Source organism: Saccostrea echinata, unplaced genomic scaffold, assembly GCF_033153115.1.
Source record: "Saccostrea echinata isolate AGI-Se365-2 ecotype Australia unplaced genomic scaffold, CSIRO_AGI_Sech_v1 ptg000056l, whole genome shotgun sequence".
Taxonomy (NCBI): domain Eukaryota; kingdom Metazoa; phylum Mollusca; class Bivalvia; order Ostreida; family Ostreidae; genus Saccostrea; species Saccostrea echinata.
Window position 1 is genome coordinate 6375258 of NW_026889805.1, and position 72089 is coordinate 6447346.

At 32.2% G+C, this 72089-nt stretch overlaps 1 protein-coding gene across 2 annotated transcripts; it reads right to left on the reverse strand.

The window, feature by feature from the left end:
* Positions 1-5784: 5784 nt before the first annotated feature.
* LOC133173145 (potassium voltage-gated channel subfamily H member 8-like) lies at positions 5785-53669 on the reverse strand. 2 transcript variants are annotated; one of them, XM_061308085.1, is made up of 16 exons: positions 53574-53669; positions 49697-50160; positions 28096-28326; positions 23135-23269; positions 21272-21352; positions 18380-18552; positions 15124-15361; positions 14777-14946; positions 13960-14167; positions 11405-11593; positions 11030-11229; positions 10431-10680; positions 10059-10276; positions 7385-7617; positions 6789-6886; positions 5785-6615 (listed from the first exon to the last, which is right to left on the reverse strand). In XM_061308085.1, exons 2-16 carry the CDS (start codon positions 49770-49772, stop codon positions 5924-5926), a joined length of 3192 nt encoding a protein of 1063 aa, XP_061164069.1. In that variant the 5' UTR covers positions 49773-50160; positions 53574-53669; the 3' UTR covers positions 5785-5923. The 2 variants fall into 2 exon arrangements, with proteins under 2 accessions (XP_061164069.1, XP_061164070.1); XM_061308086.1 differs by lacking the exon at positions 21272-21352.
* Between the last annotated feature and the right edge of the window lie 18420 nt (positions 53670-72089).

A 72089-nucleotide genomic window follows, 5' to 3' on the forward strand; every position in this document is an offset into this window, starting at 1 on the left:
TTGGAGAGTTGTACACATTTTTTATCATACAGTCATGGCAATGAGCACACAGCGGGTGTGACCGGTCGATAGGGGATGCTTACTCCTTCATGGCATTTGATCCCACATCTGATGTTTTTAGAGATGTATGCTCTGTTCCAGATTTACGTTGTTTCAATGGACTTTTGAGCTTGATTACTGTTCGTTATCTCCATATTTCACAGCTATATCCTTCTCCTTTTTATTACCCTATAACAGAACTTTGTAAAGCATGACAGCTTCCCTCCAAAAGATGCATTATTCTTCGGTGTTATTTTCCTTGTTTGATAGTTGTTTTGTGATATCTTAGAAAGATTTTCGCTTGCTGTGAAAGGTATACAAATTCTCATCAAACATAATGATTTTAATGCATGAATATACCTACAGAAGATGTGTAAAATCAGTACATGTTATTAATTCAAATTTGTGTGTTAATTTCTTAAAATACTTGCCAAATGCAAATACAGGATTTTTGAAATTTTTAAAACTATATTTGTATGCCCAAGATCACGTGACATCTTGCAATATTTGATAAAAAAGGTTAAATGATACAATACAAGAAAAAAAATATTTAAGAAAATGAAAGACTAGTAGTATTGAACTAAAAATAAATCTTCTTGTGTTTAGGCCAAGACATAAGATAAGAAGTAAAATGATCAGTATTTAACGATTGAAATGTCTTTTTAAAATCATTGTAGTATGAAATTCAATCAATGAATTCGTTTTCTGGTTAATATACCGTATAGTGGGAATTTTTAGCGGGGTGCCAACTTTGGCTTATTCTAGCGGTTTTGAAATACGCCGCTAAAATTTTAATCGCTAAATTTTCACCCTTGCGTATAAGTACTGAAGAGAAGAAAGATAACTTTGATCAGTCTGTTGTTAAACAATTTAACTTTTATCTGGTATTGGTTTTTTTACTGAAAGTTTTGCTTAAATCTGTATTCAAACGTTCGTGTTTATTAAACGTACTGAAAACTCATGTAGAAGACGAATTTCCTCTCTTTTTCAAAATCATGGTACTCCGTCTCCGCCAAAAAAGATCCGCAAAAATTATTGGCATGCCTTTGAGCAAGCAAAACGCCAAATTTTACATCCGCTAAAGAAACCCGCTAAAAGGTATTCCAAACTTCAAATATCCAAAATTCCATGAACTAATTTAAATATTGCTGTCTTTAATATAACGTAAAATAGTGAAGACTTTAAGTCTATTAATCCTTCAGTTTTCTTAATTTTCTAATTAATTTCAAAATTTATCAACCCTAAAAGAATGAATGTTAGATGTTCTTGACACTATATATTCAACAATCATCTTGCAAGAACTTCACTTCTAAAAAAGATGCCATACATCGAAATAGGAAGTTTCTTACCTGTAATTTTTTTTAAAAGTCAGTCAGGGTTCAATCACATATTACATCATTTGTGTAATTCGATGTTTGTTTCCGAAAGTCAAATCAAATTGTAGTGGACCTTGAGATAAATACCACAATAATAAAGTCTTTTCGGAGGGTAGACTCTGTTACTTGTAGATAGGTCCTGCGTCAATGTTTGGTTAAATGACATATAACTGTTAAGTTAAACATCAAGCACAGGCTGTATTACCCTCACCAGACAGGAATATCCTGTTCTCTGGTGGGTGACGAGGGAATCTGGCGGCCCTAGGCATCTCAGATGTATTGCACATACAGAGGGACATACCCTGTGTGCGATGGGGTCGTTAGGAAAGTGAATTTGCTGCTCTCTAAGCTCGGTGTTTTAGCTACATGCCAGTTGCTCCGATAATACATGGCCTCATCCACTGTGTTTTCTATACTGATAGCAAAGAATTGTAAATTGAAGCATTAACTTTTTAAGGAAACATAAACCCCATTTTAAGTCCTATTTACATGTTGTGAGGTGCCCGTTTTGTCTCTGATCATAGGGAGAAACTCCATATCAACGAAAAACAAAAGAAAAGAAAACGTTAACAAAAATTTGGATATAGAAACGGAAATATGTGTGTGCTTGCACTTCATTTACGTAATGTCTGCAACTTTACTTTCAGTAATATCTAATGGATAATGAATACGACTGCAAACATAAATTCTTATGCAACTAGAGCTCTGTAGTATCCGATAACCACTGGAAAGTTTTCACATGTAATTGGTAGCAAAGATATGCAGTACTAACTATTCCTATTCAGTTTGAATGCTCAGGTTATAGTATGAATTGATAAATCATTAAATACATGTAATAGATTAAACAATAGCTGTTAGAATAATTAAATACATGTAATAGATTAAACAATAGCTGTTAGAATAATTAAATACATGTAATAGATTAAACAATAGCTGTTAGAATAATTAAATACATGTAATAGATTAAACAATAGCTGTTAGATTCTCAGGGTCAAGAATCGCAAAGAAGAACATAATATGACATAGAATTTTTTTTAGCCATTTAATAATTGAGAGTATGAAGATTATCACGTAAAAATTCTATGAAAGTAGTAGATGTCAGTAGAATGAAAGGAAAGGGTTCCTATTTAATTCCCGTCAAAATATAAGAAAAAAAATGCCTTTGGTGTCTTAAAATGTTTGTTAATATCAAAATAATATTCACTTTCATAGGGAAGTCTAAAACTTATTTGTTTTGATCTTTGGAAATTGTCTGTTTTTATGAAAGATATTAGTATTGCAACAGTACAATATCATAATTCCGCTTGCAGTATACTAGTAAAATAGGACTCTCATTTTAACTGTAAGAACTATAAAGATTGTCAAGACTATTAATAAATCATTTAAGTGTTTTACTGTACTAGTATGTTACTTAAACAGCAATAAAAAAAGAAAGTAAAACAAATCATTCAAATATCGTCATATCTTTATGGTGATGACATAACAACAAATATCCAACATCATTTAATAACTAAATAATTACAAATGCTTAACAAATAAAGATAGATAATAAAAATGCGAAGAGTATTTGGAGGTCTGTACAAAGTTTATCTGAAATATTCATAAAATTCTATAAACAATCCACAAGAAATAAAAAAAATATTTAAAGATTGAATTCAAAAAATATTTTATATAAGTGTACGTAAGTGAAAAATTAATCCATGCAGCAAAAATACATTTTGAATCTTTTCTTTTGAATCTAGAACAAACTATGAAATTGTAGAAATCAGTGGTTAAATCTAGCAAAACGCTTTCTCTTGCTAATTGTATTCGGCGCGTCGGCGCGCAACAGATTTTGTTTATAAAATAAATTATCGCTTATACAATATTGTTAGCATCGGGCTCGATATAATAAATAATCAAAGTACTGAGAAGTACAGAGAGCCGGGCTCATTTACAGAGAAGTGAACAAGTCCGTTTTACATGAAACATACATTGTAATTACAGATGAATAACAACAAGACACTGGAAGAATATGTAACACAAAAATATATTTATGGCATATAGTATAAATAAAAAATGTTTAAAAGATAAAATAAAATAAAATGCAGTTTGAATTTACATTGATGCAGCAAGGTCAAACGTTTATACACAGACGGGTCCTCAGCGGGGAGTTTTGCATAAAGGTGTGCATCGGGTCACATGCTCCCCGCATTAGCCTGGTAACACAACCTTTATCTATAGAATGTGAAGCTGGCAGACTTGATGAAATTACCTATCGCATCTTTTAAACAAATAATCTATTGAAGAAAAGGGGAGAAAGTATATTATCAATTTTTTTTTTTTTTTTTTTTTTTTTTTTTTTTTTTTTTTTTTTAGAGAATTTCTTAGTTAAATTAAATTTGTTTAATTAAGTGTTTGTATTGCTTCAAAGGTGGTTGAGCATACGTACTTTATTCTTACTCATATTTAATTTGGCGGTGAGGAAGCAGTATTTCCGGTTGAACACCGTAACATAAACCGGCTATTGCTCTACGAGCAATGCGCTCGGCTAAAAAGAGAAAGTTTTATAGATGGAATTTTGTTTTTGAAGCTTCAACATCACTTGTTTGCACAGGGTCCGTTCGCCTTATTTATATTGCAGAAATTGGATAATTAACCAATGGATTTTTTAAATAAATTATATGTACATTGGTACATAAATTGCACACGGGAGACAACAGACGAATGCATGTGGTCACACTATACCGGTAATTTATACCTGTACTAATCAAAGACCCAGCAGACCAACAGAAATTAACATCTCAGTCCTTTAATTGAACATAACGCAGATTGTATGATCCCCTAAATTACAGTGACATTATTAAGTATAATTAAATCAATTAAGCATGTAAAGAGCATAAATATCAAATTTGAATTACTTCATTAAGATTACGGTTAATAAAAAAAAATACTGTAGCAACATTTGAAAAAAACACCAAGTAAAATATTTAATAAAATTAATAATAAATGTTGATATTTACTATATACTGTATATATAATAGGGCGAACGAGATATAGGGCGAACAAGAATAATGGCGAACGGACCCTGCGCGAACGGATTCATGCGAACAGCTAGATAGGGCGAACGAACCTGATACCATTATTTAACCGCCTGTTGTTTCTTTTATTCATATTCTTTTATCCACTAATTAATACACTAATTTTATCAATTTTCATTGGCATCAATTTTTGTGCAATCAGCGAATGATTCAGTATTTCGTAAACACAGGTCATCATAAACCTTTTTGATATGCTTCTTACTTTAATGATCATCAAATTCTATTTTAATTTTTCAATCTGCAAAACAAACAAACAAACAAAAAAAAAATTAATGTTTAAGGAATGTTGATGGAACCATTGTAGATGTATTTTATATGATTGGATTTGTAATGAGCTTAGTGGTTGAGAAGACTACAATATGGGGAGGCAGGACTTTATGTATCTGTAACTAAAGTTACTCCCCCTGCTCAAATAAAGAACAAGCTCATTTTTAGTAGTAGTAATATTTTAATACGTAACAAGGAATATTTGTCAAACACTGATACCAATGTTTTGCAGCTTATTGCCATGATAATCAAGTCTCTAAAAAGGGGGTTAAACTCTAGAGTCTAGGGTCATTACGTAATACAGGTAAATTTTTATTATACATAAAGAAAATTTATAAAAACCAAAGCACTAAATATTTTTAAATGCTATACATGTATATAGTTAATGTCTAGGGTCATTACGTAATACCGGTAAATTTTTGTTATACATAAAGAAAATTTATAAAAACCAAAGCACTAAATATTTTTATATGCTATACATGTATATAGTTAATGTCTAGGGTCATTACGTAATACCGGTAAATTTTTGTTATACATAAAGAAAATTTATAAAAACCAAAACACTAAATATTTTTAAATGCTATACATGTATATAGTTAATGTTTGGAGAGAGAGAGAGAGAGAGAGAAATCGAAAGTATAGGCCAACTCAAAAAATTGGGGTATATTTCGGATTACTCTAGCACAAATTGTGGTAAGGCATGCAAGGATCAAAGGGGATCCGGATCCCTGGAAAATTCAAATTTATTTGAACTGACATAGTAAAATTACTAAAGCTTTGCCTTGTACCTCTTCCCCTTGCGATTTGAGCCAACACCTCCTAGGGAAAAATTTCTGGATCCACCCAACAAAAAAATTCAATCGGGCTCGGGCTGTCGACTTGAATATAACCGATAATGCTTAAATTATAAAGAAAATCGATGTCATTTGAGTGTTTTAATGCAGGGAGAAAATACTTTTGTGATATCGGGTTGAGATGGACGCGCTGGCGCGCCGACGCGCCGAATACAATTAGCCCTTTCTCTTTAATTAATTATAATCTTGAAATTCAACATTAATAAAATGCAATAGCAAAAATGATAGGTACATGAATAACAATGAACAAATAACAGTAGTTAAGCCCTTCATAAAAGAGCCAACAGCAGTGACAACTCGGTGAAACTTAGAGATCATTAGTTTCCAATAAAAAAGTAGATCTAGGTCTTTGGTATTTATACGCATTATGGCGCCGTGACACGTCCTCTACAGAAGCGTCCTTGATCAGCATTTGTCGATGAGCGTCACTTAAATTATTAAAAGTTCTAGGTTCTGATGCTGCCCTTCGATACACCTTGGAACCTTTTCCTAGAATGTTTCGTTTGTTAGACGATTGAGAATTTCGTACATTTAAAACACTTTCACAAGAAAACTTGTCCCTGCTTTCCCCTTGTGGAACATCAAGCGATTCCATAGTGGGTTGACTACCGCCCAGATCATGCACAGGAACGTATCTACGGTTCCCTAACTTATTCTGTTTGTTGTGTAAGACATTCGGAACTTCCAGTTTTTTATGTCCCGTCACAGTGTCTATGTCTGAAGTGATTATATCGTCACTGTTATGAGAGCTCAGTGAGAAGTGTGGCCTATCCAACGGCGACATCGGGGTGTCGGGAAAATAGGATGATTCCGAGGTGCAACTTTGGGACAAGAGGCGGATCACAGTTTTTAGGCTGGTGTCGATGTGTGATACCTCGTGAGATATTCGATTCATATTCTGTTCAATATGACACATGTTTGTTTTCGTCCCTTCCATCTCATTATGAAGATTCCCTATAGAGTTTGATAAACTCTCCATTCCATGCAGGTGTTCAGTTGCTGCAATTAAACAATAAATATAATGAGAAAATAATTATCCCTGTCCTCTTTCTCTTCAATGAACAAGCGATAATTTTTTTTAAATGTCAACCATTGAAAGTCACATTGGAACAAATCTACTTAAAAAGAAAAAAAGAAATTAGGGACGACTAATGAGGTATATAAGACATTACAGTTTGTGTGTCGCTGACGTCTTCTTTGTGCCACCCTGTTGGTCAAAACACGACGGGAAGGTAAGATACTCCTCTTAGAAGGGGGGCTCTGGACCTCCCTATAAAATATTGTCCTAACATAGTATATAACTCGCTAATTTAAGCATATTTTAAAATATGATAAAATTTATTTACGTGTCCTTCTTGAAATATTAAAATGATTATTTCATTTAAGTTAAATTTTTGTCAAGACATGTATTTTGTGAAAGTAATCTATGTAAGCATAAAGTACTTTGTATTTGTCTTGACAATCTAATGAGAGGAACAAAAAGAAGTTTTTTAAAAAATATATTTTATGTTTTAAAACGAAGGGGAAAAAATCCGCATTTTCACTTTAAGTAAAGATGTCTAACACACATGTAATATATTTTATGTTATGGAAATCAATTTGGTCTCTCTCTCACACACTCCTTCTCTCTATAATTATAAATTAAAAAGGCTAGTTTGGGGTTACATACATATGTATGTATGTATAAATGAACGCTTACTTTCATTTAAATTTTGCAAAATAATTGAAACAGTCAAACTTTAAAACATATACTTTTTATGAGACCAACCTTGGATTGTGTACCTCTCCATTAGGTATTTTATTTACTTCCTGTTTTTCCGCCATTAATAACGGGGTAATTGATTCACTTTCACCACCACGTATTGGTTTAATGGCGCTGTATGTGTTGTTGTTTTTTGCGGTTTTGTTTGTAAACACTGTGTCACTGTCCGTTTCTTCTTCGTCCTCCGAAATTGATGGCAGTTTGGAATCTCTCCCTGCTCCTTTGCACTCAGAGTCACTCTACAGACATAGTTTAAAATAGTTAAAAATTTTACGCCTATTCTGTTGAATATGTCATGGATATTTTGATAATTTTATTCATCATGAAACAGAAAGAATTATTATATCACTTTAAATTTTTTTAAGATTATAATACAAAGTATTTAAATGTCACAATGAAAGTGGACTGCGTACAGCTCAAAAAACTTTTTAACTTAACATGTTTTTGTGTACCAATTAAATGTACACTTTGGAAGTAGATTTAATGCTACTAAACAAAGGTGCAAATTAAAGATGTGATTTTATTATAGTTTTAACATTTTGATTAATATTTTATTTCCTAGTTTCTGTTGCACTCCCTTTTGCACGAATGACAATCTTAATTTCAATAGGTTTGCTATAATTAAGGTTTACATAGAACGTTTTAGGATTTGACTACCATTAATATTTCCGTTGAAGTGTTTTCCATACGTATTTTCAGTCATTGGCATGTTAAAATCAAAATTTTCTTATTCCACCGTGAATTTCACCTTAATCATTTTAGACTGAGTTTCAGTCGAGGTTGTTTCCTCGCCGCGTTATAGTGTAGAATATGCATGGCGTTTGAGAAACTTAAATGTGCTCATCAGAAGATACTATAAGGTGTTCGAACTATGCGTGCTTATTAAGAATTTCCAAGAAAAAGACTTGTATATATTAATTTAAGCAACACGCCAGTGTTAAATGAACTCAAAAAGCACAAGAAAGTTTCTCAAATGAAATGCAGTTTCTACACTTCCGTTGCCATGGAACAGTCTCCATTCTAACCCAAATAAAAACACTGGGCGTCAAATATTGGATTTCAGATTGAAATCCTATATTTGAAAAAAAAAAAAAGAAAAAAAGGGAAAAAAAAAGTAGGATGAAAAACATGCCAACAACTTATAACTTAAAAAATAAGTGGAGGCACTCTTGCGAGAACAGTGTACAGTTCTTGAAAAAAGTTCTGTGAAAACGTAGATCATAACATGCTTATTTGCAGTAAAGTTTGTATGCGTGCAAAAAAGGGAGCAACTTAGTATGGCAAATTAAATTATCAATCATAAATATAAAAACTTGCAAAATCAAAATTTATTGCATCCTTTGTTTGCGCCATTGTTTAGTAGCAATATATCTATTTCCAAAATATGCATTTAATTAGTTCAAAAAGCATGTTAGATTTAAAAGATTTTTTTTGAGTGTATAAAATGTAAAAGATGAAGGTAACGAACAGTTATCAATCTTAAAAATTCAGAAAAGAATACAAATCGTCATCAGGGCAAAAACACAGACGCTGGAAACACCAGAGGTGGGATCAGGGGGCATAGGAGGAGTAAGCATCCCCCTGTCGACCGGTCACACCCGTTAAGAGTCTTCAGTATGGCTGTATTGATCAGGTAAAAACAATGGCCTAACAATTGGTGGAAAACGTGTCAGTCAAAATACAACCTAACGATAGATCTCATTTGCAAACAAGGTCACTATAACGACCATAGAATGTGACTTTAAACGAGTAAGTTGAAAATCCTGCAACATCAACTTATTAGTCGGTGACCTCTGTTTAAAAATTAGTCGACCTCTGTTTAAAAATTAGTCGTGCTCAGAACTTGCTCTTGAGTACATGTTTTGAATCAGTTGGAAGACAAAACACCATACACAGGGAATATTACTACATAAATAAAAAATTGACAATAGAAAAGCTGAAGTCATCCCATTTGTCATATAGTTTAGCTTTTAGATGGCCATTAACGTCTATAGGCAGTTAAATATCTAAGTATGATGCAGATGTGGCAGACTATGTGGTGTCCTTTATTTCTAGTTCACTTGGATTATGAATAAAATAACTATACAACTATTGTTAATTGATAAAACGTCATCAATGTATCGAAACATCGAATTGAAATTTACATTAAGAATTTTCTACCTCTCCTTGTTGAAGTTTCTTTTATTACATTCTTCTTCATATGAATATAAAAACAGGTCGGCCATTAGAAGAGCACAATTACTGCCCATCATAATTGCAAGAAATTGTTGGAAGACCTTGTTTCCAAAGTCAACTTACAAAAAAAAAAAAAAAATCTGAGGAATATAAATGGTTTCATAATTTTGGCATTTTTTTGAAAAATAGAAATATCAAATTAAATGTACAATATTTGAAGGCTTTTCATTTTGATTTAATCTTGTGATATTTTAATTATACAGTTGCTCGAAAGCCCTTACCATTGTAACATTTACTTACATTGTATTTTGTTCATATCAATATCATACAGTTCACAGGTAATATTGGAGTATCACTGGCAAATATTAAGGACAGCAAACAAGAAAGAAAAATATAAAATAAACCAAAAACCAAAACCAAAAAGCAAACTAAACAATTTTTTTTATAAATGCAATGTATAGTTTGATGATTAAGAAATATACATCTACATTACTATTGCATGTACCTCACTTTCGTCAAAGCCCTCTTTTAGGTTATACGTCAGATCATGACGTATATCATTTTGGAATTTCTCAGCAAAGTCTGGATAGAGAGCCAAGACATCTGTAAGGCCCTTCATATTAATGCACTGAAGGTCACAATACGTTAGCGACCTTACGTCACAACTGGATATTCCAACAGGATCGTCAAAATTTATATCTGTTCCGAAGAGATCTCCTTTGCCTGAAATATAAGATAAGCATGCTTTGAATGCATTTGAGTGATTGTCTGATATCCCAAGCGAAAAAAAAATAATGTACAGTGGGTAAATATGCAAATATTAAGTTTATCTACGAAAATAAATATCTAATACATCTATTTGGTTTTTGGGACGGACCTAAAATGGCAACGACCATGTCTTGCTTGAGGACTTCCATAGATCCAGCGCATAGCAGATACACGTAATTAATGGCGTCGCCTTTGTGTGCTAGGAATTCCCCTGGTGCTGAGAAAGCTCGTTTGGTGTGAAGAGAAATAGATTTGAGACATCCCTGTGTTGCATTCTCAAATATCGGTAAAGTAAGAATGTCTTTATGCAAATGAAGGGCGATTTCTCCTCGCATTTCCTCAGGGAAATCTTTTAAAATCTAGAAAGGAATGATTTTAAGTGTATTTGATTTCTCTATTAAAATGAATCGAGACAAAGAACCTATAAAAGTAACTCGCCTCTAAGTTCTTCTATATCTTTTCTAAAAAAATCTTGAAACTTGCATGGCTTTTCTGTACATTAGATGATATGTTCACAATAAGAGTCTTCATCAAAATATGAAATCTAAGATATAAATGGTTGATATAGTACCATTAAACTAGTCTAATGAACATAAACATATCAAAATAAAAGGGAAGTCAGTTTTTTTTTAAAATCTGTAGTATACTGAACTACACAGATATGACTTAATAAGATTTAAAAAAGAGATGCACTTTTTGTCATCATACTTCCATCGTGTCGATGCCATTGTTCATGGACCACATAGTTTGATGGTACTCCTGCATCTTCTGTTTTAGAGGCTTGGGAATATGATGGGTTCTGAAGAAATCCTTCAAGTCTTTGGTTTTGGAGTGATAATTAGCACGTCTGGCGTACATTCGCTGAATAATGGCGGTAACATTTCCAAAAACAACAGCATGCATCATAGCTGAAAAAACGAAAAACGTATACATGTATTCCTATTATAAAAGAAATCTGTATCTTAGTTTACGTCTCTCCATCATTTTCATTAAAATCAAATTTCATCAAAAACATCAAAAATCGATTTAAAAAACTATCTTTATTAAAAAAAAAGTTTAAATACATTTTAACTTTAACCTTACCACCAATAAGCATTGCACACACGGAGAAAATTTTCTCTGGATTTGTATTGGCTGAGACATTTCCAAAACCTACACTTGTCAAGCTGCTACAGGTAAAATACAATGCCGTGACGTAAGCAGTGAATGTATCAGGAGGATTCGACTTAGTGACTGGTTGTTCTATTCTTTCACCCAGTTCATACAACCAACCTGTGTAGTTAAACGCAAGATATTGAAATATATTCAAATGCATAGAACAAATTTTACTTTCCAAATTTAAAATCGTAAAAATTTTTTAAGTAGGCAATGGATGAAAAAATTAGAAAATAATATGAAAAATTGAAAAAAAAAAATTAATAAAACTGAGGTAAAAAGGTGCACACAATGTAAAATAAAGGGTGCACGTGGTAATTGCCACTGCACATTATGTGAGCCAGTTGTAGAAAATAATAATAATACACATGTACGTCAAAAGTTGTACATTGTACAAGCTGTAACTAGTTTCCAGTAAGTACTCTCCAAATTCATGCATACTATTTTTTTTGTAAGAACTTAATTCAGATTCCTTATGCTTGTTACAGCATTATATGTAAGATAGGCTGTATATAAGGTCCACTTTCCTAGTTACAGAACATAAACCATCTTTATTTTGTGTTTTTGTTTTTTGATAAAGCAGCTTTTTCATGCATATCATAAAAGTAGTATAAATCTAATGAAAATTTTAGTTTCCGAAATCAAAACTGTGTTGATTACAGAAAGGAAAATAATGTTTTATTCAAGAGCAAAAAATAACTTCATTAACTTCTGAAATAAATTCAAATGCATCAGACACAAAAGAAGAAGAAGAAGAAGAAAATTTGTAATATTAATTGCAGTTTGTTTAAATTTTTATACATTAATTATTTAAATATTCACATTTAAATTTAGAACAATCGAAAAAGACTTTAGAATGTATACATGTAAAATTTGCTGTCTATAAACCATTGTTTCGGTTTTTTTTCTTTCCTTTTTTTTGTTTTTTGGACAATCAAGGTATTGCCACCTCGAAATTAAGAAAAAAAAAGACGAAAAGAAAGAAGAAAAAGGCAACAGGGGTATGTATACAATGCAACTACATAATTGTCGTGATAATTGTATGAAAGAAGTGTGGGCAAATGATCATATTTTAACAAGGGTCCCACACAGCGGAGCATCCCCTCACAAAAGAACACAAAGGCGACAAAATGCCAATAAACCCGATGTAATACACCACTTCCTTTAGGCACGCACTCACTCACCCACCAACCCATACACACGCGCGTTACTATATCACCTATAACTTCGTTCCGAGGGATAATCAACCATTTTACGTATTTAATACGTATAAATGTACGAAACATTTTACAGTATGACACCTGAATCAACGTATACTTTAGGTTTAGTTAGTTTCTTTCTTCTGATGTTGATCAGTTGTGTTCTGATATCAACTATGACCACCAATACCATGTATCGCAAAAAGTATACGATAATTCTTTTCAATATTCCGCTGCTAATTTATGGAACAAATAACCTTTATATGTAATATTATATAATTCTGGGCTTTTTAGGTGGTTAATATAGTTTGATATTCACCAGAAAAATATCTATACTGACCGAGGCAAATAAAATACGAAACATTGATTTATATCTATGTATTTATTTTTGTAAACTGCTGTTTAAATGGGCCAGGATAAGGCCATTTCAATAATCAGGTAACTTTCTTTAGATAAATCATCAACATTTTTATTATTGTTATGACCTTATCTAAAGGATAAAATGACATTGATTCATATAAATTCAAAGACTATATAGTTCCTTTCTTCTTGTTTTTGTGCTCAAAATTTTTTCATAAATCTGTCTCCCACTCACAACTTTCTGAAGGAGAAGAGCTTTTGCTGATTTGTGTGGACACATTTTTAATTAAAATTATTAGCTGATCTCGGGTCTCATGTAAAACCTAGCAATATGAGTTTAAATAATCACATGCCAACCCTGCAGTAATAGCACCAAAAAGTAAACATATATGGAAATGAATTCGAAGAACTTCTTTCATCTTACTTTTGATCAAGATTTTTGTCATAGAAATTAGACATTCCTGTCCTTTTGCAGCTGTGATTAACCAGACAGTGTCTGGCTTTAAGATATATTAACGGTTATTAATCTGCTCCGCAATATCACTGAAAAAAGTCTACTTATGGTAGGAAAATCCTTTCATACAAAGATTAATCCTTTATAATTACTTCAAATGTTGTAATAAAAATTCGTTTTGTACAAAGTTAAAGCTAAAAGAAGAAATTCAAATCTAAATACTGAAATAGAATTGACATTGAAATCTCATCAGATTGAATTTTATTTAGATATTCAGAATGTTGTAAAACTTTGCTGTTCAAAGGAAACATGACTTTTCTTAAATGTGGATATTATGGTAATTAATACATGGACAATGAGTTACTAGTATAGTGGTGTGAAAACTTGAATTCTTCGATAAACTGTATGTAAAGCGCATACTTCATTGACACATTCTTTGTATTAATTTTTTCAGATAAAAATGATATTACCGACAGTCCAGTTGGCATTATTCTGCAGCTCCGTGTCTCCAATGAAATACCAAGCACAGGCCAACCAGTGAGCTAGTAGAGCAAACATAGACATGAACAGAGCCAAAACCATACCACTGTACTGAGAGTACCTGTCAATCTTCTGAAGAAGGCGTGCCAACCGGAGCAAGCGCGTTAATTTCAATGTTAGCAAATGTCGTAAGACCTCCTGAGAAAAAAATTTAGAATAACATTTTCTGTAATTCATTTCAATTTACTTAAAGCGTATAAAATTTTCATACAGGTACATAAGAAATATATCCTTTAAATTCAAAATTCGTGGCTTATCAGTCCCCTACCAGTGAAACCGGAGGGGACTATAGGTTTCCTCTGAGTCTGTCCGTCCGTCTGTCTGTCTGTCCCTCTGTCTGTCAGTCTGTCCCACTTGGTTTTCCGCACTTTTTTCCTAAACGCTTGCAGATATTGAGCTGATTTTTGGTACGTGACTGTATCTTGATGAGTTACAGATCAAGTTCGCATTTCGTTCCGCTTCATTGATTTTTGACGGAATTACGGCCTTTTCAATTTTTACGGATTTTCCGCAATTTTCTTCTAAACGCTTGTAGATATTGAGCTGATTTTTGATATGTGGTTTTACCTTGATTAGTTATAGATCAAGTTTGCATTTCGTCCCGCTTCATTAATTTTTGACGGAATTATGGCATTTTCAATTCTTAACGGGAACCAGATTACACTTGCCGGTAGGGGACTAGTATTGCTAATGCAATACTCTCAGAGTGCTTGTTTCTATAAATGCATAATGATGAAAACTACTCACTGTGTTTAATTTATAAAATCTATTCAGCAAAAACATTAAGTCAAATGGAATAGCAGCTAGCAAATCTAATGGAAACCAGCTAGTAACGTAATGCTTGGCTATTTGCCGCCCATCGTAAACAACATGGCCGCTCTTATCAATGAAAGAAGTTCGGAAGTTCAAAGCAATATCTACAAAATAATTCAAACATGAGCATGTTTCATAGACCAAAATTGATAAGTTGTTAATCATAAAGCATATTCGAAAATTGTACATAGTTTTGGCGAGGTGTATAACAATAGTCTTAATGTTGTTCTAACCACGAAATAAATTTAAAATCAATGCAAAACTAATATTTTGAAGCCTACCTATAATAAACATAATCTCAACCACGATATCTGAGTACAGGGAGCTTTTGCTATTGTCATTTTCCATGTCTGTAAATGCAGCGTTGTAGGGCACCATAATGGCAGTGTAAAAGGTACATAGAAGTATTAGCCAATCCCAGCCGATCTTGAAAATGCCGTAATGTGATATCACATACTTGGATTTCTTTACTTCCTGGACTTTGTATTCAGGCATTTTCCCTGATATCGATCCTGTCAACTAAAACAATATGAAACATTATAAAATGATAATGAACAAACAATTATATTAGTGTTTATAACAATTATTTAAATATCGACTTTTGTTCACTTATAATTTATTATGGCTTTTATTGATGTTCAATTGACTAAAGTCATTATTTCATTAGAAAAAATACATTTAGAAATATATGCTTGTCACTACTTCTACATTTGATTATCGATATAAGATCATAGTCTATAAACCTATGGAGAGATTAATCAGTATGCATTTATTCTAAGAAAAATTTGAAAAACTGATGTTACTGAAACTTTTACGGCATTATAAAATTTTACTAAAGTGGCGCTGCTAGATCAATGCAATTTGAAGTTTGAATTTCTTCTAGTTTGGTATCATTAACCTTAGAGTAAAACAAGTCCAAAAGCTTTTACTTTATAAAAATTACGAATTCTGTGATACAGAATCACAGATACCTTATAAAATACCCATTAAAGTGTTAAATGAAACATTCATTTCCAACAAAGCATTTTCGATTACCGTTACCAGTCACTGAAAAACAAATGTAAAAAATGAATGGTGTAAATGAAATAAAAATAGATTTAAAATTGGGATCTGTCTGATAGGCGTCACCACAGGGAAAGCGTCATTAAAAATATCAAAAAACAATCACACATCAGTCGATATCTCCATTAAGACACTTTAAAACGTAATTATTTAATATTGCAAGAAACAAGTCCATAGGAGTGAATTCTAAAATAAACCAACACTTAATACATGTTGACATCTGGTTTAAAATGTCAAACAACTGAAAAAAAAGATAATGGTTCAAAGTTTGTTGATAAAATCGAATTCATATATTAAAATATGCTAGGGTGATTTGCAAAATATGAACATAATGCATGTTACAGGTGATCTCTTCGCAGGTACACATTTTAGTGAGATACAAGCAATTTGTTTCTATCATTATATATATAAACTGTTTATTTACACCATTTTAAGGGACGAGTTGGTGGGTCATATTTTGACTGATGCATCGGCGGTATAAAAAATGAGAAAATTTCTTAATTTCTTGATTAAGAGTTTATTTTATATTTGCTTTTGTAACATTTAATATATATCATTTTTTTTTCTTAATTCATCACTTTAATACTAGCATTTTAATGTGATAGATACTGCTGTGGCCTTCAACTCGGTATTCAAATACATGTATACGGCGTTTTATCAATTATCTATTGTTACTTCCATTCACATGTCGACCTGATATATTCCATAAGACTCGTAATAAAATACATCAGAGAGGCTGCCATATCTGTTTCATATTTGGATATTTTACTGACTATAGACAATAAGGGTCAACTGACAACTAAACTGTATGACAAACGAGAAGACTGCTTTTTCATCGTCAACTTTCCTTATTTTTGTAGTAATATTCCACTATCACATGCATATGGTGTTTATATCTCCCAACTTACTCTGATACTCCAGAGCATGAGTACAATCAATTTTTCAACCGAGGCAGGCTACTGGCATATATGTTAATATTACAAGGATTTCAACAACCTCGCTTAAAGTCAGCATTTCATAAATTCAATGATCGTTGTAATAACCTTGTTAGCAAATATAATTTATCACTTGGTCGAATTTTGACAGTTATATTTCGCACCAACAGCTAGGCCTTTGTTTTTATACTCGCACCAACAGCTAGGCCTTTGTTTTTATACTCGCACCAACAGCTAGGCCTTTGTTTTTATACTAAATTTGACTACTGATAACTCCGTCTACCTGATGAATACATAAGGCTCACGGTGGGTGTGACTGGTCGAAAGGGGGTGCATAATCCTCCTAGGCACCTGATCCCACCTCTAGAATTTCCAGGGATTCGTGTTTTATGCCCTATACACAGATTTGTATTATCAGTAATTTTTTTTAGATCGATCACTGTTCGTTATCTCACCTGTTTCATGTTCACAAATTGTTTGAGTTCTTCTATTGCAAGCCATCCATGTCATCCTATTTCCGGTATAAATTTTAGTACTTTTGTGATAGTGATACCAATTCTTCCGATTGCACAAATCAGTCAATAATATACATTTATTAACTGGGTTCGAGGGCAACATGTATTTTGTCGGAACCAAGAACCAAACACTTTGGTTCGTGAGGTCGAGAAAACGTATTTTCCCCGATAACACAGGTAAAAAATGTTTTGTTATACCTTTTAATTTTTTTTTTTGTTATACATGTATCTTGTGCTGGCTTCCATAGCAGCAAATGCAAATAAGATTTAGCTGACCCCGCCCATAGTGTGACGTAAGCGGTCCAATATCTCATCGACAGGTACAACATCCCACTCTGCGGTCAAACATCGATTTTTTTATGATCACTCAGTAAAACATTAGAAATGTTAGACTCTTTATAGTAAAGATTTTAATATGAACTAATTTTTAAAGGTATAACAATCTATTTTATTATATACTTAGTAGTAAATACATCGATTCCGCACTTTGCAATTCGGGTGACAATACCCCATATCAAGGACCGGTCCGAAAATCCATATCACGTATCTGACGTGCGTGCGAAAATCCAAAGCAAACAGGAAGTAGCATTTTTATAAAGTTTTAAAGTTAATTAACTTGATTTTATTTAAATATACTTTTAATATAATTCTTTAATAAAATTTATGGACTTAATTTGTTTTCAAAGACCTTAAATTGGCTCTATTAGATTTTAAAAAAAATGTTTATAAACATATGCACAAAAATATTGTTAAAAGACATGATGTGAACTTGCATATTAAGTATTTTAATATATGATAAATAGAATACTGCATACTGAATCCATATCATATGTCATATCAGCCCTCAGGCCTTCGGCTCTTGGTTTGATATGGGGATACTTGGTCTGATATGACATATAATACGGATTTTAGTATGTACAAATGTAATATTCTCTATAAAATATCAGTAGCAGTTCAACAGATCTAAAAGCATGGTCTGCTACAGTTCACTTAGGGGATGTAACATGTTACCTCCTTTTGTTTACCTTATTTAGCTGCTGCAGTTTGCTTTTTGCCCTGTTGTGTCTGTCAAACTGACCAGAGAGGTGATAGAGTACCGCTCGGCTTCGGCGTCGTTGATAATTACAGTTTGAGGGGAGCTCTACACCTGCCTGACAACGTGTTTTTACGAGGCGCTTAGAACTTTCGTCCAGGTCATCTAAAGTAAAAGGATTAGTAAAGGATTTAATATGTGAGTATTTTAAATCATTTGTTAGAGAAAATTTGAAATCACAGAATTTTGTTTAATACAAAAGCATCATACGTAATCATACGACTATATACAACAATTCCCTACGATAAATTATAGACCAGACTTTTTGACATCATGGACAATTGTTTTTTCGATAATAATGAAACTCGTAAATTGCATACCTTGTCATTGGTCACCTGCAAACTAATTTTGTATAAAAAAAAATCTGATTCTATACACAAGTACTCCGAGGTCGTTATTTAAAAGATGCTTGAGTTTCTCAATGACAATATCTATGTAGTTTTTGTAGACCAGGCCTTCTAACAATCTGCTGGATTTCCCAGCTTGAACTCTGTTATTAGCAGGTCTATTTTTATTCATATGAAGAAAAATTCTTTCAAAAAACTTCTACATGAAAAGAAGAAGTCTCATATTGTGGCCTTCAATTTGTTATGTAGATATAATGATGATCTTTTATCAATTCATAATATTCGGTTTCATTGCTATATTTATTCAATATATTCCACTGAACTCGAAATAAAAGACATTACAGAGACTGACACATCTTTTTCAAATTAATTTGGATGTGTTGCTGGAGAGAGACATTTACGACCAACTGACAACTAATCTTAATAATAAACGTGATTTCAGCTTTGCTATTTTCAACTTCTCTTATATATGTGGCAATAAACAATCATCGTCTGCATATGCCGTTTTTATCTACGAATTGATTCTATGCGGAAGAGCAAGTTCTACATACAAACAGTTTCTCAAACGAGACAAGCTATTGACAAATAAGTTGATGATTCAAAGACATCAAAATCTCGTTTAAGGTCGACATTTCGTAAATTGTATGGTCGATACAATGACCTTGTTTGCAAATATTATCTGTCGTTAAGTTTCACAAACATTGTTAGGCCATTATTTTCATACCGAATTGTCAAGTTTTTATTTTGTTTACCCAATCATGAAATGGAGCACACGGCGAGTGTAACCGGTGGACAGGGACGCTTACTTGATCTCACCTCTGTTTTCAGAGGTCCGAGTTTGCTCTGCTCATCTGTATTGTTGAAAAGGACTCTTTGGGAGTAATCACTGCTCGTTATCTTCACAATTTCTCCTTCCCAAAAAAAATCTTTCTGTTATTTAGTCTCTTTCAAAAAAAATGAATTGGTCTTTTCTCTGATTAGGATCGCTTTTGAAAACAAGATGCATACAAATATATATAGCATTCCAATTTAATATACAAATGATTAACATGATAATGAAAGTCTCCTATTAAAGTACCTATGTGTTGGCTCATGATTTATCCCCCAAATTTGCATGTGGTAATCCATGGAGGAAAGCCTTAAACCCAAGGTCTTTTTTATAGAATATTTCTGTTTTCTAGATTTATTTATATTGATTTACTGAAAAATGGAAGTTATTCTTCACAAGAAATAAGAATATTGAATATTTTAATAAACGTTAAAGAATTTTGGTTAACGTAAATTACAGATTGAGATATCATTTTAGATTCTTTAATTTGTTAAAAAAAAAAAAAAAAAAAAAAAAATCAAATACTTTTTAGTATAAATAATTGAAATAAACAACGACCACAATAATGTTTGTTTTGTTTTTAAGAAAGAAAGAAATCTTCCCCTTAAGACATGGTCTAAAGCCAATGCTTGGGCATGATGGTAAACGTTAAACAAAATTATCACGAAAAGATAAATCTGAATTATAAATCTGAATAATGAAATATGAGTTGCAAATAATACATATATATGTTATATATCATCAAGTTCTCGTACGTTGATCATATCATTGTACTATGACTTGGCGACGTAACTTCTTGAAACAAGATGGTAACAAACCTATTGATCATAGGCGACAACATACCAAATTAATTTCACTCCAATCAAGGGTACACTGTTATTGATTTTACAGACATGGAGAAAACGTGACAAATCCAATATGTCTTTTTTGCAATATGAGAGGCAAATCTACTCGTACTTTGCACGAATCTAGATTTGTCTTAAGATGTATTTTAGATTTCCAATGCTATGCTCTCGAGATTTACAGGTGGAACATACTAACTCTAAGGCGTTTTCATATAACACACGATTCAACATATGACAACACATTATTTATTTACAATTTCAATTTCATGTATCCTTCTAATTAAGTCTTGTTAGAATATACAAGTAAACAAACATTAGAAGACATTAAATTCGATTAAGCAAACAGCACAAAATACCAAGCCAGAACCTTAAGACGAAGCTGGGGATAATTTAGCAGATGAAGACAAGTAAGTAGAATATAAAAAAGCCAGAAAAAACACCAGCGATTTCCCGTCACGCTTACAACATCAACAAGAAAAGCCCAAAATCAATCCGATCACCGACCCTGATACAGTCTTAGAAAAACACCGGATGCAATCAACACAGAATCACTTTCTTTTAAAGGAAATGACTTTCAGTCTTAGTCTAGTAAAAACAAAACATGGACATTATCTTCTCCCATGACATTGATTGTAAATATTTGCTTTCAATGTCTTATTTGAGAGTTTTGTGTTTTTTAATGTGTTTTTTACATCCGGTGTTTAATTGCAATTAGGCTAATACAGAGCAGTGTTCTGATTAGGAGCTTCACCACATTAGGGTAGCTTGTAGCGCATGACAACATTTTGCCAGGAGTCACTTACTACTACTAAACATCAGGGCTGTTTGAATTGTTCCCGCCAAGCCCGCCATTACAGGGGAACGCTTACAGCTTAAGAGGGGCTCTAGAAAGAAACATATTGGTAACCTTTGCAATATGCGTTCATCTTTGTCCTGAACATTATTTCAAAATGATGTTATCTGAATCTTTCTTCAATGAAAATAAAAAGGAAATATGTTCATTACAAAAAGAAAAAAAGAAATCCTAGAATAAATAAAGATAAAAATAAACAAACACAGTTAAAAAATGAAAGGTATTTGGGAGAGTAATTATTATATTCTAAAAATGATAAATGCACAGTACGTAATTCATATGCACTGCTGTGTTGTCGTTACAGATACATCAATTCAGTCTGTAAATTCATAAATTCTTTGCAAATTATTCATCCTGCCATCTACCGATGACAGAAAAAAGACTAATGTTTCTTACTGACAACCCGTGCACTTCTTCCTTCCTGAGATGTACATGTATCACTTTAAAATAAAAAATATGTCATCCTCAATATAATTTCTTCTAAATGTTACTTTGGTACAATCTGACAAGTTTGTCGATGCTTCTTGTTTAATCAAGCAATAGGTAAATATTTCGGGGATTAATTCCCTGAAGTAATTGAGTTAAAATTTTAAATTAAATCTTAGTGACTAGCTTTTTGAATTTCTTGACATTAAAAGCCATAGGATCTAAGATTGTTAACCTAACTATAGGGAATGATGCTTACACATGCATATACTAAATAAAAGAAATTTGATCCAGAAGTGGTGTCTAGACTATCATTTTAAATACTCATACAAGGAAGCATATAGTACAAATAATATTTACAATCCAAATTACATATGAACTATGCGAGACAGTAAAAACCGAGGTCCCTTGTCGCAGCAGGTGCTGGCACAAGAAAGATCCCTCACTGCTCAATGGCCCCGAGCACTGGATGTAGGTCTAAATTTGCAGACCTCCACTGGCAAGTGGTGGCGTCTTCATATGAGTAAAAAATTCTCCAGAGGGACATTAAACAGCGAACAAACAAAACGTATGAACTAATTATAGGCGATGGATGAAGGCTTTGTTGCAAGATTTTACACCAGTTCTACTTTTCTTAACATTCTTATATCTCTCAGTGTATTCGATACGCAAGAGCTTGCTCTGCGTATGAACAATTTAAATTTAAAACAAGGCAAGCTATTGACAAACAAGTTGACGAAACAAGAATCAACAGTCTCATTTTAAGTCGTCATTTCATAAGTTCTATGTTCGATACAATGACCTTGTCAGCAAATACAATTTATCATTAAGTCAAATACTGACTGACGTTTTTCATACTAATTATTTACACACTGAATTGTCGACGGATTTTTCCGTTATTTCCCGATCATGACAAGGAGCACACGGCGGGTGTGACCGGTTGGCAGAGGATGCTCATTCCTCTATGGCACCTGATCCCACCTCTGATGTTTTAGAGGTCCGTGTTTGCTCTGCTCCAAAATTTTATTGTTTAATGGACTTTGAGCTTGAATACTGTTCGTTATCTCCATATATTTCATTTTAACCTGTACTGGAATCATACAGACAAGTTTCTAAAGGGTATATCAAGGCTTTATGGATGGATGTTGACTAAGTAAGATATATATTTTGTATGCAAGATTGCAGCTTGTGGTTGCACGAAAACATATATTTTTATACTAACAGAATGAAAAAAAGATAAACATCCTCTAGCTAAATTTTAATTAAAAAAAACAACGGAAAAAATTCTATTCTAAAAGCAAACTTTTTAAAGAGGATTTAAAATTAGAAAAAAAGATAAACTGAGTATTTTCTGGATCCAACATCAAAAACTATAGGAGAAAATTACCCTCAGTTCCCGAGTCACTGTTTTCTTTGATTCCATCTCCGTGAGACACATCTTTGTGGGAGACCAAGAATAAAACAACCTGACTTTTTTCGTTTTTAATGGGAACAATATCCAGGAGGCACGTAAAAGAATTACCTGAAAATCAGATATAAACAATTAAATTCAGATATAAACATGTTAAAATCAGATATAAACATTTTAAAAGTAAATACAAGCATGTTACAAAACACGTTAGAATCGGATATCAACATGTTAATATAGATGTAAACATCAGATATAAACATGTTAAATAGATATAAACATGTTATAATCAGAACTAAATATGTTCGATAAACATGTTAAAATCAGATATAAACATGTTAAATAGATATTAACACGTTGAATAGATATAAAAATGTTAAATAGATAGAAATACATGTATGTTAAATAGATATTTTTTTTTACCTGAAAGTCAGATATAAACATGTTGAACAGATATTTTTAGACTCAAAATCTCGTTAATAATTGAAACTGTGTTGCAAGTAATTACGATGTTAACTTTTTTATTATCAAGAGGCTTCACTATTCAGTTCCTAATAATGTTAGTTGATGATAATTTTCGCTCTACAAATCACTATATGTAGTTCAAAACTAAAACTGTATTAGAAATGTTTAAAACTAATATTGTACTCCCTCGTGAGACTTTAAGGTCATAAAACTAATGCTTTTCTGCTTGTGTAATATATTTTGAATAATTAAGATTCAGTATAATTATGTATGGTTGATTTACATTATTACTGCACGGAACTCGAAAAAGTTGTTTCATTAGTAACCGATTGGAACCAAAGGATTCAACAAAAAATCTGTTTCTATAAAATTGAAAACTCTTCTGTGGATTTCCATGAAAAATGACCTGTTTGATCGAAACCTTAATCATATATTTTTCAATTTTATCGCATAAGATATATATATATATATATATATATATATATATATATATATATATATATATATATATATATATATATATATATATATATATATATATATATATAATTTATTAAATTTACACAAGGGGCGTTGACCTTGACGGTTACCTGAGTATCATGTGATTCTCATACGGAAAATACTTAAAAGGATATATTGCAGAATGCAGTAAATATTCAACCAAACCTGTATCCTTACTTCTCACCAAAATATTCACTGCTGTGAAGGAGAAACTTCAGACTATTGTGCAACTTCATACTTAAGAAGTGGTGAAAATCAAATGTGGATTGTATAAAAGTCCAAAGAACTTTTGGAAAATTTAAAATTTCAAAACTTTTCAAACATAAAAGGATCAAAACATACGAATTTCTACGCTTTATACAACCATTGCTCACGATAATTTAAAGAGGGTGTTTTGAAGTCATATACAACTGCTTCCTCAATAAAAGTGGAACTCGCAAATTTTGATATATTTTGAATGGTCATCTACAAATTTACTTTTTAAAAATCATTCTAATTCTACATACAAGTTCTCTGAAGTCGAAATCAAAAAGATGTTCCTCATTGACAATATGTAGTATTCGGAGACCAGGTCTTCTAACAATCTGTTGGAATATTTGGACGATAATGACCAACTAATAACTAAACTGTATGAGAAGCAGGATGACTTAAGCTTTTCCATCTTCAATTTCCTTTATTTACGCAGTAATGTTCCAACATCACCTCCATATGGTATTTATATCTCCCAGCTGATTCGGTACGCAAGAACATGCTCGAGTAAGATCTATTTTTAAACCAGGCAAGCTACTGAAAAAATAAGATGATTTAACAAGGATTTTAAAAATCCAGGTTAAAGTCAGCTTTTAGCAAATTCTACGGTCGTTATAATTAACTTGTTTGTAAATACAGCTTATCGTTGGGTCGTACTTTGTCTGACATGTTTGATACCATTTGTAAGGTATTGCTCTTCAATTCTCAGTTTGACTACAGAGTACTCCGTATACCTGATCAATACACAGGGCTCTCGGCTGGTTTGACCGACTGGTCTACAGGGAATGCTTACTTCTCCTAGGCACCTGATCCCACCTCTGATGTTTCCAAGGGTCCGTGTTTATGCCGTTTACGATTAGTTCTGTTTACGATTTATGAGATTGATTCGTTATCTTCACATTTTATATTATGATTATCTCAGCCCCACCTGGCACTGTAACGAAAGACGCTTGATAAGTGAATTTTACAATTTCGTAGAGAAATCTTTTATCAATAATATCACATAAAATGAAGTTGGTCTCCCAGACGTTCGGGAGTATAATTATTTGTAGAAATATAACTTCATTTTAAATTAGTGATCAACGTAGTCCTGTTCCTGAGCCCTCGGGACGCAAATTCCGTAATTTAGGAAAGGCATCAAGGTTTACTACCATAAGGTTTACAATTTGCTTTCTAAAGGTCCAGAAATAAAGAATATTTTCAGAAGTACTTTGATTAAAACATTTCAATATGACTGTATGTAAAAACCAGAGGTACCATGAATAATAAATTTGCAATATATGACCAACTCTACTTGGGACTGAAATCAGGTGACATTCAATTCATAACTGTGAATAAGGACTAGCTGCTAAAAATAGTCATGTAAAAATGTTACTTGCTAGAAGCATTTAAGTAAAAAGAAGATTGAAAAGTGCAATACATTTTCAAAGCATGACCCCTTTAGTCCATCCTGAACTCAAGGCCCAGAGAATATAAATTTTACAAGATTGGTTGAGAATAAGAGCAAACTGTCATCATACTTACAGTGTTTCTGCTTAATGATCATGAATAAAAAAGATTTTTCAAAAGTTTTCTGTATTTTAAATATGACCCACCTAGCCCCACTCTTGGACCTAAGCCTTGTTCTCATGGTACATGAGTTTCACAATTGTGGTAAAAGGTTGGCTGTCCCTTATAATCATATAAGCACGGTGTCTACTAGATGTACTGAGTACAGAAGATTATCAGCGATCCGATTATTTTTAATGAATGACCCACTTAGTCCCACTTTGAAGCCTGAGTCCTGGACCCAGGGACAAGAATTCCACAATCTTAATAAAAGGCTAACTACTCATATCATCATGCAAACCGTTTGCCTAAATAACTATAGATGTATGTAAAAAAGGTTACGGTGTTCTTTCAATATATAACCACCTTAGCCCCTGTCTGCTAACTTTTCGATTTTTTGACATCTAATAACCATTAGATCAGTTTTAACCAAACTTGCCAGGGCATCAATGGGTAAAGAAAATCCAAGTCTCTTAAAATACCAAGAGGAGAAAAAATGTTGGTAGTAAAAATAGGCATATAGGAAATTGTTTAAATTTTTTTTTTGCAAGAACCACAGGACCAAAATACAAATTTGTTCAAATACTAGTAATTGGAAAGCTAGGTTAGAGGAACAATGTGGGCAGGTCCAAGGTCTTATGTACATGTCTTACAATGAACATTTAATGAAATCAGAAATCTTTACACACAAATAGAGGTGTGTGTCTTATTAATGCTATATGTGTATCAAATTTTAGTGAAATCATGTCTAAACTACAAGGGGCAGCGTTTTGGTGCAAGAAAAACAGATTTACTATAGCAACCATTGCGACATCCTGAATAGCAAAAAAATTGTTTATACAGAATAATAAACAGAGATGTACATGTAATTTAGAACCATATTTATTGAAATTAGGCCAAACCTGTACAGGGAGTTACACCTTGACAGAAATTTGAATCACCATAACAACATTAATCGAGAAAATTAAAAATCCATACATCTATTACGCATCGTAATCTTTTTAACCATGATTTATACTGAAATCAGATTAAATCTGTGGGATATATAGCATTGTAAAATTTCCCTGATTTTTCTACTTTTAGTAACCATGACAACACCATTCATCGAAATCGAGAAATATATATCTTGATGTAGTCCATTTTTGTTTCTAATTTTATTGAAATCAAGCCAAATTGTAGGAGTAGCAGCCACTTTGTGATAATTTATCAAATTATCTTATTTTAGTATCCATAGCAATACAAATGCAATGCATCGAAGCTAAATAAACTTACTTCTGGAGTATCAAGTCTTATTGAAATCAAACAGCATTAAAATGGACTTTTACAGATTACATTTTTCAGATGCATTAACTTTTACTGAAATAAAAAAAAATAGATCTGTAATATATGATGAGGTACTGTGCACGTACATTATACCAAATTGAAAACTGCGAGAAAGGTAGTTTTCGTCTATATATATATATATATATATATATATATATATATATATATATATATATATATATATATATACACACACACACACACACACACCCTCACACACACACACACCCCCTCACACACACACACACACACACATATATATATATATATATATATATAGAGAGAGAGAGAGAGAGAGAGAGAGAGAGAGAGACAGAGAGTTCTAATGCTATTGAACTCTTCTGGTTTTTGACTAAAATACTCAAAAACAATTAACAAAAAAATTCTAAAAAAATTCAAAATAAAGAAATAAAAAGTTTCTGCGAAAGCTGGAAGGTGCTTTTAATATGGGAAAAGTAAAGAGAGAGGAGCACAGAATTCCTAACTCCTTTCAGAGTTTTTACCGCAGTATTTGTCATATCACAAAGTAATGATTGCAAGCACGGGTTCTATGGCCTTTTAATACCTTCTGATCCCCTTAGTGAACAGTACATCGCAATTTATAGGGTTCTTAAAGCCTTACGATCAACAAGCGACTTACCAATGACTAGTCTACTCTCAATCAAACTCTATCAACTGACTATTTTTTTTAAATCACTACAAGTAAGTGAAATAAACTGCACTGTTCTAGAGTGTGATAAATGTCCGAGAAGCAGCTGATGAACTGAGGAACGTTTTGGGATTTCAAAGATTTCAAGGTCGATGCCTAGAGATGTGACATGAATCTAATTAGTGTGACTGATAGCCATAAGTACCGTCTTTCCTGTACAGCAGTATCTCTGTCTTGATTTCTTCTTTCTGCTCCAGGGCATCCTCTATTTTGGCTTTTCCTTCTTCCTCTGTGTTTTCTCCATAAAGGAATTTACATGCGCAGCTTTTACCCATGACGTGAGCTCTCGAATGCCCCGTAAGTTCACAGAAGCCATCAGAGCAATAGACAATGGGAAATCCATTGGATAATGCATTACCTAGGACGAAATTACTGTCTGAAAAACAAAGACAGGGATTTTAAAACATCTTGAAGCATATTTGTACAATAAATAGTGCTTAATGACAAACTCGTATTTAATTTAATTGTCCGACTTTTCATCAGTGTAATGAACGATTGATTTGCAATGTACGGTAACTGAGTCACAAGAAGTATTCAAAGAAATTGAATAACATTATTTGTATGCACAAGCCACCTTATGTTCTGTCTTCGGTAGCATCCCACAGTAGGACGTGTATAGAAACTATTTTAGAAAGCAAATAAAGCATTAATTTGAATATTTTATAACTGGCACTGTACTTAATTATGGGTATCTTTATATTCAGGTTTGAATAAAGTCAGAGAAAAAGCAGGTCATAGAAACGTATTTTTTCTTTAAGTTGTGTGCCTACTGTCAATTCAATACATGTACACGTTTCTACATGCTTGTGATTTAGCAATCATAAGCAGTAATTATGAGTCTTTTCGAGAAAAATGCACAACAAATCTGTAACTTGAAGTCTATTCATACAACCTATGTACTCATACAAAGAAACAACCATCATTAAACATTGTAAGTTAACACTGTAAGGAATACCTGTACCACCAAGTGGTACATGATTGAGTCTCGTCTTACACCAGGTTCTGAATCATTAATTACATTTTTTTTCACATCCACTAACTTTTTATTTGTAACTGAAATTCCAGGGATTTTTAGTTCAAAGGCAATCATAAAATAAAACTTATACGAAGTTAACACTATACTTATATGCATTGTATTGTTACTTGAAGAATTATGCTCTTGGTTTAAATTTGACTCTACATAAAATTTAAATCATAAATGCGTTCTTGAGCATTTCATTCTTCAGATTCAAGGGGTATTCTTGATACCTCTTTTTTTAAATCATTCCGCTTTTGCTTACCATTAAAAAAATAGCCGCGATAGTGATCATTTTGAGAACTTTTATCATTACATAATCAATGTATTTCACATAATGAAAAGTGCGTTTTTCTTTTAACATTTGCAAAGATTTTGAGCACCAGTTTGTTCACAAGTTAAAAAACTGCAATTCAAATTATAAATATTTAAAAACTAATTTTTAAATGCATATATGTGTATAAATCAGAATAAAGAAGATTTTTAGATAACAAAATAAAATCCACGCCTTTTAGCAGATGATATTTCCCGTTGAAAATTAATAATACAGTCAAATGAAAAAAAATATAATCCTCTGGATTTGGAATAACAGAATTTAAGCCATGGAAAGCAAAATAAATTTAATAAATTATGTGAAATGAAAGAGATTTTTAAAGATTGTGTATGTACTTGATATTACAGGTATGGTGAATCATTAGTCATCAATACGAGATATCATTGATCTATTGATTGGGCACTGAACATCATTAAATGTCATCATAAATTATAAGTGAACAAAAGTCGATTATTTTTCATCAAATTGAAGAAGCCGAATAACAATAGCAAGGCAGGGACGTGGACTTGTATTGGATGACAGAAATCTCCTGTTTCCATGGAGTCAAGCAGGGACAAAAATTAATCTCATTATCTTCAAAAAGACTCTTATAACAGGCTTATATGAAATCGTCTTCAAATAAAATAAGATCCCTGTTTTCATTAATCAGCATCCGTTAGAAATATCTTATTTTTTTCTAGTTACAATGAATAAAAGAATGCAATTTGTATTCAGAGTGTATAGATTTTAGATTCTGCCTTTCAAAACTAGAAATTATGGAGATTAGAAATTCCGTGCAACGGCGACTGTATTATGTTGTTAGAGGCTCATCAACAATAGGTCTTGTAAATATGATAGGAATTCATTTCAACTCTCGTAATTTCATAGAAACATGGTAAAAATAATTTTTGTCAGACTGTAAAAAAGAGAATAAACATTTTCTAAAAGCTCATTAATTAAAACAACAATGAAGATGTTTCTCAACAATCTGCTTTATTATCATTAGTAACAAGAATACGTGGAAACTCCGATTTATCACTTCTTAGATAGAACTATGACTACATCAAAATCCAAAGCATAATAATACTTTTTAAAAAAAGATAACTACAAATATCACAAAAATGTTATACAATCTTCAGTGATAATTAAATAATGTACTGTAATGGTACTGCCGGAAACTATTTTATGATAATTATTTTCCTATGTTACAATTATTAGTGTTAGGTTATTACTTTGATATCTATTTTTCACATTACACCTTGATAGACCTAAGATTAATGACGTCAATGTAGAGTACCAGGTAAACATATTCCACGGATAATTACTCTACATCTTTGCTTTCTACAACTCACCTTTATAGTGGTTGTTTCTTGTAAGTCATTTGTTTAAAAAAAACAATTTGCGCTTTGTAAACACTAAAAAAAGTATCGTGTATGCCATCTTCCGTGAACATTAATTTGAAATTAAAGGGAACTACGTTCAACGTATTAGCTAGAATTCTTCTGGAAAAATGATATAAATACGGTCATTAGAAATGGTTATTTGCATATTGAATTTTTAGCGAAGACGAGGTCCATGGGCCTTATTAGTCACCTAGGTAAGATGACTGACGTTGTATTTATGAGCCTCACCTCGGACTGGAACTCTGAAGTTATGTAGTATGAATTTTACTATTAGGTAGAAAACTGTTTCATCAATATCATATTGCTTGGTGTTTGTCTTCTTGATTCTCGGGGTTAAAGAAGATTTTAAAGGATAACAGCAGACATGAGCTCGAAAGTTCTTTATCATCATGAAAAAAGTTTATCTGCAAGATGCCCCTGATTAAAAACGAAGATTTTTACAAACAGTCAACTTGGTCCCCTGTTGGGCCACAATTCTTGAAAAACTGTGGATATAATTATAGCTCCTCATTACAATTATGCAAACAGTTTGTGTGTTTAAAAATGGTAAAAGATAAACAGGAATGTAGAAGAATTTTGAAGACTGTATAAATGTTGGTAAAAACTGGTTGTCAGTCATTTCATGGAAGAAACTGAAATATTAAAAAATTGGTATTTAAAATTTATCCTGTTCAATACAGAATTTACTGTCTGTTAAAAATACATGCTTGCCACGCATTTTCTCACATTTTTTTTAAAGATGTACTCTATAATTTATTTTTTTATCAATTATTTTATGATTATAACTAAGAGATAGACTTCATACCCTTAATTCTATCAAGGTTTAAATTGTAATCCTACCCCTAATCCTACGCATCTCCTATTCTTCAACCAGTGACAAGCAACTGAATCTTTAAAGGAGATTTCTATACATAGAAAAATCAGAAAAATATACCAGTTTATTGGCTATCTAGAGCTCTGATTTAACCGTGTTGTCAGCAGTTAAAGCTGATTGTTTAACACTTAAAACAGGTAATAAAATATACAATGAAAAAATGGAACTCTTATTTCTATTATATATAAAAAGAGATATTTATTCAGTATTCAGTGTTACAGCCTAGAGTGTTGTGGGCAGGGTTTTGTTCTTTTAAAGAATTATATGAGGATATGAGATGGAGGCCTATTTATTCTCAAGCATTGATGTCAGGTCAATGTAGCCAGGCTTCCTAGTATCCACTATTAATGATGGAATTTCATATTAGACAGACTACTATGAAAAAATATTCGATGCTTAGCTTACTAAGGTTATCAACTAACAAAGTTTCTGTTAGCAATAACTTCTGGTGAAACTTAATTCAACCCTACAGACATTTGATGATTAGGTTTAATGACTTGATGTTTCTTCTTGATATTTTAAATAACAGAGAAAACAACATTTTTTTCTGCTGTCCATGAATAATCATGAAGATAGATGGAAAAAAGACATGTAATCATATGTTGAAATGAAATACTAGTACATTTCCTCTTCCCAGATAAATCACAGAACCAGTAAAAGATTTTTTTTAAAAATGGAGCAAACTGAAAATTAAACAGTTTTGTAATTACCTTTAATTTCTACAAAATACAAATTCTAAAATGCTTTAAATCTCATTATATAATGATTATAAGCCGATAACTGTTCATAATGTCAGATATAAGACGGTCCGACGGCGTTAGTGCCCAGGAGAGCTTACTTAAAACATGAAATATGGAGATAACGAACAGTATTCAAGCTCAAAATCCATTTACATAATACAAATCAGGAGCAGAGCAAACAAGGACCTCCAAAAGAATCAGAGGTGGGATCAGGTGCCATGGAGGAGAGAGCATCCCCTGCCGACCAATCACACCCGCCGTGTGCTCCTTGTCATGATCGGAACAAACAGAAAAATCCGTACACAATTCAGTGTGTAAATAATAACATAACAATAAGTATGAAAATCGTCAGTCAGCATTTGCTTAATGACCGGTTGTACTTGATGACAAGGTCATTGCATCGACCATAAAACTTGCAAAATGATGACTTCAAACAAGACTATTTATATCCTTGTTTCATCAGCTTGTTAGTCAATAGCTTGCTTCGTATTAGAAATTGTTCATACGTAGAGTTTGCTCTTGCGTATCGAATCAACAGGTAGACAAAAAACCCCTATGCAGGTGATAAGGGTATATTGCTACATATGACGAATTGAAAAATTGAAGTCATTACGTTTATCATAAAGCCTTGTTGTTAGATTACCATCAAAGTCTTTTTCTATTGTAAAATATCCAAATATAAAACAGATATGTCAGACATCTCATCAATGTCGAACACTCCAATTGTACTACTGGACAGCTCAAACATCCCGGGAGTGGGCGAGCAACTACTCACAGAAACTCACAAAGTGTCAACAAACCAACACCTAAAATATAGGCTTATATACATCCCAAAATCAGTTGAAATTTGGTGAGCGGAACACTTAAAGGCAGAAAAATGAATGTTCAACCGAGTAAAAGGCCAAAGGATGAGTTTTCATGTTTTGAGTAAGCTTTAAGCCTCAAACTGATTATTATGTTAGATATTAGACTCTCCACGGATTCTTCTACAACAGATTCTCCTACAACATTTCCTATGATATATCAAGTTCACCGTGTATTATTTATGCCAATTTCAAATGTAATATTTCGTAAATTACGCTGCTAATTTCCTACAATGCTCACAAATTGTTTAATTTATCAAAGCCTTTTCAGTACTGTTTTTTTTTTTACCTGTATATCGACCTTTGTTTTTATTTCAGTGTTACCTGTAGCTGTCCATTATAGACAGATGATACAAAAAAGGAGATGCCTTGATTGACACTGTATATATTTTTTGGATTTATTTTGGTTGTAAATGATGCAAAAATAGATTTCTAAATTATTAAAAAATTGTAAATTTTTCTATGATGTTAAAACTTCTACCTTTTTGCCCTCACTCTTATAAATCAATACAATTTTTTTTATCACTTTATAGGATGTTATTGTGAAACTTTGAATGAAAAATTAAAATATATGCGGATAACTTATTTATTTTACTTACATAAACATGGCTTTAGTTGCTCGTTTCATGATGTTTGAAAAAAAAAATTGTTTGTGTCATCTGTCTTGAAGTTGAGTCTCATTCGACACCTACAATTAACATTGGACGAAGTGCAGAACGGAATTTACTGGACCAGGTTAAACAAAAAAAAATGATGTAATAAAAATGTTTTAATTTAAAATATACGCATTTTTTCCCAAATAAATTGATTTTGTTGATTAAAACCATATTGTATGTTCTGTTCTCCCTATAGGAACATCCTTTTGTGATGAAAATCTTCATAAACTGAACGTGTGATTGCCATATCATGTCAAGCGGAAATATAGGGTATTCATATCTAAACTATTTTAGCTAAACAACGGTGTAATTTTGAATATACGTCAGTATTATGTTTTCTCTCAAACGAAATAATTTGCCATTCCTGTGATTCCATCAAAGCGGCATTGGTGGAATGTGTCGTACAAGGAAGTGTCCTTGTCGAGATAAAATTCGAACCGAGACAGCACCACTGGGAGTAATCAAGACATCAACCCTGTAATGGGTTATGTCAAAAACAAAATATCTAAAAGGATTTTTCATGTCAAATTCTTTTTTTCAAATCAAAACATATGCTGATATCTTTAGCTTCTCTGTCTGGCCTTTTATCGAATTTCGATTAATGATGATGATGTGAAAAATTTATACTACAAAAGAGCATTTTGATATATTCTTGTGAGCGCTAGCACATTATCTTTATTTTCTCTATATCAGAGGCAATACTGCACTATAGAGAGATAGGTTTGTGTCAGAAGCTAATACCATTTTGAGTTTAATGCGAGCAATTCGTGAAAAAGGTTGATAGAGGAGGTCATTCAAAGGCTAGTAGAAACATTATGGAATAGCAAGTAATAATAACATGGATGTTGTTTCTCGCCTGCTATATTGTGCAGCTGTACATCAATGTTTCACCTTCAAAATAGAGTATTTTAAATAGAGTAAAACTCATGTTCATCATCCTTTTTTTATACGAAGTTTAAAGTCATTAATGCAACTCTAGCATTGCTGTATTTTTCAAGTACAATAGTCCAGAAAAAAGCTTGCACTTAAACTTATAATATTCTATGTTTATAGATGGTGTAAATCTAATCGTATACTTAAAAACTCCTAGGACTTTTTAAAAATAAAACTGAAATCTCAAAATTTTATCTTATCAATTACATCAAAACATATGACTTTTCAACACTTTATACAACCATTCCCTAAATTAAAGTCAGAGCTTTTTGACATCACATACAACTCCTTTTTTTCAATAAAAATTGAACTCGTAAACTTACATACCTTGTCAGTGGTCATTTGCAAAATGATTCTCTTAGAAAACATTCTGATTGTATACAAAAGTACTCCAAAGTTGATTTTAAAAATAAAATATGTTTTGATCATGAGTTTCTTATTGACAATATCTATGTATTTTTGGATATCAAGTCTTCCAACAATCTGTCGGAATTCCCATTGGTACCAGTTGCTTCCCATTATTAGCAGAATATTTGTATTCATATGAAGAAGCATTTATTCAAAAACTTTTACATGAAAAGAAGAAGTCTCTTACTGTGGCCTATAATTCAACATTAAGATTTGTCAACGGTTTTTTGTATCAATTAACAATACTCATTTTCATTCCTACGTTGATTCAATATATCCCTTTGGACTCGAAATAAAAGATACCACGTATCACACATCTGTTTCATAATCGGATATTTTGCTAGAAAAAAACGTAAATGGTAACCCAACAAAAAAAAAAACTTTATGATAAATGTGATGAGTACAACTTTCCTATCATCAACTTCCCTTATTTATGTTGCAATATGCCATTACCACCAGCATATGGAGCTTATGTCCCCCAGCTGATTAATAGATACGCAAGAGCATGCTCTACATACGAACAATTTCTAAAACACGGCAAACTATTGACATATATGTAAACGAAACAACAATATCAACAATCTCATTTAAAGTCAACATTCGCAAATTCTACGGTTTACCCAATAACCTTGTCAGCAAATACAATCTATCATTAAGTCGAATGTTGATTGAGATTTTTCATACCAATTATCAGGCCTTTATTTTCAGTGAATTGTCTACGTATTTTTTTGTTTGCCCCATCATGATAAGGAGCACACTTACTCCTTCATGGCACCTAATTCCACCTCTGTTTTTAGGGGTTCCTGTTTTCTCTGCTCCAAAAATGTATTGTTCAATGATTTTTTTTAGCTTGATTAATGTTCGTTATCTTCATATTTCTATAACATTGACATTTTCTTTTTCCCCATTTATTTCAGACCAAAACAAAAATTTAAAAATTTTAAAAATATAATAGCAACTATCTAGTGATTCAACATATTTAGGAGTTCTCTTTTCTAATTTTAATCATAATATCTTCAGACTAAATCAATAACAAGAATAATTGAATATTGATGAAGTCTGTATTTGTTTCTAACTTTATTTTGAAAGCTACTTTTTGTATTTATTTTAATTGCTTTTTATTGTTACCGCGCCAACAGCCTTTATTGAAATCAGAAAACAATGTACAGATAAATGTTCATTATTGCAATCAACATTTGCACCAGATTTTTATTCATATTTGGTGAAAAAGCTATAAAGCCTTCAATTACAATATAATTCAACAGATCATTCTATATCGTATCTATAACAGCAATGTTCATCAAAGTTTAAAATTAAAAAAACCTGAATTTTAATGTTGCTGAAACTGAAATAAGGTTACTAAGTAATTGAAATTACACAATTTTTAGTAAGAGTAACAATGTGAAAAAAATAAAAATTATTTTGAAGAAGATTGACTTATTAAAAATAAGTTAAAGGGAATTATTCACCACATGAAATGTTTCATGAAAACATCTATAACCAAGTTTTATTGAATTTAGACCAAATCTGTAAGAAGAGTAACACTTTTCATCCATATCACTTATTACTTTATTTAGTAAAAATTTTAATATCCTATATCAAAACTAAAAGCGGGTATGCTAATTATGTTTTCAAGTAGTCTACAAAGTTATATTGAAATAAGAAAAAAACTATAGGACGAATAGCAATTCTAAAAGAATGAGATAGTATAATATATAGTTATGAATCGTTAGATTTGTGTATCTTAAAATACTTGTGAAGCAAGTTTTATTGAAAATAGAAGAAAAACTGTAGGAGAGAAACATTTCCAAGGAACGCATGCGTCGCCTGCTTTGTAGTTTCATTAAAGGTGTAAATAAATCTAAGAGTGGTCAGTTTTTTATTTACTATAAACATAATATACTGATAGTTCATATATTTGCCTGCAAAGAAAAAATGGCATCCATGAATAGTATGACTGCGATAGAATCTGACAATCAAAGAAAATATGATTCCATAACCCTCAAATGAAAAAATTAAATTAAAATTATTATTAGAAATAACACTATCTGTTATTTTCTTTAAAACGTGTTTCCAACAATCCTCTAAAAATGATTTCAGTCTGCCTTTCCAAAAATTGTCAGTCTACACGATCCATTGTTGAATACCGATCCCAATGTATTTTTATGGTATTTAAATATAAGTGTGTGGTAATTGAATATCATTTAGTTTCAAAGTACTTTTTCATGAGCTAAACGTCTTTGCAATAATCATTCAAAAGACATTTCATTCTGTCTTTACTGACATTCTCAGTCTATACGATCCATTGCGGAACATCGATCCCTATGTATTTTCATAGTAGCTTGTCTGGTTACTGAATATCACACGGTTTCAAAGTACACTATCGTGAGTTCATAAACATGCATAAATGCTTATTATCCAAACCCTGCCTCTCAAAAATCAAAAGTCGTAGGTTTAATTAAACTGCCCGAGATATTTTTGCAAAGTAAGTCAAACGTAAAGATCAAGTGGATTGTAATGCTGGTATTTTTCATATTGTCTTGTGACAAACAGTGCGCATGCTAAATAGCATAGACCTACCTCTTAAATCTCATGAATATGCTGTTTATCGGCACTATGAGCTGTTTTGAAAAGTAGGTCTAAGGTGAAGGTCAAAGGTCATGTGGTCGGTAACCATGGTAATTTACAAAGCCATAGTGCCAAGCAATATATGTTCAAAATATCAACTTCATACCTCTTACATTTCTTGAAATATAGGGTGTGACAGACGGACAGACAGACGGACGGGCATATAGACTACGGGTAAAGTGATCCCTTAGTGCCGCTCTGCTCTGCAGGCAACACAAAAATATTTACAGTTATATAGACACACAGACTGACGACGAACATTCCAGTGCATGATTTATAAAATTGACCAAAGAGCCATTTAGTTCTTCTTACGTCTGAGTTTACATAAATATCGTACCTTATATCGATACTGAATATCACTTTGTAATGTGCGATAGAGTCAATGCTATCAATTTAATAACGGGACATCAAAAGGTTGTTTCGTTATATTATGAAAAACTTTTAAACGATTCAGTATTATCGATACAGATCTGTTTAATTTTGAAGATTTATAATTAACAACTGTCACAAAATCTTTTTGATGAATTTATTAGCAGGATAGTTCCTAAACATGTATCATAACCCTTGGTGAGAAAATTTCGTTAGTAATGTTTCTTAATTTCACGTTAAATACTAGTACCACATAGAATAAATAGATACACTTTCTTCTAAGCTTACAATGCAATGCAACCAGGGTTAACAGCCCGTATTTGACGCATAGGTCATTGTTGTTTATTCTTATATAGGAATAATATTGTGTCATCGGAACACGCAATACTCGTAGAATTTGGTAGAATTTTAGTACGGCTTTATACAGGAAATCTAATCCTGCGTAGTGAAATAATTAGTTCTATCCACAAGGGAATATCAGCATCTGATAACAAAACATATTGAAATGGGAAATATTAATCATTCATACAGACATATGTCTAGTGGGTTGATGAATGATATGTATTCTATTCTTTGGTGACGAATATGAAACATATCATTTATCATGTAGTCGGCTCAGAAATATTAAATTTTGTGATATAAAAAACTTTTTTTCGGATGGAACACGAAAACAGTACATAAAATAGATCTGAGATGACAGTTATTATGTTTTAATCATTGGGATATTCCGGACTTTACAGCTACCTACAGCCTAAAAGGCATTTACATGCTAGTCAACATTTCCGTTTTCTACTGGAGAAAAATCAAGTTTTAGTATTCAGGTTTAACCTTAAGAAATTTAGGGTTTTTAAAATCTTGAAATATTATGGAATTTGTAGGATATTTTCCCTCACAAAAATATTGAGCTTGATATTGGTGTTTTGTGTGTGACCTTATTGTTAGCTCTTGAATTTTTTCCCAGTAGAAAACGGAAATGTTGACTATCATGTAAATGACCTTTAGGCTGTAGGTAGCAGAATTACATGTGTCATTCTGCATCGTAATGATATCGTATATACAGCTTATTATTATCTGAAAGCTTAAGAACAAGAAGTTTGCTAAGGGGTTTTCAGAGAAAAGAAGGACAAATAAACATGTAAAACGATACATTTCTGCAAATTTGTTGGACATAGAACTTCATATTTTATTAATATTAACATCTCAAATATCCGAAAAGGGGGTTTCATACTTCTGAGACACCCCTATTCAAATTTAAAGAATGATGATTACAATAAACAAAGCAAAAGAGTTAAAAGAGTACTCATTCCTTGGTATATTAATGAATTTTACAACACAGAAATTTTTTTCTGTAGTACACAATTCATTCTATATGTATGACACGCCAAATTCACAAAATGAGCAAAAAATAGTTTCACAGTTAATACACTAGGTTTACCGACTGTAAAATATTGTTTATAGATCGTAAACTATAGTTAACGACGTTAATCTATATTCCACATATCGTCGTTCGTGTTTCTCTGCTCCAAATTTTGTAATGTTTAATGGATTTTTGAGCTTGAATACTGTTCGTTATCCCATATATTTCATTCATAAACTTTAGTTCATAACCTCTAAATATAGTTTAACAGATGAAAACTATAGTTGACGAATCTTTTACTATAGTTTAGTGTTCGTAAACTATAGTTACAATCAATAAACCTAGTTTATCAACCGTTAAACTAGTTTTTTTTTTCATTTTTGGTGAATTTGGCGTGTCATATCTATGTGAACTTTTCAAAGACAGGAATAAAATCAAAAATTGTTGCATGACAAGTACAAAAGATATCCCCAACACTGCTTCCTCAGTATGTTTCTAATAGACGATAATAAGCTCTAGTTATTTAAAGGGAGGCTTCAATTATTCACTCATTAAAATCTGACGATTTAAGTGTTCTTGTAAGATCTAAGGTAGACTGTGAGGGCACGTAACGTAAAATGAAAATCAATAACATTTTTTAATGATAAGCTAGAGGGTAACAAGGAAACAGTGAAACTGTAGCGCCATTAACAATCTTGTGGTTCAAACACAATACTAATTATGGCTTTCTCTTTGCATGATTATTCCATTGTTTTCAATTCGTCTTATATTCTCTTCTGGTCAGCGAAGAGCAAAAACTTTAACCAATAGAGATCATATTGTAAAAAAAAAAAAATAAGAATCCTAAAACAAGATGTGAAATCATTGCTGAAGTGGAAAATGGATATTTAAGTTGTACACATTATCATCATATGTTAAGAAAACCAAGTTTCTTTTTTTATCCCTAGTTTTGCAAAATAGGGTATAATGATTCTGTTCCTCATTTTTTTGATCATGCATTTAAATTGTTCGATTTCATTGTTAGTTAACTAAATTATTTACAATTAAAATCAGAATCACAGCTTCATAACAATATCTACTGAGACTTATAGAATACTTCTACAAGCGTTTCCCTGTTCGAAGTTCTTAATTTTGCCATAATCCAATGTTTCCCCCAATATTTATACATGTATATGTATGTGAGAATACAGACTTTAGTGGTCCACAAAACTGTTGCCTTTTGGAAAGTGACCTATTTACATAAAAAATTGTAAAGTTTAATAGCATTATAATTTAATGAAGAGAACTTTAAGTTGATTAGGATTTCAAAGTTGATTCTAAAATAGGTTGTAACTACACACTTCAACCTCTCTATTCTAAACACTAAAATTTAATGATGACAAGCATTATAAAACATTTTAAGTAAAAGAACAATCTTCAAAAATTTGCTGGATATTAAACTAGGCCTAGTGTTTCAAAAGTAATATTACAACTATTATCAGTCGATGTCTGTCACCTTTCACCAGTATTTGTCTAATATTTTCCAAATCTAAAACTGTACATTGCAAGAGTAATATCTCATTGCAATTTGCAAAACAAGGGTGTTTTTAAAATGCTCCAAATACGTAAATTGTAAAATTTCAAGCTTTGTTGTGGCTGAAGGATAGCAAGTAATGCCAGCGCTTCTACTAAAATTGAAAATTTAAACTTTGTTCTGTAAGCAATTAATTCTTCTTCTAGACCTGACACTTAGAAACAAGGAAGTTAGCTGAAGACGGGATTTGAGTGCTTTTATTACTCATCTAGATAACGGTTTGGAATAATTTACATTAGTGTCCATAATATTAAGAATGTTCCATTTACCTAACTTATTGCTATTATTGTGCATTCTGATTACCATTTGTTTCAAAAATACGTTTATCATCCCTATCAGTGATATAATTAAGCGAAGACAAAAATTGCCATCGATTTTTCTATTTTCTATAAAATACAACTGCGTAAAACTGTTGTATAAAATCTATAAAAGTAAAGTTAGATGTCAAATGATTTTTTGTGTAATTACTCGGATACAGACACCCATGTGTTTTTTCCTCAACAGGCATTATTAAAAATGTTATATCCTAGAGGGAACATGACCAACTTCAATGAGAAATATGCGATAGATGATCCTTTTATGTAAAACACATCTTATCATTGATGAAATTACATTTGTTATCTTGAAAAAAAGGACATTAACTGAAGCGAGCTTTGTGCTTTACAAGCCAACAAACCAAGATAATATTTTCTTGATATTTTTGTTACATATTTATTCAAATGATTAATACTGTGGTAATTTAACCACGATTAAAGACTTACATACAGCGAAATAGATATCTCTGTCCCACTTTTAGAGTCATCCTTATCAGCTAATCAATAAAATGGTAATTCTTTGAAAATATTTTGAAACACTACCACATGAATGACAAAGTCCAATGTTTCTATTCTATTCATTTTCTTCCGTGCACAGCATATCAATATAAAAATATCATAAATTAATTTAGTTTAAAATATGATATAAATGTAAACTTTGAATTATTTTATTAGTAGTAAAAATGTTACAATGAACTAAAACGAGAAAATAATCATTGCATTTTCAAATATATTGAATTGTTTACATTTTACAGGAACTAAATGTCACGTCTTTGAAACCAAGCCCGACAACAAAATGGTTTTACCGACGTAACATAGATGTTTATGTATCTAAATATACAATCCCTCCTGAACAAATTTGTCGAAAACGATTGAGGAAGCACTGACTTTTAAAAAAGTATAAATAAAACAGATTATTAATCAATCTTCTAAAAAGTCAAAAAGACTTGTCTTATTCTTGTTGGTAAGGGTCCATTCATATATCAAGAAAATCTTCGGTAACACAGATCTTATGTAAAATAATTCTCAGAGGACACTTTAATCATTCCTGGTGTTTCCGTATTTCCACTGCAAACCCAGAATGCTTGTACTTAATTGAATTTAAGTCTAAGAGAAAGAAAGTTTATAAAAACAAGTGTATTTATGATGTAAAAGCGGATTTTAAATACAATCACTTTCATTGGCAATCATTCAATAAGTCTTTCCTGTCTATTGATGAAACTGTACATGCTTTAAAAAATTGAAAGAATATCACAATTTTATTCAAAAAATGATTATGTAACATTATGTATACGGAGTTCTGCTACCATTTTTCTGTTCTTGCGTTTTTTTTGGTGTGTGTTTTGTTTTGCTTTTTAATTAAAAAAAAAGTCTTTTAAGCCCCCCCCCCCCCCCCAAATGGTCTCATTTACAAAAATTAAAATTCTAAAGGTGGTATGCCACTTTTATTTAATGGATGTTTAAAGTATCTCTTTAGAATTATGATTCTATCACTGAAAGACTAATATAAGCTCTTCATTATTTTCTATGAATTTTTTTTTTTTTTTTTTTTTTTTTTTCATTTTTCAGGTAAAATGGAAAAATTGTTTTGGTTGCAAATTAGACAGTTGAGAGCTTCAAATTTGCTGTTAATGAATGTATAATATAGAAATCTAATAAATCATGTCAAAAGTCAAGTAGACATTTAGAATTTTTAAATAAAACAACTATTTACGTATATGAAAATCATAATTTTTGATAGTTTTTTAATCTATGGATGAAATCTTCAATAAAATTTATGGAGATAACGAACAGTATTTAAGCTCAAAAGTCCATTAAACATTACGAAATAGGTGCAGAGCAAACACGGACTTCCAAAACATCAGAGGTGGGATCAGGTGCCATGGAGGAGTGAGCATCCCCTGCAGAAACCTTTCTAGACAGTATGTTTAAAAATATTTTCGTTGACCTTATATGGTTATAATACCAGCAGAATAAGGACAACAGAAGTAAAGTGAGGCTACATAGAGTGTAGAGTTCTCATCATTTAGTTGTTTTTTTTTTTGTAACATTAGATTAAAAATGGGTTTAATGTAGAACATAAAATTGGCAGCGCAAATTCAGACTGGAACATTTTAACAAGTTTATTGTCCAAATTCTAATTGCTATTTTTATTTAATAACACTATCTTTTAATTCATTATTCAGAGTGTTCCTTTACTTGTTATATTTTGCTGAGAACGAAAATCTCATAGTGCAAATTTTTAAGCATGTTAGGGGGTGATTTCTTGCGAAATACTTAGAGGCCTCTAGCATGAAGAGAAGGTCTTTGTTCTACTTATTTGACCTGAAAATAGCACCACAATCATAGGTCTACAATATTTTAGGTTGTTTTCATTGCCATCAGTGGAATTACTTTGCCATCTAGTAAATGTCACTCTTAAGGTCAAGATCTAGTAAATGAGTATATATAAACAACAACCTTATGGTCCCAGAGCTTTTATGACGTCATACTATAGTAATCAATTCGATCTTACTTTTTACCGTACTTTACACTTTTTTTTTTTTAAAGAAAATAAAGCATTTTCATGGAATTCAATTTGGAATTACGTGAAAAGATAGTTGGATACCCATATTTAATCTAATATTATTTAAAGAAGTCCAGAACATACATATTACCGAGACTATATAGTCTGGATACATTTTATTTGCATAAAATAGCTTTCTTCATTTTTCATTGAAAATGACGGTTTAAAACATATTATTTTCTGTTTTCCAAAATAAAAACTATGCCCCAATACAACTTATTTAACTTAAATATGGTAATTAAACTTTATTAAAAGAATTCATATTTCAAGTTTGTGAAACCTGTCGGCACCTTTCATTTACTAGATCTTGACCTAAACCATAATGCACATAGAACGCCAACAATTATTTTCCAAAAGATGATTTGATTTCTGCTTAAAAAGCAAGAGTAGTTTGAAGAAGATAGTGTGACAGATGGACGGAGCAGGATGAAATCAATGTACCCGAACTTTCTTAAGAAAGTCCGGGTATTACTATTTTTTAGACACAAGCACATGCTGGGGTAAAGAAATATATGGTGTCCTTGAAAAAATGCAGATTGGGTGTGGCATAAGCACATTCTATTTTTTTCATAGACCCCATATACTTCTGTATTGCCCCTCTCAGTGTCTACATAACGAATTTATCCTGTCAATGATACTAGTATTACGAAGTTGTCTCTGAGCAAAGCAAACCGTTTCGTAGGCATTCCTTATATCGTGTCGGCGTCTGATGCTCAGTTGATGTCGTGCGAGGTCAATTGTAAACGATACATGTATATGGAATTGATATCTGGTCAGTAGGTCACGAGAAAAGGGGGATATTAATTTGATATCTGGTCAGTAGATCACGTGGAGGGGGCATATTAACAATATTAAGTCAGTAAGCAGCAGGATGAAATATGGAGATAACGAACAGTATTCAAGCCCTAAGTCCATTAAAACAATACAAATCGTGAGCAGAGCAAACACGGACCTCCAAAAACATCAGAGGTGTGATCAGGTGCCATGAAGGAGTGAGTATCCTATGCCGACCAGTCACACCTGCCGTGTGCTCCTTGTCATGATCGAGAAATAACGGAAAAATCCGTCGACAATTCAGTGTGTAAATAATGGCCTAACAATTGGTATGAAAAACGTCAGCTAGCATATGCTTAAAAATAGATTGCATTTGCTGACAAGGTCATTGTATCGACCATAGAACTTACGAAATGATGACTTTAAACGAAACTGTTGATATTCATGTTTCATCAACTTATTTGTCAATAACTTACCTCGTTTTAGAAATTGTTCATACGTAGACCATGTTCAACTGAGAGATATAGCATATACATCCCATATGAAGGTGATAAGGGTATATTGCTGTATTAGTAAAGGAAGCTGACGATTGAAAAGTTAAAGGCATCACGTTTATCATAAAGCTTTGTTATTATATTACCATTAAAGTCTTTTTGTAGCAAAATATTCAAATATGAAACAAATAGGTCAGACTCTGTGGTATCTTTTATTTCAAGTTCACTGGGATATATCGTGTAGACATATGAATGGAAATGACTATTGCTAATTGATAATACGTCGTCGATATATCTAAATGTCGAAATGAAGGCCGCAGCAAGAGACTTCTTTTTCTCATGTACATGTATAAGATTTTGAATAAATTCTGCTTCATCTAAATACAAAAAAATGTCTGCTAACAACGGAGCACAATTGGTACCCATGGGAATTCCAATAGATTGTTGGAAGACCTGGTCTCCAAAAAATCACATAGATATTGTCAATCAGAAACTCACGCATCTTTTTAATATCAATTTCAAAGTACTTGTGTGTACAATCAGAATGTTTTAACAAAATAATTTTGCAAATGACCAATGATAAGGTAAGTATTTACGAGTTCCATTTTAAATCATCGTGGGAAATGGTTGTATACAGAGTTGAAAAGTCTTAGGTTTTTATGTTAATGATTTTGGTAAAATTTTGTGATTTCGAATTTTCCAAAGCATCCACATCTGATTTACACCACTTCTTGAATATATTGTTGCACAATACTCCTGAAGTTTCTCCTTCATTACTGTTAATATTAATTGAGGAGTAAAGCAAGAGGCTTGGTAGAACATTTACTGGAACCCCCTATGTATCTTTGTTTGTAAGGATTTTAATGAAGTTTCGGAATCCAATATAAATATGGTAATTCAAATTCATTTTGGTTTTTGGGAATATTAAAAATATTCAAAACTGACATATGATTTTGATGAATTTCCTTTTAAGAAAAGGAGCTATGGGTATAAGAGGGATTATGGTTTAATACAATATTCTTCGCGACCAAAGAAATTTGAAGATGTTTATCAGAAGCAGGATAAATATGCCATGTTCGTAGTACGTCAGCTGGTAAAGTCTCGATAGCTATCACAGCAATTCATTTGGTCGGAACCAAGCAATGGTAGCTATCACAGTCTATCACTGGTAAGGACCCAAAAAATATCACCTCCAGTAATTATTGGTAGGGCCCCAATACCTGTCGTATATACATGTATTACTGGAAGGGTCCAATAGATGATTGAAAGGCCCCAAAAAGCTTTCCCTGGATATTAGGACTTAAAAATATTGTACACGCCTTCATTAACAGAACCTTTAATAGGTATTGTAAAATATTATTGGTACTAATACAGTAGCTACAAAAGTACTTAATTGACAAGATCACAATAGCCATCACTGTATTTCATTGTTTGAGCTTCAATAGTTATCACAGGATACCCCTAGCATGTAGCAATTATAACACATAATTGTTAGGGTGTGAGTGGCTCATTGTTCCACAACAAATAATTAGAGAAATCCAAGAGCGATCACAGCACATAAATAACAGGGTTTCAAATGCCACCACAGAATACGATAGTTATAATCCCAGTGGATACCACATGCATTATCAAAAAAAAAAGGAATATCCCAGCACGTGATTGGAAGTAGCGACAAATGAAAAAAATGCATTATAAGTGCGTCTCTATATTGATCCAACGTTTAAAGCAACAAAAGTGTAGTACTTGTAATACTCTTTGAAAAGAACATGTCAAATTTCACATATACAGATATCATTAAATGTAAGTAAAAACTTATTTGATTTATGAATCATATGTAGACATGATATTCATTTTATGGAAAATTATATTTTTGGAGCATTTCCGGGTCATACCTTTTTGTCGTTCATGAGAGACAACTTTCTCTTTTCACTTAATTTTTTGTCATTTTTCACTTCATCCCACCACTGGAATTTCTGTGTTTTATGCCCTGTTGACAGATATGCATTGTTTGTAGATTTTTTTATTTTAGATCGATCAATGTTCGTTATCTTCATCTTTTTTCATTTTATTCATGTTTATAAATTGTGTGATATTTTAAATATACTGTCATGCTTAAATATGACACACCCTATCGAGAATACATCTTCGTAGAATTCAGAAAACAAATAAAACAGTCATATATGTAGACATGTACTTTATCAATCTGAATTCAGATTAAAAAAAACCACATGTACTTACTTTATATAAATGTATGTATCGATTTCGTTTATCGTGTTATTCAAGTTTTCACCGCTTAGATGATCCATTAAATGCAATACAATGAAAATATTCGAAATCTAATTGTATAAACACAACTGTTGCACAAAAATTATTTTTATCTACTCAGCTGTTGTAGAGTCCAATACAGATTCATAAATGCCTCATTAAATTTATTTTGCACGCATACATTAACATTTTCTTTTCAATCTGATTAAATTTCTTTTATTTTCATGAATTTGCAGAGACCCATTCTATTGCTTTGATGATGGTTTCATAAATTGTTCGTTGTTAATACCTGAACATAGGAAATACTTCTATTAAAGATTATCAGTAGTCCTTTCTTTAGTTTGAGTAAGCTCCTAACACGAACCAGAATGCTGACCAGCATAGTTCTAACAACCATGGCTAAGTACTACCAACGTCAATACCGTTTTCTAATTGCTAAATATATGTAAGGGCCTATATATTTATTTATAATCATGGTAAATATCTATACTATTTTGTGGATGTGGACAATTATTCATACATTTAGACCAACTTAGAACTGCTTGCACTGACGAGTTGGATGGAAAATAATCTAATCATGATAAGAACCTATACATGAAATTAAGATGCATTGTATAGATTACATATAAGTGAACAGTCTGACTTGAAGATATGTAGAATTGCGTTTGCCTGAATGCAACATCTCCGCTCATGGTAATGTGCTTATGTTTTCCTTTGAAAAATTTTGGTAACTAATTCTGGACTGAGGAGAACCCAAATTCTTTTCAATTTGGATTCCATATTACACACTGCCTTGACTTTCTTTTATATTTAATATAAGGCATTGATCCTGTCTCAGTATTGCACTGTGTGTTCCATACAATATTCCATGAATTGAAAAGGATAAGGGGTCTCCTCAGTCCTGGCCCCAAGACAATAAACTAAGAATAAACTTAAGTCAAAATTTTGATTTTTTAATATCATGAGTTTTCTTTAATGTATTTGCTTAAAAATTTGCAATTTTATATAACATTTAAATTCAAACATATGATGAAAATTTTGTTTCAATATCAAAATTATTTCAAATGTTATATTGTTAGAAATTTTGACTTAAGTCTGTTCTCAGTTTATGGTCTTGGGGCCAGAATTGGTTACCATTACTGTGTAGATCAAAAATGTGTATCGTTCTATAGGAAATGTTTCAGTATCTACTAAAAAATACATGAAATACCATCACTATCTATTCAGTATTAATATGGAATATCAATTTAAATAAATTTACCATCAAATTTCGAATGAAGCACATTTCCATTGCTTCTTAATGTGTAATGACTTTCTTCATCATTCCCCAAGATTAATCATAACACTGTTATTAAAAGACAAAACACATGCCTTTACCGAGATATTTTGCTCAATTATTATTGATATTTTAATCCGGAAATCATTACTCTGCAGTTGCTGATTTTCAGTACCATTGACTTTTGTGCCATGTTCTAATTATATTATAAATCACCTCAAGTTCTTAGCAAACATCTGCTAAAAGGCTGCTAATTCATGATGTCCGAAATCCTGTTTAAATCGGCAGATTTATTGAGAATAATCTATCGGAAATCAACCTGTAAGGCCCGCTTTACATACGTCAGGATTGATTCTTCATATCGATGCAAGGCAGAAAACAATCCATCTCTAGTCCAAAACAATGTGACCATCTGGCTAGATCTGACGCGCCATTACTAAATTTGTAATATATAAATGGTAAAACCCCTGTCCATGCAGTGCTATTATTAAAAGAGAACTGGACGCATCGTAAATACATCAAAGTTAATAGTTCAATCTTTCTCATGCAAAATGCAGCAAAGTGGCCGTTAATGTACAATAATGTGTATCGACAAGTTTAATTGCCAAGAGCCTTTCTTCACACAGGGAAATTTATCTATCTCTTTACGGTAATCCATTTATTTTATTGCAAAACTCCTTTGGGAAATCGAAGCAAGAGTCGATAAATACTAGTACTATCACCAACTGAGTTATAAAGGTGACAAAAGTCTAAATATTTTAGAAAATTCTACACCATGCACTTAAAACAGATGTGGGAGGCAATAATAAATCACATTAAATAAAATAATTGAAACGACGTTACTTTACCCATTTCAATTATTTGATAGAGGTAAAATTACTGTTTTAGAATAAGTTGAAAATTAATCTTAAAAATTGGTACTTACGTGTTCCGTCAAATCTGGTAGCAATGGTGTCCAAAAATGTGTTCTGCTGTACCATAAAACCTTTTCTATTCGTCATGTTATCAAGCACTCTATTAACTCACAAGCACACAGGCAAAGTGAAAGCAAGAATGTGATGTGAAGAAAAACAAAAGTCGTTGTAGTCAATCATTATCCCGTGATATTAGGAAAATGCCAGTCTGATTTCCCATCACGTCGCAATAGTAATGTGGAGAAATTTTCAGCACTTTGTGAAAGAGTTGTGAGGCTAATCGTCTATACAACAGATTCCAGCGTTCAATGATTGACACCTAAAAACGGTAAATCACATTCTCGACGCTTGTTACTCGGGAACCTGGAGCTATTCGGCAGTCGCTATAAGTTTAATGACAGCATCTGCAGCTCTCTACTATTAATGATTTCTCGCCGCTTGGTGACATTATCTCGATGGATTTTTGTCTTCTAAACTAAAAATAAATAAAAATCATATTTTGAATTGAATTTCTTCATATCTATTCAAATATTTTTCAAATTTAATGCAAAATGAGCATTGAATTTGGTAAAGATTGATTTTCGGACAATAATTTAAGTTTGCGCTCATATTTTTTATTCATTAACCTTTAAACAAATGACAACTGAACTCTCTAGACTGAAAAAAAATAGCAAAAGTTAACGCTAAAATCACATGGAAATATTGAGGACATCCATATTGTGTATCTTGAAGAGAGAAAACAAGGACACCTGTCTCCTGATCGATATCCTTGGGAATGAAAGCGGCTTCTATGTAACGACGTCAGCTGACTCCCCGAGTGGGGGAGGTTTTACTAATTAAAGGTAAACCTAGACTAATAATCAGCACACGAAAATTGGAAATTCAGTATGATATAGAAGTCTTTCATTTATCCATACAATCTTCATTTTACTTTGTATCGGCCTTTATTATTTCAAAGTTTGTTGAAGTAGGGCATGAATTCTTTGGGAGATAAACAATTCCTTTAATAGTCCACGATTCCTTCCAAATGTTCCCTGTCTCTACAGCTGTCAGAATCCAGAAATCCACACGAACGGTGACTAGAACACATGCTTTTTTTATTATTAAAAATGTTTCATGTTTCTACACTGAATATCTTATTTTGCTACAGATAAAGCTTTTCTAGTAATTTCTCGGAAGTTAAGAAGAGGCATTTCGAAATAAATTTAGATACTTTTCTTAGGTATATATCAATAAAGATTTGAGACTGAGAATGCAAAATAAAAGTATGTTTGATATGATACAGAAGTATAATAATCAACCTGAATTAAGTACATAGGTTTGAAAAAAAAGAAGAGATTTTTTAGGATGTGCATAGGCAAAACAACCTTTTGGTTAAAGATGCAAAAGTAACCATGCATATACCAGCGCCCTTCATTTGACCTCATTAGATTCATTAGCGGCAGGTACAAATCTATGAATATTTCATTTTACCTGTTTTACAAATGATTCTGGTGAGTAGTTTGTTAGAAGTTGGAGAAACAATCGACCTTTGATACTCTTTGTTCTAGATCCAATTATCTTACTCAAAGATTTCCTAATACCACAAAATCGGCCATGTAAAAAAAATCTAAAAACAATAATGTTTGTGTGACATGGAGCCCTCTGTGATAACAAAGCCTCTATCAATTAGCTACACATTCTGTGGAAAAGACTAAAATAGACCTTTCCATTCCATTTTTACACACATCAGTTCTTATTTGGGTAGATAACTATATATTTATAGATTTTGAACTATGTTAGGCAGTATTGAAATACCTCGCAAACGGTAGGAATCGTGACTTACGGAAAATTGCATCATAAAGAAGCTTACCGTTTCTAATGCAGATTAATATGAAAAATAGTTTGTATGACCTTTTATCTCTCAGTCTCTTTAGCTAAATGTGTTTTTGGACAAATCGAGCAGTACCATAACAAAGTACAGAAAAAGAGCACATAAATAATACTATTATGTTACTGTGTGTTTTGGTTTAATTTTATTTCAATAAACGGCTGTTTCTTTCATTTTTATAGCCTTTGAAATTTAAATAACCGAAGTGTTTGAAGAAAGAAATAGAAAGAAAAAAAAACAGATTCTATACTTCAGCTATTTAATAAACTTGAGCTTTCACTGGCCACTGGCTCAGAAGAGTTATACACTTTCAACTCCGTAGCTCTAGAAAGACATTATATAATAAGACATATTGCATTAGTAAAAAGAGAAAGCATTATTTTACGAGGGGTGATCAATTTGTAATGTAAATGTAGATGATATTAGAACTTTTCAAACGTACAGTAAAAACGCACTGTGTTGCTACTAATGCAATGGCCCTCTGATAAGAGAGATAACTTCCCAAGGAAATTAATCCAAGTTGTCCGGTGAATTGTCTTACCAGAGTTTAAAACACAGCTGTATAGTCTATTCATTCAAGTATGACTTATGTTAAAAAAAAATTAATTTAACTTTCTTTGCCAATATTTTTGATAGTTACTTAATATTTTACCTAAAACATTTGTTTCTTATAAACTGTTAAAAAGTGAGATATTTCTATCTCTTAATAAACATTTTTATTTAATTGTACAGTAATTTATTATGTACCGGATGTAGAATTTTCATTTATTATATATTTTTACCTTGAAAATATTTTGAAAAAAGATACCACATATATGGACAGATAACTCTTGTAGATGGATGCATTTTTACAAGCACAGACAACAATGTGATATTCTGATTTACTCGGTATAAAGCACCGCTTCATTATGTTTTCGAGCATGAATTTAATATGTTTGACACTAAATATTATTTTCATATTTTTAATTTTACGTTGAGATAATAAATTATTGAACTTTGTATTCACTGTGTCAAAATTTCTTCATATCATGATCAGACATAATACATATGTATTCATTTCAGAAAAAGTAAGCAACGCTTCATATTTCAATTATTTTTTACGATTTGAATTTGATGCTATTGTTGTTGATGAAAATCAACGTTGGGAATTTAAAAAAAAGTGAAATTTAGAGCAGAGGGTTATTACACTTAAAAAGAAGATCTACAATAATTCTGGTATTCTGTAAATAATGACCGTTAAGTGTTAAAAAAAAATACTACCTAATGATGACGTCATTGAGTTCGGAGCCACCTTAACTTTCATTTGGAAAAAAAAAATAGACAAAAAGAACCTTTGCGTATAAATATGGTCCAGTTGAAAAAATTCTACATCTTAATTTCATTTCTATCTATAGCTATAGAGTATAGTTAAAAGACGCGTGCAAAAAGGTGTTTAATTACTAGAAAGCTTGTAAATGTAATCAGTGAAGAGTGTTGACGCTTTTTCACCCTTGACATTATTGTGACATTTTCAAACTCAGTGATTTGTGATATCGGGCCAAAATAACTCCAAATACATGTATAAAAATAGCAGAAAGCATAAGATAGATAGTATTGAAGCATGAATGTTGAAATCAAGCGAAGAAACAAATTGACCTTCTTTTAGTAACTACGATAAACAATTTTGGTAAATCACGTGATCAGATGATCCAGTTCTTCAGTTCCTGTTCATCTCTCTACATTTCCTGTCTCTCAAATCATTCATTCATTAAAACAATATCGATTTTCGTAAGGCCTCTTTTAAAATCAAATTCATCATCGATTTCTACAGTAATTATGACATTAAACCTTTTACAGAATGACAACGCAATAAAATCAAGGACCATTATCACATGTTTGTAAAACAGTAACAATACGACAAAGTTTGATAGCAAATTTAAACAAGGTTGCAGATTACGACAGGATAATTTTTCAATTATCTGCACCATTCTATTAATTCTGTCCTTGCTTTCTTCCTGTGACAATTCAGTATGACTTACCTTGACTTTGATGTGCTTTGCTGGTTGACAAACACAAAACTTCACTTCCTTAATCCATCCACTATATTCTGTCCTGAAAACAAAAGTGTATTGTTGACCAAGGAGAACAAAATGCAAAGTCCATACTCTTATCATTTCAACACAATAGGGAAATACTCTATCTGCGGGAGACAGTCCTATTTACCGATTTTTACCATCATCCATTCCATTGTTACACCTGTTTAAATTTCCTTTTCTGTAGTTTCCCGTGATGATTGAATAAATAATTAATAACATCATTGGATGAATTCTCTGGTGATTAAACAATTATTATAAGACTGAGGAAAAAGTGAGAGCATTCACTCAGGGACTTGTAACGCTTTTTATTTTTTTTTACCTCAAACATTTGGTAAAAGCAGCCCGGTTAATTAGTTTTTGCACTTCAAAGCACAGCTCAGGGTCTTGCATTATAATAAATCAATGATTTCTCTTAAATTTGGACTAACGGACAAAGGTCGCTTTAAAACAGACATACGCCAAAATAATAAAGAAAACCATATCCATTTTTTTACAGAGTTACCAAACTTAAAAGCATGGGAACCTGTAATGTTAAGCAAGCTTCAGTTTTATTTTCTTTCTGCATAAAGAGAAAATAACTATAGAGTAAGATTGTTTGAATTGTTTTCATCATAGAAACTCATTTAAAATTTCAAAACAGGCTTCATCAAATGTGGGGAAACGTACTCCTCATTAATACTTTCAAACATTTAAATTGCTTTAAAGATGTTCCTATTGTATAGTTGCAGAACTTTATTCTAAGTACTAATATGGAAATCACGCAAGAAATCTTAGAATAAAGCATTGAAAAAGAACAAGTTGAGGTCCAGATCTAATTTAAAAGTGAATAATTTACATACAACACTACTTTTCTGCTATTAACCTTACTTTACGTAAACAGTAACATTTTACAGAGTGTTTCTTCTCATCCATATTGAATTATATAAAAATAAAGATTAAAGGGGCGCACAAAATAAGAAAAACTCTCGTTACGAGAATAAACCTTTAAGTTTAAAAAAGAACAGAACCTGATTACCTATATCATGAATTCTTGTCGAAATGGTATTCTTTGACATGCTCAATTATACAAGGTTATGGAATTTGCTTCTATTTTCATTCTAAAGAATTTTATTATAATATTTCTTTTGTTAATGATAAATGAGTCTACATTTGAATTGATGTCTGGTTGACCATTAAATATTATACATAGCCCTTTGAGTGGTTCAGAGTTATTGGTGATCAAATACATCCATAACTAAAACATGTTAACAAATACATCATTGCAAAAGATTTCACAACAGATATTCTAATAAAAAAATTCAACAAAATTAAAAGCAAAGACCTTTTTACAATTAACACACCATATAACAAATGCTAGTACCTTTGGGGAAAAAATTTATAATCTTCGATATCTAAAGTTAATTCAATAAATCAATCTGTTCAAAGTTCTATGGATTACGATGACTTTCGCAATGATTGAAAACATATAGGATCATATACTGAGAAGAGGGAAGCAATTACTAAAGCTCGTACAAAGACACATAGTACAAAAAATGATTTTAAAAAATACCGGTACCTACTACGGGCGAAGGAATAGTCATTATACTGAAATCATACCATAATTTTTAATTATCCATAATTTTTAATTATAATTATAAACCAATTAGAGAGGAACTTGACAGTTTCAATAATGGATTTTCTGTTTTATTTTTTACTTCTATTTCAGATCTTCACGTACACAGCATCATTTCAGATATTGTATTGATGGCAATCTTTATGTATCCCTCTATCACAAGATTCTTTAATATAATATGATTTAACTACAGATAGAAAGGATTATTTGATTAAATCACAATATATTAATTAAAAAAACCCACATGTATCTAAATTACAATTCATTGATCGTGATAATAGTTTATTTATCTTTATCTTAATCAAAATACTAGCCACTAACAGCTGTGTTAATAATCTGTCTTTTCATGTCATTATTTAATGAAACATTGATAATTTTATCATATGCCTTGTAAAGATTTTCCATATTCAAACATAATTGCATTAGAAAGAGGGAAACGGTTTGAATGTAAAATGTGAAGATTACGAACCGTTATTAATCTCACAATAAAAGTAAAGATATAAAAGCAACAGAAGCAACAGAAAAAGATCAAAAACCCGGCGTTAAGCGCAGTCACCCTTGGCTCTTTAAAAAGATAGAATCAGTTTAAACATATAGAGAGCAAATTTGAAATTTCTTTGCGGTATTAAAACCATAGCAACCATTACCAACCAATAAATATATTTCTTTCTGGAATATGTTACAAGGATCTTTATTATTTGATTTCAAATCACCAATAATTGGTTTTATTTTTGAGTTTATAAATTTATAAAAATGAATGAATAAAATTATTAATTTTGAATATTTTGTTTCCATAGTAAGGTATGTAATAATTGATTTCCTTAATATGTTTATCATGCATTTAAGACATCAACCTTCCATCTTTTGGAAACAGTTATTGTCACTTGTCTGTATTGTTGCAAACGTTAACCATAGGGCTCTGAACATGTTTAAAAATGCCATTTTTCGATATTTAGGGCATTTGGCCATGGTAACCATGACATTTATCAACTAACTTAAGCATGATTTTTAGTTTATGGTATCAAATACTTTTATCATGGAGAGTTTTGAGAAATTCTGAGACGATGTATGCCACAGCTCTTATATATAAGTTTATGTCATTACAGAGAATGGCTCTAAATACCTGGGAGCAGAGAAGATTTCAAAAGATATAATGCATTTTCACAATACATGCAAAAGAGCCCCGTCCTTACACTAAAACTCTTGACCCAGGGGCTATGAAGTTCACAATTGTGGAAGAGGACCCTTTATCACTATAATTAGGCACTTTGTTTGCTAAATATCCAGAAGATATTTAAATAATTCATGCATATTCATTTGATCTATAGATCCCCGCCCTAACGCCAGAACCTTTGACTCAGGTGCCATGATCCCTGCTCATCATAACTTTGCACTTATTTTGTCTGCTAGATCCCCAAGAGCGTAGAGAAAGATTTTCAAAGAAATAATGCATTTTCACGATGTAATCAATAGCCCCCCCCCTTTCCTATCAGATCACAATTTTGGGAGAGGTACTCTTGCTCATCGTAACCTCCTAGTTTATCTGCTTAATATACAGGGGGAGAGCTTAATATACAAGGGAAGAGGAGACGACATTTAAAAGAATTTATGCATTTTCATTATATGCTCATTGAAGTCCCGCTTGAAAAGCAGGGGGTATGTAGTGATGAGGGTGTCCATCTGTCCGTCTAGCTGTCTGTACGTCCGTAAGTCCGTCTGTCCGTTACGCTTTGGGGTACCCATTTCTTATCCGCAACTCTTCTTATACCACTGAATGAAATTTAATGAGACTTTCACAGAATGTTTATTACATAGTGCCATTGTGCACCTTCTATTTTACTTTTTGATCGGACACATATTTCGGGTTTCCCATAGCAAAACAAGGACACTGCCAATTTTTCTATAATATTGAGGGGTACCCATCTCTTATCCACAACTCCTCCTATACCACTGAATAAAATTTAATGATAATTTCACAGATTCTTTATTACATAGTGCTATTGTGCACGTCCTATTTTACATTTGATCTGATACTTATTTCGGGTCTCCCATAGCAAACCATGGACTTTGCCATTATAATCATATGGGAGGCAGGGGTATCATTTTGTTAGTTCAATGCTCACAGTACCTCTTAGTTTGATTTGGAGTCATACGTGTAACAATAATTATTGAAAGTAAAGTTACAACAAGACCAATGGTTTGTTTTGGAACACATCCACAACTACAAAATTACATCAAAAACAACGATGAAACCCTTGAAAATCTTCAAAAGAAACATTAGAGAACTTCAATAGCATACGTTTCTGTCCATGATCAGTATGAAGAATATATTCATTAGTAGACATTGTAATGGCTCCGGACGCCTAAAGGCGCGTGAAAGATCTAGCAATGTGCTGGAGAGAAGGTATTTATACGCCGAAGCTTGCTCGTTATCTTCGTAACAAGCTTCATTATCTAAGCAAGTAAAGACTCCGTGAATAATGAACCGGGTTCCCAAGGTAAATGCGTCCATTATTAACTACGGAAAATATGTCTTTTGTGCAGGACCATGTCTTCTTCGTTGATTACCCCCATACTGAATTTAAATTAAACTATCATGAATTGATCTTCAAAATGTTTTGCATACATAATCAGACACATTGATCTTTATTGTCAAACTATCAGAACATTTATCAATGCTTTCTATAAATATGAACGTATGTGCATGAAATTAAAAACGAATAACAGTAAAGTTTGGTTATAATTACAGGGCCTGGCAAACTTACCAACGGACTAAGAGACGGACAAAGGTAGTCTTAAAATACGTCAATATACACAATCGGAATATATTCGTTCTGGAATATTGTAGCGGACAGTATATAGGGAACATATACCGCCTCGCAAGTGAGCTAGCTTTTTGGGAGTTGAACTATGTTCAATCTCCCTTGGTCATCACGGGCTTTCTAAGCGCAGTAATTTGTATTGATTATATAGTGACCGTCCGTGGGGCTTCTGTGTCGACCAATTTACTCCTGTGATATTCAATGTAAACTTGCATAAACGTCCGCCATAAAATAGTCCATTTTCTGAATTTATCTAACTTTGATAAATGACATGAAACTAAATGCAATTGAATTTCATTTAACTTAATTTGAATACTATATTTTGATTAAATTAAAATTGATCTATACAGAACTAAAAAGATGTTGAAAATTCCCTTGCAGCACATACAGCGGCACCTGTAAACAACGAGATGGAAATTAACGACAACTCTGCACATGTAACTATATGACTGCGCGAAACCTCTTGGCATTGACTAACGCGTGGTAAAAATTATTTCACAATCAATATTATACCTATATTTTTTTAGCCATAAATATTCCAAGTTTTCAACAATATTTATTTGGTAATACAATAAACATCAAAAGAATAAACAAATTACATGTACATTGATTTGGATATAAATGAACAATTGTTCGTTTAATATTGGATCCTAATACGTTTAACATCGAAGAGGAAGAAAATCGAAGAGAAGGTGATTAACGTAAACAGAAAGGTGAAACTTTAAGATAAATTACTAGATTAAGCTTTTTGAGTTTTCAAGTTGTTTTCATGTTGTGGCATAAAATTTATAAGCATTTCACTTATATGAAATTTTTGATAAGTCGGAACAGCCGAGTCTGACATTTGAACTACATGTACATGTAAATTTTAAGTGGGAAAACAACAAATTATAACCGTTTACGTTAGATTCATATAACAAACTGAAACTGTTTTTTTTTTATTGTTATTTTTTCAAACTTCCAGACAATTAATTGTCATGTGAAGAAGGAATTAAACCATGGCAAAATCTCGCAAATATTTCACCTATGCTTCTAAGTACATTAGGACAGACACAACTGTAAAGTCTATACAACTGTAAATGAATTTACCGTGCAGTGATTTTCAGAGCAGAGTTGTCAAAATTTTTGAATCACTGTCAGACATTTGGTCTGACAAAGTCAAATGATCTGTTAGACTGGACAAAGTTTTGACAGACCAGATACATGCACCTTATTTTGTACGCTAAATCGCTGATAAAGGGAAAAAATAATAGCACTAAAATAAGAAGTCTTTTAAGTTTTATGATATTCGATCTCACAAAAAATCCAATCTTATGATACAGAGTCTCTAATCAGAGACATGCTTTAACAATTTTGATCGACAATCGGCACCATACGGACGTTTTCGACGTTTTGTGGCCCTTACCTAGGCACAGCGTTTTAGAAATTTGCATCACGTTCAATGTTTTAAACGGTCGTTTGGACCACCGTTTTCTTGTACGTTATCGGTCCAGAAAATTCCTTTCCGACCTTGCCGACAAGACTGAGTGTTTTTGACCACTCTGCAGATAAGAATTACTTATAAAGAGAGAAGTAAATTTGTGACAATTTCAGATGACATTAATTTTTAATCCTAAATTTCATGAATTTATCAACATTTAGTGGGTCACGTGTACAACACTAGTACTGAACTTGAAAAACGTGTGTTACATTAATTAATGCATTTCAACATGTCTGCATATAAAAGTGTATTGCAGTAATACGTTATCATTAAAAAATGTTTCATTTGATTTTATCAATAAAACAATTAAAATGAATGAATACATGCGTGTGCGGACACAATGGCTTATTAAGACCAGTGATCGATATGTGAGAGAGATCGATCCTCATTATTACAACAGTTTTATTTCTTGCAGTAGCTCGTTAAACTACATCTGATTTTTGAAAAATCAAAACAGATTCAAGTCGATCGTTTTAACTCATTGAAAGTTTGAAAAACTTGTCCAGCTCAGCTATATAGTATACCTGAAATTCAATTACACTGAAATTTGTATCAAATCAAAATCACAAATAGTAAATGTCACTCGCGTTGCACAGTTGTTCAAAATCGTTTGCTCTTGAGATTCAAAGTAATGTGTTAATCATTACGTCGTGGATTCGAATCCCACTGCGGTATGCATTTAGAAACGGATGAGACCGTACAAACTGAGATCCCATTTCGCAGTAGATGCTGGCACCAAAAAAAATCCCTCACTGCTCAATGGTTCTAAGTGTCCTGTATAGGTAAAAATTTGCAGCCCTAGCCTCCATTGGCAAGTGGTAGTGTCTCTTTATGAGTAAAAATTCTCGAAGAGATGTAAAACAAACAAACAAAAGGCAAAGTCTTCTAGGTACTTACTTCTATATAGAAATTTCTTGACATGAAATTAAAAATTATGGGATGTTAAAAAAAAATACATAATGATTGAGTTATAAAGATAAAAAAAATTTTGATAGGAAAATTAAATACAAAAATTCTATAAAAATTAATTATTGTGTCCGAAAAGAACCAGTTATACCCAAAAGATAATATCAACTGCTTGTTCCAATCAGAGGGAAAAAAATGACGATATAGCGTCTGGTGATGGTAACATTGAAAATAAAAAGTGCCAGTTGGTTGTTGGCACCAAGGATCTTCTACATATTCAGAAGAGAGTAGGGAGGGCGTCTTGCTTCAAATGCTTTCTTAGGTATTTGAAATAAATTATCAATGTTCGAAAAATTAAAGAAAGGAGCCCAGAGGATAAAGATTTTATTTTCAGAAATTGGGATAAGCTGTATCGTATGCCCATTAATATTTTACTGATTCATATATTACATCCAAATGACTTAAAAAGTATCGTTTGTTTTGAGAGAACTTTGCTGCAATAGAACCATTAGAATGCAAACCATTCAAAGTTGTGTTGATTCATGCAGTTTGCTTAACAAATTAAGACCGCGGAACAATTTGGGTGGGTACAATTTGACACGGACGTCCGAGAAAACATTGGATTGAAATTCTAGTTTGAAATTCATTTTCAATCCACCTCAGCTACGCAAGAATGTACGGTGTTACTGATTGACCAAGAAGACAAATAATTTCAATTTTGGAATAGTTTGAAATTTATATAAATCAGAATTTTCTGTCCAGTGTATTTAAAGAAATATAAATGGACAAATATTTGATTTATGTTTGGTATGTGTATGTGTGTGCTGGGAGGGAGACGGGCTGAACGATCTTGGAATAAATATGAAAATTTTCTTTTAAATTGACAACCCCTCCCTGCTTTTGTTTATCAAACAGTTTTCAGTGAAGACAAAACTAAAAAAAAAAGCTTTTGTCATCCTAGAAATAAATATATTCTATCATGTGAAGGCATGATCTTACTCGACAATTTTTGCCCCCCCCCCCTCTTCTAGAATCAAATGGCCGTCCCTGAAAAAGTAATCCCCGTCTTCTTTTACGTATCCTTAAAATTATAAGCTAAAGTACTCATAAATATGAATGTCAAACAACATGTATTTGGGAATTGAAATTATTTGTCTTTCGGATCATACATTCACATTTTAGGTTTGAAAACAGCTCAGGTGGATTGAAAATGAATTTCAAACTAGAATTTTAATCCAATGTTTTCTCGGACGTCCATGTTGATTGTACCCGCCCATTTCATTGTCCCTCTTTAAACATTATGATTGTAACAGATGAAAATTTAAATGACGTAAGCTGAATATTTCTAATTTCGCCAGTTAATGTTCTGCGCTCTTATATTATATGGATCCTATGTGGAATTGGCTAAAAATGAATTTTGGATATTTAATAAATTAAATAAATTGGGATTTAAGTTGAATGTATGTGTACAGGAAAAAAATCTTCATAATTGCAAAACATTGTTGTTAATATTGTGTAGATTTAGAGACCCCTATGAGTTTGATATTGCCATATTAATTTATGCGGACACATTTTTTTCATGACAGGCACGTAGTGTCGGGGAGGGGGGAGGGGTCTGCCCCCCCCCCCCACTTTTTTCCAAACATGAAATTTTATAAAATCTTAATATTGTAAATGTTCATTGAAAGTCCGCCCCCCCCCCACCCCCACTGTTTGTTGCAGAATATTCAAATAAGGGTGATGTAGTAGTGTATGAGTAAAATTTGATACTGAAAGAAGTTTGAAACCTATCCCCACACCCAAAAAATAGAATTTTCGAGTTAATTTTCGAGCCCCCCCCCCCTTTTAAAAAACTATGCTACGTCCCTGCATGGGAATATTAAGTGGTAAAAGTTTTTGAAAATCTGAATAAGAACAGCACGGTTAAAGTCATTAAAGTTACTCAGGTGAGTATTGTGGTCCATGATCTTCGTTATTCAAATGTTTTTGAAATTATTTCTAATGTTTGGTGTTGTACATGTATCTCTGTCAAATCTGCAATAGTTGACTTATATCTAAAGCATGAAAAAATGTTCCGACACTATAGCTCCTTTACTTCCTATTAAATCTTTCACATTACAATGTTCAACTCCCATGAGTACTTTCAGTACTTTGATTTAGTGATGCGGTAGAGTCTTCCTCTATTTCTGGCAAGTTAAGGAGCGACGAGCCTGTAAACCCTTGGATGGTGACCGCTTCACTTTACAATATTTTAAATTATCTGGGACCGCCACACTTTCTCATTATCGTTTTTTTCTATTCCTACACTATAATGAAGAGTTAGCCAAAAGGAAATACTACTACTTATAAATAAAAACATCTCTTTGCACATGATTTGCCTTGTGTTGACAGTTGTCGTTATAACCGTTAGGACATTTTAAATATCAGCCCGTCTCTGAAGACACAAATGAGAATCAAATTGATTTTTCTTGCTTAAGTTGGTGTGTTTTCGGATATGACCTTGATTCAGTCATATATCTATATCAAATATCAAGGTCAATTTAGCTGTACAGCTTCACTAGTGATTTTTAAAATTACTTTGTATAAAGGGAATGAACTTAATCAAACTGTTCTGTTATGTGTTTGATTTTTAAAGTTTTATAGTTGATGAATTTTCATTTCCTGTTTATGAATGAGATCAGTGTCTTATAATTGTAGTGGGTGGGCAGTTATTCTCCGACATCGGCTTTTTTTTTTTATAACTATAGTGGATATAAAAATAGTATCGATTTTACTGCGATCACCAAACGACACTCAAGAGCATTTTCCAAATTTCCTCATTTTTCAAACTTGTGCACCGTGTTTGCTGAAGAAAAATACACAGAAAATTGAAATTATGAAACATAATGAGATTAAGATTTGCAAATTAGACAAATCTGTGAATTTTTTTTTGTGTTAACACTTTCAAAACATTGCTTATTTCTGAACCATTTTCCAGTTCGAGTGATTTGGTTATTTTGCAATTTTTTGCTAGCAAAAGGCTATAGTACAGGGTATGTAATAAAAGCAATTTTACTTTTCTATAATTTTATATAATTTCAGACTTACGTGATTAAGTTAATTGATAATGTAGAAAAAGACGTTTATAGTAACCTAACAACCAAGCTTTATGATAAACTTGATGACTTCATCTTTTCAATCGTCAATTTCCCTTACTTATGTAGCAATATACCCTTATCATATACCTGCATTTGGGTTTATATATCTCAGTTGATTCGATACGCAAGGGCATGCTCTACGAACGAACAATTTCTAAAAGGAGGCAAGCTATTGACAAACAAGTTGATGAGACAAGAATATCAACAGTCTCGTTTAAATTCATCATGATCATTTCGCAAGTTCTTTGGTCGATACAATGACCTTGTCAGCAAATACAATCTATCATTAAATCAAATGCTGTCTGACGTTTGTTATACTAATTGTTAGGTCATTCTTTATGCACTGAATTGTCTACGGATTTTTCTGATTTTCCCGTTGATTAGGAGCAAACGGCGGGTGTGACCAGTCGGCAGGGGAAGCTCACTCCTTCATGGTACCTCTGATGTTTTAGACGTCCGTGTTTGCTCTGCTCCTGATTTGTATTGTTTGAATGAATTTGGAGCTTGAATACTGTTCGTTGTCTCAATATTTCAGTATTTCACAGATATCTTAGGATCAGTGTTATACATGTATAAATCTTCGCTAGGATTAGCATGAAAAATGAGTTATCATCGTAATTTTTGCATCAGTGTAAAAAGTAATTCTGATTGGTTCTCTGTCAAACAAATGACAACGACCGGAACCAGAGTGGAAAACTTTAGATAGATTTAATGATCCTTTTTTTCTATACTCTTTTGTGTTTGTTAGAATGATTTCGTTTCAGATTACCCATAATTTATCAAACTTGTCATCGTTATACTGGGTGGAAGTGATACGTTGTATTATATGCCTTCAGCCTGTCACTAAATGAATTTCTATTCCAGACAAATTGAGAGCGCGCAAAAATGAAATCTTTCTTTGGGACTAACTTTAACCAAAATGGCATAACAATTTCTTGTCTGTCTGAGTTTTTGTTTGTCTGAGACAAACAGTTATCTGAGTAATATGTGTAAAACTGAAGTAAAAACGTGTATTTTTTTTCTCATTACTGGTTCCTATAAATAAATAAACAAATTTCATAACAGCTAGGAAACAAAAATCAATAACATGTACATATTTCATGCCTTTCTGCTCATGTTTGGAACTCTAAATGTATCAATCAATTTTATTTGTTATTGTTAACCACTAATTTATTTACTAAAATGAGACAAAACGCCTAAAACAATTACCCTATTTCTTGTTCCTCCCTCCGCCATTCCATCCCCACCCGGAAAAGAAATGTGAATAATATATGTACACAAGTACAAGAGGCCCAAGGGCCTTAACGGTCACCTGAGTATAATACAATTTAGAGGAGAGGATCATATACTAAGAAATAAACTGATAGATGATGGTTTGCTGCCCAAAAGCAAGGAAATAGGATGATCAGGATCAGCGAAATAATTAGTCTTGTATTCAATAGCAACTCATAAATTAAGTTCTTATCTGCTCCCCCCCCCCCCCATTTATCACTATCACCATGCAGACTATTTACAAACTATTAGTGCTTCTGTACTATTTTTAACCCCATATCATGACCAAGACAACAGAAGAATCCCCGACTCTTGGGCCATGAATTTCACATTTTAGGAAGAGAGATCCTTACCCTTCATAACTATGCACTTAGTTTGTTTAAATAATACCTAGGAGCAGAGAAGATTTTTAAAGAATTAATGCATTTTCAGTATTTGATCTATATAGCCCCACCCTAACACCAGAACCCCAGACCGTGGGGCCATGAATTTCACAATTTTGGTAGACGACTCAATGCTTATTATAATCATGACAACAGTTTAATTGATAATTGTCCAGGCGTAAAGAAGAAGATTTTAAAGATAGCACTAATTTTGATGGGATTAGTCCCATTCCTAAGGCTCCAGAGAGGCAGGGCCCATGAAATTCACAAATTTTGTTCCCCTTCACTCATATATGCTGTTTGCCAAAACTAGCCAGAAGTGGTTCAGCGGTTCCAGAAAAGTAGCTGAAAATATTCAAATGTTAACTGACGACGCACATTGCACAGCGCATGACGACAGACGAAAACAAAGTAGGAAAAATGTGTGGAAGAAAGTCAAGCTTGCTTTCTAAGGCGGGCTTCTCGAGTACTTCACAAATATAGGCACTCCCCATCTAATTTCGTAAATGACTAAATGATGTTTATCACTCTATACTGTAGAGGACCTCTATAAACTTAGATGGGGATCGCCTCACAAAGCCCAATACCACAACCGATTTTAGAATAATTTGGAGATGAAAAGGGATTGGTCTTTTAGATAATAAAAGATATGCAAAATCGAAAGAAATGATTATATGTCTGATAAATGGGATAAATAAAGAAGTATTTGAATTTCAGCTTAAGCTGAGTCTTTTCAAAATGAGGCGATGTATAGAAAGGATTGTTATTTTCATATTCAATCAAAGAATGTTATTTATTTGAATAATAATTATGTTCAAAAGATATTCTAGTCCTAAAAAACAGATTAAGTAGTATGATCTAAAATATCTCTTCTAAAAAAATAAGATACCTAGTTTGTAAGAGAGAAGATAAAGAAGAGAATATTAAATATACTAGTAAGTGTAAAAATAAACGGATACCCTGTTTTGTTCATAAACAAGTGAATAATCTGTTTTTAAATAGCGGTAGAATTTCAAGAAAGGATTGAGATTTATAGAAATACAGAATCATTTGCCTTTACCATTACAAAAAGAGAAGCTGGAATTTCCAACTTTAAAGTTGGAAAAGTCAAGAATAAAGTTGGAAATTACCAACTCTTAAGTTTGATAAAGTTGGAATTGCAAACTTTAAAGTTGGAAAAGCCAAGAATAAAGTTGGGAATTACCAACTCTTAAGTTGGAATTGCAAACTTTAAAGTTGGAAAAGCCAAGATTAAAGTTGGAAATTACCTACGCTAAAGTTTGATAAACTCTAAAGTTGGAATTACCAACTTTAAAGTTGGACAAACCAAGATTAAAGTTCGAAAACCCAATATTAAAGCTGGAAAAGCCAACTTTAAAGTTTGAATTACCAACTTTAAAAAAGATTTCGTGGTACTAATAAGCTGGAAAAGCCAACTTTAAAGTTTGAATTACCAACTTTAAAAAAGAATTTCGTGGTACTAATACGCTTCTGATGATAAAAGAAATATATATCACTGGAATAATTGTTTAATTTGCTTTGGAAAATTATTAGCGTTTAAGCAGAATTTTATTTTATTTACAGCTCGTTTATCGTCAGCATTCCGTAAATTCTATGGTCGTTATAATGACCTTGTAAGCAAATATAACCTATCATTGGGTCGTAGTTTGGCTGACTTGTTTCCTACCAATTGTTGGACCTTTGTTTTTATACTAAATTTGACTAAAAAATTGAAATTTGCAAAATCAAAGATGTATTCATTTACTTAAGAAATAAACAACAATGTTAAAAAGTTCTCTGGGAAATGAACTTGGTTGGTCACGTGATCAAATCCTGTGAAGCCCGAAGGGCTTCTCAGAAGATTTGATCACGTACCAACCAAGTTCATTTCCCAGTGAACTTTTTAACATTGTTGTTTATTACTTTTATTTACATTTGAGACGAATATTCTGAATAGAACTGCATTTATTACACGAACGGCCCGCCGTATTGCTATGTTGTGACGCGCAATGACCTAGAAGTTGTTTGGTCTTGAGAGTTCGCCTCGCTCCAACATTTGAATACTTACATTGATGTTTAGCAGTCCAGTTCAGGAAATATCTGTTCATAATGAAAAAACAATGATCGCTACTGGGAATTATCTTACTATTATTGTACGAGTTCTTTATATATAAAGTCAAAAGCGGTGCTATCGTCTTCAGTTTACATACCTTCAAAGGAATTTCGGGTTAAAAAGGTAAGCGTGATTTTAGGCTAATTAGAAACATTCTTCACACCGAAGAAAGATCTAACGATCATTTGTTGAACGAAAAAAAAAATATATGTTTCAATAATTTTATCTTTTTCATCGCTTTGACGGTTCAGAAGTTCCGAAACCAGTGTGCCTGTGACAGAAATATGTAGACAAGATATCGTCTCGCTGTGTGATTCGGTCACGCCATGACCTCTGACCCCCTAATAAGTTCATACAGAATTGAACATATTTTCTCTTCTATAGGTTCATCTAAGAAAAATATTTGCAAATGTAAATAATTTATTATAGACGATATTTATTCTAACGACATTAAAGTTGTGTCATGAGGCCAATTCTGTTTTCAGATTAAAATTTATAATAGAATTATGCAATTATGAATTTTAAATATAAATTGAAATAAAAGTTTTCCTCATGACAAATAATTAGTCATGAACTTATGGACAATTAAGCTTTGCATTGTGATCTTATGACAGCATGTATATCGTATATAGCTATGTTTTTATCCATTATATTATGTGATTATGTGATTTTTTTTACTGTCCACTCAACCAATATTTTATAAAATGTATAACTGTTAAACATATTGTGATATCCGGTGTCATAAGACAGGAATACCCGTATGTAAACGTCTACTTCTTATTATTTACATTTGCAAATATTTTTCTTAGATGAACCTATTGAAGAGGAAATATGTTCAATTCTGTATGAACTTATTAGGGGGTCAGAGGTCATGGCGTGACCGAATCACACAGCGAGACGATATCTTGTCTACATATTTCTGTCACAGTGACACTGTTTCGGAACTTCTGAGCCGTTAAAGCGATAAAAAAAAGATAAAATTATTGAAACATATATTTTTTTTCGTTCAACAAATGATCATTATATCTTTCTTCGGTGTGAAGAATGTTTCTAATTAGCCTAAAATCACGCTTACCTTTTTAACCCGAAATTCCTTTGAAGGTATTTAAACTGAAGACGATACCACCGCTTTTGACTTCATATATAAAGAACTCATACAATATATAATAGTAAGATTATTCTCAGTAGCGATCATTGTTTTTTCATTACGAACAGATATTTCCTGAACTGGACGGCTTAACATTCATACATGTAAATATTCAAATGTTGGAGCGAGGCGAACTCTTAAGACCAAACAGCTTCTAGGTCATTGCGCGTCACAACATAGCAATACGGCGGGCCGTTTGTGTAATAAATGCAGTTCTACTCAGAATATTCGTTTCAAATGTAAATAAAAGTAATAAACAACAATGTTAAAAAGTTCACTGGGAAATGAACTTGGTTGGTACGTGATCAAATCTTCTGAGAAGCCCTTCGGGCTTCACAGGATTTGATCACGTGACCAACCAAGTTCATTTCCCAGAGAACTTTTTAACATTGTTGTTTATTTCTTAAATGTACTCTCCTTCGTAAATTTGGATTTGATTGATTTAAACATATTTTATTGAAACATAATCAATGGGATTGGACACAAGTTATACCAACTTAGAATGTCCTCTCCAACACAAACAAAATGACAAACGTGATGTACAACCAACATATGCACAATGCAAAAAATAAGAAGAAAAAGAAGTGCAAAGTAATATGAAAGAAAGTGAATAGGAGTGCAAGGAAAGAAGATAGGGGTTGTAAAAGATACAGAATGGTTACACTGGTTATTCATAAAAATCTTTTCGATTTTTTAATATACTTATGTGCGGCTTTAACAATGTTGATATTATTTTGTTGACCCAAGGTCTATTGCTCCTTTGTAATTCTTAATTCTATTTCAGCATAATTTTTACGTGGTCAGTGTTTTCATTGATATATCTACAAGGAAAATGAGTGTTATCTGAAAGCCTAACCTTAAATAAATCTGACTTAAGGAGACTTACATTGTGTCTCATTCTAGTTAAAATTGAGTTCGTTTTTTCGTCACCATAAGAAATATAATTTGGGGGAGATTCACCGTTAAAGAGTCTTTTTTGAAAGCATTTACAGTATCAAGGTTTCAGCAGGCAAGGCATTCCATGATGATATTGTTGATGGAAAGAATGACGTTTTTAATAAGTTTGTTCTACATTATGGTGTGGCAATATTATTACAATTACGTAAATCATTATGGGTAGTCTGTTAGACATCAGGAGGTAATAGATTTCATATATACTCTGGCGCGATACCTTGCTTATTTTAAACATTAAACATAATTTTCTCTTTTTCTCGTCTATAAGCAAGTGTTTTCCATCCTGTTTCGAAATATAGAGACTTGCGAGGAGCAGAAATAGGAAGGCCAGTGACAATACGTGCTGCTTCCAATTGTAATTTGGCCACCTGGATGAAAACGAAAATTCCAAAAGCTTATTGTCCATCTACAAGACACCAACAACCGTAAAGACACCAACAACCTTAAAGAAGATATTGCTAATTAATGCTTAAAATATGAGAGGAGTTCTGGGAACCAAGTTTTTGTACAAAAAAAAGTTTTTTTGTTTGTTCTAATTTTATTGCCTATGAAAAATGAAAATGTCACAACTTTATTGCACATCTACCGAGCACCAACAATCATACCGTAAAAGGCACTGCATAAAATAGGAGGAGTTCTGGGAACGAGGCTTTTGTAGAAAAATCTTTTTTGTGTGTGTATTCTAACAAAAGAATTGGCTACTGCGTAAAATAAAGTAGGAGTTTTGGGAGCCATATTTTATAGAAAAACTTTTTTCCATTTCGAATTGATCTCTATGATGAAGATGAAAACATCGAAAGCTTAATGAACATCTATTATAAGACACCACCAATTATATTCTAAATGATAATTTGGCTACTGCGTAAAATGTAAGATTGATTCTGGGAACCAAGGTTTCTTAGAAAATCTTTTTTTTTTTTTTACTCCAAATGTGCCCCCAGTGTGAAAATGAAAATTCCAAAACACTAGTTCACATCTGCAGGTATTATTACATTCCGAAAGATGATTTTGCTACTGCACAAAAATGTCGTTTTTTGACTCGCATTTGCCCCCCGGGTTAAATAGAAAATTCCTAAATCTGATTGCGTATTTTAGGACACCGCCAAACATATTCAAAAGATGATCGGGCTATTTACTAAATAAAAAATATGGAGATAACGAACCAAATTCAGGATCAAAAGTCCATTCAAGCAATACCATTCAGAAGCAGAGCAAACACAGACCTCTGAAACATCAGAGGTGGGATCAAGTGCCATGGAGGAGTAGGCATTCCCTGCCGACCGGTCACACCCGCCTTGAGCTCCTTGTCATGATTGGGAAATTGCGGAAAAATCCGTCGACAATATTCAGTGTGTAAATAATGGTCTTACAACTAGTATGAAAAACGCCAGTCACCATTTGACTTAATGATAGATTGTACTTGCTGACAGGTCATTGTATCGACCATAGAACTTAAAAAATGATGACTTTAAACGAAAAAGTAACTATAAGGTTTTTGAGGAAAAATGTCGTTTTTCCATCCTCAATGAAAATGAAAATTCCGAAACCGTATTGCACATTTATGGGTTACTAACATGATTATATCACCATCATATTCCAAAAACTCCTTTTTAAAAATGTAAAAGGAGTTCTGGGAACCTTGATTAGTAGGAAAAAACGTCATTTTTCGACCCCCCAATTTGCTATTAGGATGAATATGTAAATTACTAAAACGTATTGTACATCTACAGGACACCACCAATCATATCCCAAAAGATGAATTGGCTAAATGCTTACAATGTAAGAGGAGATAGAGGATAAACATAAAAATTGCACATCTGAAGGACACCACTTATCATATCCCAAAAGATGAATTTGCCAGAAATGAATCTTACACCAATATATGAACGGTAAAAAAATGAAATGCAATACAATATTTTTTTGTCAATTACCGATTTTGTTGTTATATGAAACAGTATTTCGTGTCTATGTTATAAGCTAATAGTTAAAATGAAAGTAATAGTATTATGGCCACATTCATCTTTTGACTGATGAAACAGAATCCTTCATTAGACAAAACAAGTTTATAGATCATAATTGTAGTCAAGTGTTCTCTCCCCATTATCCATATTGGATGCCATATAATTACATTATTAACTGTACGTCTCATTAAGATACAACTTGTCGAGATATATATCCTGTTGTTAATGGCTTTAGCAGACGACAGTGGTTCCAGCGGGAATAAGAAGTTGCCTTCTAGCGCCAAAATGAACACCTTAAATGCTCATTTTAAAGCCCGGAGATCTAAGAGATTGTAAAATCACACACAGGAAACAGAATCGTTCCCGCCGTAAAGTGGTCATGTTCCACTGACATTTTTTTTCTAGTGCAACCCCTCTACAAATCGATTTTTTATTGCAGTCTTGTACATTAATTTCATTTTCGTGCATTTGCTTGTAGTTTCAATTGCTCCGTAGGGAACACACGACAACTGTTTCCACAAAAGATTGTCAAGTTAACAGTCCAGTATACAAATTTATATACATCTTGTTGAATTATTCTCGTCATCGGTGTCGAGTGGGAGGATTGACAGAAGATTTTTATTTCATTATGACTCAATGTAAACACTTACATTTCTTCATCTCTATTCAACT

Coding starts and splice junctions, on each gene's coding strand:
- LOC133173145 (XM_061308085.1), bottom strand. CDS start 49,772: ATGACGAATAGAAAAGGTTTTATGGTACAGCAGAACACATTTTTGGAC. Junction 28,327..49,696: donor TACCAGATTTGACGGAACAC/GTAAGTACCAAT, acceptor TTTGTTTTTCAG/ACAGTAATTTCGTCCTAGGT. Junction 14,947..15,123: donor TGAGATTATGTTTATTATAG/GTAGGCTTCAAA, acceptor ATTATTTTGTAG/ATATTGCTTTGAACTTCCGA.